Source organism: Osmerus mordax, chromosome 5, assembly GCF_038355195.1.
Source record: "Osmerus mordax isolate fOsmMor3 chromosome 5, fOsmMor3.pri, whole genome shotgun sequence".
Taxonomy (NCBI): domain Eukaryota; kingdom Metazoa; phylum Chordata; class Actinopteri; order Osmeriformes; family Osmeridae; genus Osmerus; species Osmerus mordax.
Genome location: NC_090054.1, coordinates 8,830,660 through 8,902,748, shown reverse-complemented (window position 1 = coordinate 8,902,748; position 72,089 = coordinate 8,830,660). Strand labels below are relative to the sequence as shown.

Below are 72,089 nucleotides of genomic sequence, written 5' to 3'. Positions count from 1 at the left end.
TAACAGGCCACCCGTTGATGCGGGTGGCCTGTTACATACCTGAGGAGTGAGTTTCACTGATACACACTGGCTACGTCTATGAACGACTTGTTCTGAGCAGGTGTTGTCAGTGAACAGGCTGTAAAACTGTTGGTTAAGACACTCATGAAAAACTGATGCTAATTATCTGGTAAACATTTTCTAACAGCAGTCAAGTTGTCATTGTTTGTGTCAAACAAGTTGTGAATATGTTGTAACAGTAAAACAGGAGATCATGACTGTGCTCAAAGTGATGCTCGAGCTCCAGTGGTTTGCTTTGTAGGTGAACAAAACTTTCAGAAGACGTTGTAGCAGAATCACGAAAACATTAGGAGGTTATGCTTTTTTTCCATTGGTTGTTGCATTAAATCTTACCCAGATACAATGGTGCTATTTTACGATTGGCTATTGTCTAGACCCTTTCTTTTTTTTGATTGGCTGATAAGTGGCAGGCTCGACTAAAGGCCGAATTACACTTCTCCGACTCCGTTACGGACAGACGGACGGACGGAGTTGGACGGATTGGTTGAATTTATAGTACTCCGAAGGCTGTGGGTGCTGAAAACACTTCACCGCCAGAAGAGTAGGTGGCGCAACGGTTTTTTGTAAGTCGTCGTCGAGTGTTTATTTACCTAGGTTATCGAGAAGTCGGAGCAAATGTACAAATTAGCCGTTTCATCAATAAAATACGCACATTTTCAGCATACACTGCCCATTTCTCGTCACATTTTAATTCAGATGCTGATTTCCATGTACTGTTTAGCTGATATATGAATTGTAAAAACTTACAGCAATGGCGGTCAAAGGATTCTGTTCGTCCTGTTAATCACGGCAACCCCGCCCCTGACGCAAGCGGTTCTTAATACGGACCAATCACAGCCAAGGGGTATCCGTAAAATGACGGACGGACAAACGGATAGTCAGGAAAATCAGGAGGTGCACGTAGAGCTCTCCAAGGGGCTCGGAGAGGGCACAGAGAGGGAATTCCTCGTCGGAGAGGGCGTTCCCTGTGTCCGTCTCCGTAAAAACGGAGAAGTATAAATCGGCCTTAAAGATCCTGTAAAGTAAATTCCATGTTTTGCTTCTAAGTACATTATATACGTGTGAAATGATTTCCTGAAAGCATGTGCAAAGCGCTAAAACTTTGTCACACTGAAATGTGGAGTTAAACCGAAGAACAGTTTCTCTTCCGTTTTCAGATCAGGTTTTAATGGGCGGAGGCAAAAAATGCCCTATCTACGTCATTTCGCCCTATCTACGTCAGATCACTGAATGGCTCCTCCTGCTGTACTGTTATTGTAGCCTACATCAGCTAGCTAGCTATCTTCAGGATGTCTCCCACCACCCGCAACTGCATCTTCCCTGGATGCAAGAACTCCAGCTGCGCTGCAACGCCATTTAAGTTCCCTATTGATAATGAAAGGAAAAATAGGTGGATAGATTTTGTGAAGAGCCACGCTCATGGAAAGCTTCGTATAAACTCCAACAGCCGCCTCTGCACTGACCATTTCACGGCGGACAGTTTTAACATGGACCAGAGACAGACGGGGTTCACAAACACACGGCTTCTCTTGCAGCGCGGAGCCGTACCGAGCATCGCCCCTCCGGCCGTTCTCCGGTCGCACCTAGACCATCCACCGCCGCCAGCAGTGCATCACTCAGTTCTGTATGCTTGTTATAATTATACTAGATAACTTTTCCAGAGGTATGTCTGCTATGAGTTAGTGCAAACCGCTAAGTTGATATTAGGCTACTTGGTGTAGAATGATGGTATTTTGGTGAAATGGTAGCTAATGTGTTAGAAGTAGCCTAGTTGAAGAGCTCACTGTCTGCTGTCTCTGGTGTCCATTTTTACTGTTACAGCTCAGGGGAACATTTCATTTATATGCATCAGTATGTTTCACTCATTGAACAAATAAATTCTAATTCTATACGGTTTTGTTCGGCTTGACATAGCGTCCATTATCTGGGTCGGAGGTAGGCACTAGGCAGCGAGGGGTGGAGCTTCAGCTCCTTCAGGCGACACGCCCCCCCAGTCTCAAGCAGAGAAGACTGCTGATTTTTTCACGATTTGAAAGCCTAATTTAACATACTTATTTTTTCATTTGAATTTGGATGGATAGTTAATAACACATTATTCTGTGGTGTGGCGAACTTAAAACTCGTTTCCAGGTCCACTTTACAGGATCTTTAATTGTGGTTTCAAACCAGTGTAGCTCACTGCAACGCTGTAGCCTAGATCACAGAAAGCTCACAACACATTTAAAATACACACATGTTGAGGCTCACAGAATAAAGAAAAATCATTTTTATTAGTTGTATTTACAATGATCTATAAAGTAGAACAATGACCTGCATACAGTAAATCTGTTCTAGCATCATACTGTAACTCTAATACAGCTGGATGCAGCACAATGACTCAGATCTTGCACACTGCTAGATACAGACAGAATACATTACATCATAGAACAGAGAAAGAAAGCTTGAAATGAGTTTCTTTTGATCCAGTGTTTTTAGAAATGTTGGGTGCAAGATACATTTGACTTAACCTATGATTATGGCATTATGTCTTTGTAAGAGTTCCAAAGCTCATTACTGCAGAATGAGAGAAAATACTTAATGTGTGGCATTTAACAAATAGGCTACTTTAGCTGTAGAGTTCCTAGAATGTCAGATTTGTTTATGTTAACTAGTTCCTCTCTCCATCTCCCCCTTGTATCTCCCTTATTCTTGTTCTCAATCTCTCACTCACTCTCTGTCTTTCTCTGTCCCTCTCTCTCATTCTCTCTCTCTCTCTCTCTATTTCTACTTTTCTTAATGTCCCTACAATCATATACTGTGTGAGGAGTAACAGTGAGAGCACTCTTTAAAAGATCATTCTGATAATTCTTTAAACTGCTTGGGGCTGATGAGTGGATTAGCCAAGCACCTGCCCACAGCATCTACAAGGCTTAGGTAGCTTTACAAAGCGCAAGGTGAGTTCCTTCACTTCCAGATTTCACAAATACCCTACACATTAAGTTACAGTCAGAACCCAGTTAAAAGGCTAACAGACCAACCACCACTGGAGCTGTCCATAATCAGCCTACATCTGGTGTGCTACAGTACACTCCTGTACGTAGCATTACGGAACCCAAGTCAGATTTTTTACCATGGGTATTTAAGACTCTGTCACTGGAGGACCTAACTGTGACAAAACAATATCTTTAGATTGCAGTAGTTTGTGTGTGCATATACAGTATGTGTGTTTGCGTGTATACGTGTGCTATGTGTGTGCATTGTTCTCAGTAATCAACATACTCTAACAAGTTACTGCTGTATAAGGTTAATTTGAGAGTTAAATGGAATTTTAAGGGGCGAGGCATAACACAGTTGTTCCTACATTTCACAGTGAGGAGTGGACAACACTCAAATGTTATTTTGACTACATCATGTTGCCTTACGGATGGTGGGAAGTGGAAAATCCAAAATTTGGACCGTATATAGGAGTCGTTGGCATGGTTCTGGGGGCAGGGGTATGGATGGGAGGATGGTGGCAGGGTTAATTGGAGAGAAGGTGCAGCAGCAAGGGTAGCAGCAGTATCAGGTAGCTGACCCCTCCACCCAGTTTGGAGCCATTGCCTGTCACGTTGCAGTCGTCAGAGAAGCAGCAGTGAACCTTGACTCCAGGTGCCCTGTAGCCTTGGCTGTTGGCCTGGCTGCAGAAGGACTTGTAGGAACAAGACTTCATCACCCCACCTGGGATACAGAGAGAGGCAGCATAGAACACCTCCATCACACCAGGGTTTTGGATTAGATAGTCCTAAATGTACAATACGTAATTGTTGCTAATTCAAGTAATTCAAACACAGCTAATTAAGATTATTGAATGACTCAACATCAAATCTTCTGTTTACCCCAGAAAGCCCCTCGTCCCCTGCTGTTTCTGAGCTATGGCCAGACAGAGCAGCTTGTTTGCCCAAGCCCACACACACACAGACATGCACACACCCACACACACAGTGTATTGATATTAAGACTTATACTACACTGTGTGACTCACTGCCGTGGCCTCGGACAACGGCACATGCGTCTGAGTAGCTGGGACAGATTTTGGAGCCCTGGCGGTTGCAGTCCTCGTCATTAGAGCCCATGCAGGTGTAGCATTGTAAAGCTTCACCTTGAGACAGAGAGTAAGAAGGATTGATATATAGTATACAATATAGTGAAGATATATTACATTTTAAACATGCAACAGGACCCAAATGGTTTATAAAGAATGTTTTACGATTAGAAGCAAGAAAATATAAAAAATACAATCAAACTGGAAATCTGTAAGAGCTGAGGTTGTTAGTATCAGACTAATGTTACATTAGTATTCATCCAATAAAAAACACCATCTCATACATTATCCATCTTTACAGTAGAATGTATTTCAACACCTCACTTACAGTAGGTAAAGAATACAAAATCAAACTAGTCATACAGCTAACAACAAGCCTGATAAAACCAGATTATTGAGTGACATCCAATAATTCAGTGATGGTGGATGAGTGTGTCCTGAATCTGACTGGAGGTGAACACCATCCATTATTGCATTGGTAAAATGCAGTAGCCACTGGACTTCTGATTTACTCTGGTACACATCAAGGCAGTGAGCTCCTGTATACCATACACAGGTTCTCAATCAGTGTCCCTGGTCTTTATACGCCCTTGAAGAAAAGTCAGTAATAGACAGGCTTGTAAATAACAAACTTACATTTCTGCAACCTCAGTCAGCCTCACGGCCTGACTTATGCTGAGATGGATTGAAAAGCGAAACAATATTTTTTGTGGGTTTTTTGTCTTATGAAAAGCCTAAAAATAAAGTAAATTTAAATTACCACCTCAACTCAAACTCAACCATTACACAAACAAGGTGTTTGTGATGTATGCTGGTTGTAGACCAACTTAGCTACAGTGATGTGACAGGTGTAAGACTCTTGCACTGGAAAACACTTTTTTGTTCACATCTATAATTCATCTAGCTTCCAGCTTCTGATCTAAAACTGTGTTGGTCCCATTGGTACATTTATAGTGTGCATGATAAGTAGACATTACCGTAACTGTCTTATGATATTATAGTAGCCCTTACTTCAATTACAGTAACAAGGTGATAGTCAATCCCATTAATGTACTGTAATTGGTATGGTCTATGGCAACAACCCATAGCTTTATTTTTGATGTATGATTTTAATGTTGCTTTCATCCATTTGTCTCACATTACCATACAGCAAATACAGTGGATGTAAACTGTACATACACAAGATAGAGTGTTGTCTATTTAGGACAGATGAGACTGCACTTCTTACCTTATTCTCTGAACTCCCTTAGAACTCCTGTGGAAACACTTATTCTCCTATCAGTTTTATTGTATTTTTTTTTGAAGGAATCAAACAGGACCCAGCTCAGAGGGACCAGAGTGAACTATGCTCACCCCGACCTGTCTGATTTGTTTGGACCAAAAACTATTTTCTCAAGCCTTTCTTTGATCAAGTCATCAGACTTGACTGTAGACCAAAACAAAACAGAGTCAATGTTTAGTCCAGAGAGATATTGATCTTCAGGCTGCACCAGGTCCAAGTTTGCATACCCATCAAACCCCTTTGTACGGCTTCAGAATTCCATATCTCCTGTTCTCTAAAGTATATCTTTTTATTGTTTCTATTCCTACAGAATCCAGAAGAAAAACAACAAATTCCTAGTAGCAGAAATTGTCTGTATTTTGGATTTCTAAGCTTGTCTATGGTTTGACATGTAAGTGCCCCCTGCCGTGTCCAGATGACCCCAATCCATCCCTGCAGCCTCAGCAGCCCAGCTCACCACACATGCTTCTGGAATTAGCCCTCAGGCCTATTAGGAGATTAGCTGATGGGATGGCATGCTCGTTAGCAGATGACAGACTGAGATGTTGCAAAATCTCGAAACTCAACTAACAAGACAAACTTAATAAATGTAAGGAATCAATAAAAAGAGAGACTTTTTATTTAAGGTCTAATAAATATCATGTAACACAGAATATAATCTATTAAAATACTGTACAATAACAGGATGGATGTTTCTTATCAAGAAAAAAAGTTATTATTCTACGTTGCAGGTTCTCAGATAGAAGCATACAGTCAGCAATGAATAAAAAAGTCTTTGGGAGGATAAGGGTCAGAAAACTGAATTAGAGAGGTTGCTCTCTATGTACATTACATTTAAAAAAAGCAAAAGAATGAAGACATATGAAGGACGTAACGAGGAAATATGGATCAAATCAATAAAAAGGTAATATGCTTGTGAGTGAATAAGGGATAGAAAGTCAGAGAAACCGAGACAGTGTGTGAGGGAGAAGGGAGAGATTCCTTACTGTAGGTAGTGAAGAAGATGAGGGAGGCCAGAAGCAGGTAGCACTGGATGGCTCTCATGTTGCTGGTGGTCCGTACTTGTGGCGATCACGGTGAAAAGCAGGTTGTTTGGTGCCAAAGCCCCTTTTTCTTAATCCAAGCTATCACAGAGTTAATACCTCTGCATGTAGGGACTCGGAGATGATCTGCTCCTCCTCTGAGGCACCTCAGCAGACACTAGGGCTTTCCCAAACAGACTAATCAATGGAGAGGCAGGTACAGTACTGACAGCTCATCTTACAGCTATTTTCCTGAACCCTGCCGGTCCTGACTCCGCCTTGTCCTGCCATGCCTTATAACACCCAGCCACACCCCTCTCTCTTCACAGGGCTTTGAAAATGTACTTTCTTAAAGAAATCATAGTGATGTAACTAGAGTTCGTAACATGAGCTGAGGATATCTCTGGCACTGTTTATGTCCAATTTCCTAGTATTGTGATCATGTTCAGCAAGACAGCCTTTGGTCAATCTGCTTTCTCGGTTAAAGTAGAGCAGAAGTGGAATTTCATACCCACAAACCTTAGAAACTCAGGATGCCTGTTTAAAACCAACTTCAAGCTTTGGCTAAAGTCAACATAAATATGTCACCACCAATGGTAGCCTTGCATTTGTTGTATTTATCTTACTGTTTCTATCTCACATTGATGGACTTTTATGAATTGCGATGTCTTATGTAATGTATTTGCTGCTCTGAGGTTGCTTTTTGTCTACCTGGAACAACAATTAACATTGTGATAAAAAACAGATTTAAGGTACAATACGATGTACGCTGATATTATTAGTACATATACTTTTGCAAACAGTAGTCAATTTTCGCTTGTTGACTAAAGGCCGATTTATAGTACTCCGACTTCGTTACGGACAGACGGAGTTGGACGGATTTGTTGAATTTATAATACTCCGAAGGTTGTGGGTGCTGAAAACAATTCACCGCCAGAAGTGTAGGTGGTGCAATGCAATGCTAGCTAGGTTATCGAAAAGTCGGAGCAAATTTACAAAAGCCGTTTCATCAATAAAATAAGCACATTTTCAGCAACTACACTGCCCATTTCTCGTCACATTGTAATTCAGATGCTGATTTACATGTACTGTTTAGCTGAAATATGAATTGTAAAAACTTACAGCAATGGCGGTCAAAGGATTCTGTTCGTCTTGTTGGTCACGGCAACCCCGCCCCCCGCAAGCTGTTCTTAAAGGCCGATATATGCTTCTGCGTTTTTTGAAAAACGGACACATGGGAACGCCCTCGTCTCCGTGGAACGCCCTCTACGAGCTCTCCGTCAGCCCTCGGACAGCCTCGGACACCTTGACGTGCACCTCCTAAATTTTCTAATTGTCTGTCGTAATTTCGGAGAGCAGAGAGCAGCGACGCATTCCCCCTGAAACAGGAAACAGAAAACAGAACCAAGGGTGGAGGCCGGGGAGGCGGAGGCAGCAGGAAGACTGAAGTATATGTCGCACTAGCGATGCATATGCCGGGAACCCCTTATATACCCCGCCCTATTAGGAAGGAGTGCCCTGCGCATAAAATGACGCATTGCTCGTGACGCGCTATGTCTCACGTCCTCCTTCATGAACCAGCTCCGCTTGTTTTCAATAAATTTATTTTGCTTGTACAAATTAAGAATTAACAAAGTACTTTGTGATCAGTCATAACAAAGGAGGTGCTAGCCACAAGTCGTTCGCAAGAGTGATCAAGAACAATCATAAACGCTACCTTATATAAACTTTAGATCAAATGGCATTCTATAAGGTCAATCCATCAATGTAGCAGACTCTGTGATTGGTCAGCACTGCTCAGTGACAGTTTGACTCCATACCAAGTGTCCCACAGTTCTTTGATGTGGCATCTCTCCCCAAATCAGTAGATACTAAAGCCACAGAAGTTGATCAGTCAAATGGTCAACTGTCCTTTGTGTGGGCAACTTCAAACAAGTATTTAATTAACACCACCCATGTAACAGGAAGGGTCAGAGCAGCTTGATCAGTTCATCTATCTTAAATTGCTCCCTCAGGTCACAATAACAATACAATTGAATCCACATTGTCTCCAGACCAGCTGTCTCATCCTCCCCAGGTGACAAGAACTCTCCCAGGTCACCCAGACTTCCCGTCCCTAGACTTCACGTCTCCTAGTTAGGTGTTATAAAACTATAGGTGGCATCTCTGCCAAATGAGTTGAATCAACTTTCACTGTATCAAGCTTCTTAACCAACTTTTAAACACATTCCTCATATATAAAACACACACATTATAACTGTATTCCAAAATTTCCACCACATGATTTAGCCTAGTTTATTGGCAATGGGGCTAACGTTATTTCATGTTTAATTGAAATAAATAACCCGCGTTGTCATGTAAATCTACAATTCAAGATGCATGTTTGTCCAGACCTATTTTTCAGCAAGATAGCTAGAGCTAACTGAAGCTGAGTTGAATCACAATAGTTTGTTTGCTAAGCTGTAGTGCTAACATTACCCACCTAAAGCGATCCTGTTTGCTTCGACAACAGAAGTGGAAACAACTAACGTAATCATTTTCAAATGATAGTCAATCTAGTCAATCTGTTGAAAACAGTGTTGTGTAGACACAATAGATGTATTTGTTCGTTTTTATTTCAAGTCTCCACCTTCGTTGTTTCAGTGAGTGCTGTTGGCCGTGTTGCGTCTTTGCTCCGCAGCATCACTCGTTGTTAACCAACCAATCAGCGCGCAGCTTATCTATATATTCATGAGCATAACATAAAAGAAGAAAACCTAGCGTTTTTTCCCGGGAAAGTTTCACTGGACGTATCGGGGCATAGAACAGCACCCAGGCCATTTTCAGCCCAACCAATGTTACATACCCTATTCGGAGACCTTAAGGAACAGTGTGAAATACCCAAAAAACCCAGTCAATCACCCCTTTAATAACTTCTCAGCAAGTTATTTTTAAGTTTAACAGCCTGACTTCATTGATCAGTTGTTTGGGGCTGCTGCAGCACTCAAAAGAGCAGGCAAACTGAGCATTTGATTTGACATGGCTTGAAACTCTTGTTAATTAACATCTCCAAAAACCATTGAAATTAACAGTTTTTCATAAGAAATCATATACTTTTTGTACATTACAATTAAGTTGAAGGTGTTAACCATACAAAATCTCAATTTTGACAGAAAACTGATTTTCGATCCGCCACACAATTCGGCTAATATCGTTGTAGCGTTGTCAACCTATTCGCAAGCAAAATATTAAATGTAATTAAAATCTTCGCCTTTTGGTATACAAAATAAATGGGCCGGTCTTGGGCCTGAAAGCTAAATATTAAATGTAATTAAAATCTTAGCCTTTTTGTATCACCCAATATATGCTACAAAAAAAATTGGGCCGATCTTGGGCCTGAAACTAGCAGCCCTGGGTTTAGAAAAACTGAATTCTACCGCTGTTTAGGAAGCCAAACGGTGACAGTAAAATCTCGGCACTCCCCTTACTTAAAACAAAATTCCCAGATGAGTTTTTCAATTGGTGAACCAACCTGTCACTCAAATTAGAGCCGATCCCTGTATGAATACCATCCCGTGTGTGGCACTGAGGTTTTCCCATTTTAAGAGGTCTGTAATTGGCTGAGAGTACATTGTGCCATTGGCTACTTAGCTGAACTTCAATGCCACAGCCTAAACTTTATGTCCTTCTGTTCATGAAGGTCTCCTCTACATGACTGTGAAAACGTCTAACATTTCCCAGCTGTTTTTTTTTTAATAATCAAGCTTATGTCCGAAGAGTGCCCCTGTTTTAGAGCTATATTTTGAGCGCTGACAAACTTCTTCTCTAGCTCTATCTAGCTAGTTAGCTTGCCACAACCATTCCTCTCCCGGCTTCACTAACAGAATATGGACAGATGTGCTTTGATTTTGCTCATTTAATTGGATCAACCTCATAATCCGTTAACATATAGTGGAAACGTACGTCTACGAATGTGTGGTCTCCAATATACAGTGACTGTGGGGAGGGGCACAAATGGCACACTTATAAGTGGTATCTTGCTTCCAACTCTTTTTTTAGACAACCTATTCATTTGGAGCAGATAAACATCTAAAAACATGCAAGCTAGTAGGCCTGAAAACTAGGATTGAGAGACGTTGATATAGAGGGAGTATAAGAGAAGCTGACAACGTTGAATGAGTATTTCATTCGTTTTATGTGCAAAGCAACTAAACACCTCTCTATTGGAAAATTAAAAAGGAAAAACAAACATTATGTGACTAGTTTTCTTTATTAAAGGCTTCTCACAGAACAATGGCAACAACAACAAAAATTGAGACTGGAGGGTTTGATGCTTTTCAAGCAGGACCAGTCTTGGTATGGCCATCAGTACACTGACTGGAAAGCACAAGTATGCTACTGTAGTGAATGACGGGGGTAGTTAGGGGAGCGGTCAAGCGCTGCGCTGACAATTAGGCAAGTGGCTGCACCTGTTGAAGGGAGTGTCGAGAGGGATATAAAAGGGAGAAGATCGGTAGGGTGTTGCGTTGGTCTGGGAGCCGTGGTGGATATCGCGGAAATAGAAATACACAGTACGCAATCGGGGGGTGGCGGCGTTCGCAGACCATTTAGGGCTGAATCGTGAAGACAGCGAGGGGGGACAGGTCGAGGTTCCTGGCGGGTTAGGGTGACCTAGATAGCGGGGCTATAGGCGTACCCTTGTCCGCTCCCAGCCTGTGGAGGAGGCTCTTCTGCTGTCTTTGGAGCGGCCTCACAAAGCGCAGACCCCAGGGGAGGGTCTCGAACCCTCGGAGAGTTGAGTATATAGGCCTAGTGTTTTTAAACTCTATCCCTTGTTTGTTTTGTATGTAACCGCTTAGGACCAGTTTCAGGGAGGTCGAATTTTAGTCATAGGGCGGCGAGTGTACCGCGGGAGGCAACGGCGCTCCCGTACAGTAGAGAGACCCCACCAGCGGTCCCGAGACACGCGTGACGTTGCGGTGAAGTGTGGGTGTGGTAGCACCATGTCCAGCGGTGTACTCGCACTAGCCATTGACTATCTACGCTCCATAGCGGAGGCAAGGTTTATTACACTACTATAACTAGAGCTGGTTTGTGGGGGCAGAGATCATTTTGTCATTGTCTCCTTTTAATTCAACCTAATCAACACAATAAAGTAGTTGTGTTTTGTCCTTGGTTAATGAATGGACACTGTCAATAAGATGCTTGCATTTGCCTTATTGCACTGATCCAAGTTATCAACTATTGTATGTCTAGCAGAATAATGGCTCTGAGCCCAAACTCTATCAACCTCCTCCCTTGATGTATCATACTCACTCATCATGTCTTTGCTTTATTAAATCATTCTTAAAAGACTGCTACCAATGCTGTAGGCCTATGTTGTAGATGTTGACAACACCTGGTTTGATGCATTTCCAATTGAACTGTTGCCTAGTAAGTAATAAGACACGAACGTTCGATCATAGCTAAATATCAAGCTACATGACATTATCACCCTGGCCTGTGCCTGCTGCATTTTTGTTCTGTAACTAGCCTAGTCGATTTAGTTCTACCAGCTAGCGTGCCAGCTGCTGTACCTCCCGGAAGATAGCTAACAAAAACTGAAAAATGTCTGCACATCAGGGCGACACAGCGGATGTAGCCGGATGTTTTCTGCAATAAAGCCACCCTGGGTTGTATTTTTGTCAGCTGTAGCTAGCTATGCAAGTACCAAAATGACTTAATACTTGTTTTCTGAGTCGGTCTCCACTGAACGCAGTTAACACACCAGCTTGTTTTTATTGTACAGGTCTTGTTATGAACGCACGAATCGTGTGAAATCGTGATGTTTCAGTGGATAGCTAGTTAACTGCATTTTTTCTAGAAATTCTTAAAGATCCTGTAAAGTAAATTCCATGTTTTGCTTCTAAGTACATTATATATGTGTGAAATGAGTTCCTGAAAGCATGTGCAAAGCGCTAAAACTTTGTCGCACTGAAATGTGGAGTTGGACCGAAGAACAGTTTCTCTTCCGTTTTCAGATCAGGTTTTAATGGGCGGAGCCAAAAAATGCCCTATCTACGTCATTTCGCCCCATCTACGTCAGATCACTGAATGGCTCCTCCTGCTGTACTGTTATTGTAGCTTACATCAGCTAGCTAGCTAGCTTCAGGATGTCTCCCACCACCCGCAACTGCCTCTTCCCTGGATGCAAGAACTCCAGCTGCGCTGCAACGCCATTTAAGTTCCCTGTTGAAAATGAAAGGAAAAATAGGTGGATAGATGTTGTGAAGAGCCACGCTCATGGAAATATATAATTAGTGCAAACCGTTAACTTGATATTAGGTTACTCGGTGTAGAATGAGGGTATTTTGGTGAAATGGTAGCTAATGTCCTAGTAGTTGGAGAGCTCACTGTCTGCTGTCTCTACTGTAAATGTTTACTCCTGTGTTACAGCTCAGGGGAATATTTCATTTATATGCATCTGTATGTTCCACTCATTGAACAAATATATTCTGATTCTATACTGTTTTGTTCGGCTTGACGTAGCGTCCATTATCTGGGTCGTAGGTAGCTTACTTGAGAGAGGCGGCGCCTTCCAGCGAGGGGGCCGAGCTTCAGCTCCTTCAGGCGACACGCCCCCCCCCCAGTCTCGAACAGAGAAGACTGCTAATTTTCTTACGATTTCAAAGCCTAATTTAACATACTTGTCGGTGTTTTTTTTCATTCGAATTTGGATGGGTTGTTAATAACACATTATTCGGTGGTGTGGTGAACTTGAAACTCGTTTTTAATTCCACTTTACAGGATCTTTAAAGATTTTCATTTATTTACACTCCTGTGTAGTAATTCTGGCATCACCACACCAACTAAGGTTGAAGCTATTGAGGGAAAAGTTATCCCCTGCCTTCCATACTATTTACTTATCAAAGGTTTTGGCAGTGCTTTCGCACATGGTTCCACTAGGGTGGATTCAGGTATATTGGGATATTTTTTGTAATTCTATCTTCTGAGTTTAAGTGTCATCAAGTTCCAAACATAACCCAATAAATTAGACATTTCTGAATTCCTCAAGGTATCCACATTATTTAAGTCTAAAAAATAAGTCTTCATAATATTGTAAAAATGCATGGCTCATTACTTTAGTGGAGTTGACAAAAAACTAATTTTAAGCAACTTGTTTGGTAATTTGGGACAGTATGTTTGGTAATTTGGGACACAGACTCATGGGTGTAGATTAATGTATTGAACAATAATTAAACAATTTAAAAAACATTGTAATGGATTTGTTAACCATAAAAAAACTCATTGAACTCCTGCAATGCTCCCTCCATTCTGTTCTCCTTCCACATGTTGTACTTTACTTGCCCTTTACTTTTCCCTGTTTGTTCACTCTCCCTTGCACTTCACTCTCCCTTGGTCTGTCTGTCTCTTTCCTGGGTGCCATTCAATTCCGCAAAATGAATTTGTTTCATAAATGAGAACAATTTGTAGATTAGACAAAGTGCAGAAGAGTCTACACCTACATACATTAAAAGTAGGCTAGGTTTGCTTGATAGCTCACTTAATGTGTCGAGACTACCACACAAGGCCTAAATCTGCTTTTACTTCAAGGTTTAATAACATGGCCCTTTATTACTAATGTTTCAGGATATTATTGACATAAAATAATCTGACCCAAATTACAAGGCCCACTACACACATCTCTGATGGTTAGCCTCTAATTCCTTCTGCAAAAGTTTCCTAGGATACATCACTTAGGTTTTGTGTTGTTATAAATGTGACTTTTTCACTTTTAATCAGGTTATTTATGAGTAAACTATTGACACATTTCATTTTATACCCTAAAAATGTTGTCCCAAATTACCTGAAACATGCTGTCCCAATTTACCACACCATGTTTGGTAATTTGGGACACCAAGAAAATGTTCAAATTAAATTAATATAAACATAATTTCAAAAATGTTTATTTTTATTTTAGTACACTATTACATCACACATATTTATGTGTATATATATTACATACACATATTTGCTCAACATTGGTGTCCACATTAAATTGAGCCTATTCATTTTACAGCCTTATATTAAAATCATCATAAAGCACGTTATTCTTCTCACCTCTTGATTTTCGGGGTCAACTTCCTGTTTGATGCTGACCAGACCCCCTTGTGTGATGTCACCTACGTTATATCACGTGACTTTAGTTATGCTTCCTAAGCAATGTATTAGCACCCCTAACTTTACCATAGCCTGTTCAAGGCTAAGTAAAACGCTTTTTCCTTATGCTGTCCCAAATTGGGAGTCAGATGGCTGAGCGGTGAGGGAATTGGGCTAGTAATCCGAAGGTTGCTGGTTCGATTCCTGGCAGTGTCAATTGACGTTGTGTCCTTGGGCAAGGCACTTCACCCTACTTGCTTCGGGGGGAATGTCCCTGTACTTACTGTAAGTCGCTCTGGATAAGAGCGTCTGCTAAATGACTAAATGTAAATGTAAATTACCTGATGTCCAAATATACTTGAATTCACCCTACATTTTACATTTGAACACTAGATGTTCAATATCTTTAAATTTGACCACAATATGTAGTCATTGTTTTTCAGAGAACTGTATTCTGGTCAGAGTGGAAAAGCCTCTGAAACAGTATTTTACATAAAGTAGGCTGGGGGAGCCAATTTAGTTTTAGACGACATTAGCATTGGCTGTTTTAAGATTATTAGCAGTAGTGATATTAATAGCTTATAATAGCTTATTGTTTAACATAATATCTTTAGGTTAGTGTTTTATACCATTGGGATTGGCCTATTTTATGCTAACCCATGCTTTTACCTCTCAAAGGCCTCATCATACGACAGGAAAACTATGCTCGACTCTTTTTTCACACAAGCAATGCCTGTTACTGTTATTATCTGTCTACAACCTTTGTTCCTATGAACCTGTGTGTAATATCATTGGTGAGGTATGATATCGGATCTGAGGGCTTGATTTATGTTGTGTTGAGCAATGCAAAAAAGACGATGAGTAACAACGGTATGTGTATTGCAATTTTTATTGCACTTTGTAAGCAGATGCTGTGCAGTGTAGCTGTGCACTGTGGACTCAACCCTCTCAGTGAGACACGCCAACCATAGCAGGACTAGAACAAATTGATCAAAAAGTAAATTACCCTGCAATCTTAACTGACAATTAGTTTAGTTATATATCAAAATAAAATTTAAGGTAGCTATGACATTAAATTCACATCAACTATCTACAAGATTACACAAGGAAAGCTGTTTGAACTAACAGTAAATTGTATAAAAAATGCAGGTGTGTACTTTTTATCTGCATAATATACAAAAGGAACTATCCATCCACTTCCACATGCAGTTATTCTGGGATAAGGTGTACAGTACCTTTTGGCAACTGAACATTGATAAGTCTAAATGTGCCATATACTGTATGTACACACTATCTCTCAGTTTTTTCACAAGTCTTTCCTTTTCTCTAAGATACAGTAAGGTGGATAAACAGTCGTTCCCCTCAGTGGCTGTCATGGCAACATAATTCTTATCAACTCATCAACATAAAACTCTTACATATATATATTTTTTTAAGTAACTCACTCACACTTTCTTTCTCTCACACAGTCTCTTTTACGATATGGAATACGTTTCTAAAACCTTTCACTGACCCCTGATACAGGAAACGTATACACATTTACACATCAAAATGTTCAGGGTGAACAGTGAAGTCATTCCAGTGGGTAGGGTACTGTACTATACAGGGAGAAAGTCAAGAGATCGCTCTGGCCAGAGATGTCCATCTATCCAAAGAGGCATTCATGTAATCTCTCTCTTCTTTCGTTCCCCTTTTCCTCCTGTCATCTTCTCTCCTAGGATGACTACACAGAACACAGAAACAGCAGTGCTGCTAGCTCTTTCCCATCTTGGCGATCAGCTCGTCACAGATCTTCGTTAGCTCCTCAATCTCTTTGTTCTAGACAGGAGAGACACAATCAGGAAGTCACCATCCATCATTGACTACAATAGGATATTTTCTGTAGTTAGTATTTAGCATTAAAGTCATGTTGATGATATGGTGTATCTACAAGATTTGCTAATGCAAGGTTCCATCGTGTCTGACCTTCTGCTCCAGCGTACGTTCTAGGGAGTCCACCTTCATCTGCTCTTTCCTCAGACTGGCCTGGTAGGCTGCCTGCTCTTGCTTGGCTTTAGTCCTCACCTGGGCTATGTCTGTATTGGCCCTGCAAAGACACACACATTATCAGTTACATCTAATCACCTTCACGGACTAGGCGATTGAAAGGGTTTTTGAAAAGACTTCCACATAGGAAGGTAGCTATTTTTAGTTAGATTCTCAAGAGTTTGCACACTTGGAACTGTTGTATTCACTGTCATTGGACTGCGCATTTATTCTCAGTGTGGACTAACTTGTCAAGTTTCTCCTCAGCATGGATCTTGAGTGCCTGGTAGCGCTGCTCCTCCTTACGGACCCGTGACAGGTACTCCTGGGCACACTTTTTCAGAACCTCTTCATTCTGAAAACACACACACACATTGATCAAATACTGTACCTATGTATGTGTGCTTGTGTGTGAATGGCATGGCCCACCTTGCGGAAGCCCTCCAGCACGTCTTTCATCTTCTCGTAGCGGCGGAAAAGATCGGCCAGTGACTTCTCCACTGAGTTGAGGTCTGCCAAAGCCTGGTCCTTCTCTACGATCAACTGCTGGATAGTGTGGTGAGACAATGACTTTTCCTTCTGCTCATCCTCTGATGAAAAGACACACACACACACACACAGTTTAGATTGCAGTCCTGGAACTTCACTAATGCACACATACAGGACACACACTATGTGCTCACAGACTATTGTGTGCACCAACTATAATAATCACATAAACAAACACACACTGTACACATACACTCTTTAAACAACTTCACTAAACTGAGTAGATGGGGACCCAGCTATTGACCTCTGCATGAGAGTTTTATTGATCCACAAGTTTCCATGTGAAGCATGCAGACAGAACACAGAACTATGAGAGAAACTAGAGACCAAAAGACTATTTGGAGGTGTCAACATACTGTCAAGGGCTATTGTCTGTTACAACCCTCGATCCCCTTAAGATATATTTTCCATTCCAGTTTAGGAAGAGAATTCTGCTTAACTCTCTAACACCTACTAACTGACTTATTACCTTAGAACCAAAGGGGAGGGCTGATAAGATCAGAAGCAAGTTTCTCACAAGTGAAAGACAAAAATGCAGAGATGTCACAGATATGTAACAGGTAGAGGAGAGTTATGCAGTTATTAAGCTTAATTTATACTTCGGTCGCGGACACTTTTGAAATGGTCGCCGATGAAAAAAAAAAAGTGTCGCTCAGGCTGCTGCATTTATACTTCAAAACAGTCGCCTGTGCTCAAGGTTCGCGTGACGTAAACAGAATCATTTTACCGTTACATTCATAGCTATGGTTACATTGTTAACGCTCTGTAGCCTAGGTGATCAATCGGAGAAACTGACAATTTTTATTTTTCACTATGTGACGACATCCGCGCCAGTTGAAATTTCTCCTGGTAGGCGACACTTCTAAGCGACGGTTAAAAGTGTCGACCGAGACGTCATTTCTGTCGGCGACCTTTTCAAAAGTGTCTGCGACCCAAGTATAAATTGGGCTTTAGTGTCTCACTCTCTCTCGCTCACTCTCTCTCTGATGGACAGAGATGTGCTGACACAAAATACATAAGAGTATGTGCTACTTACCTGGCATGCCTGATAGGGGGGTGTCAAAGAGTAAGGGGCAACAATGAGAGCAGAACAGAAAAGAAGGGACTGTGTTAAATCAAGCTGGGAGGACTTGTGTGACAAAGCTGTGTGTTAGACAGAAGTCAGAGACTGAGGAGGAGCACTCAGAATTCAAAATATGAACAGGGAGTGGTGCCAGAGAGCAGCAGAATGATTTGTTCTGGAACAGAAGTAGAGGTAGAAATAAAAGAAAAAGAGTGCAATAACGAGATAAAGAGACAGGAGAGACTGACGGAGAAAGACATGTCATTGAGTGAGGGCAACAGGATGTGCTGAAGATAATGCCATGTGGGTTTGAAATTATATGTGGCACAAGAAATTTAATATGAGGATATTTTCAATTTCATCACTATGCAATACCATCCAACCATTTGAACAAAATAGGCAAACAGATAAAAGAGAATAAATTAGACACAACAAACTCTCAAGTAAGGGCTACTGAGGAGCGTCAAGCAAGGTGTATGCTTTTTCTTCACTTGCAAACAATCAACATGTTGTGAAAGGCAGAGGGGGAGTGGGTTAAGTGGATGAAGGGTGTGTGTCTAAAAAGAGATAGTGACTGAAACGCTGAGAAACAAGTTATAGCATGTTTCAGAATCTCACCACTCACCTATCATCTGTGCAATAGTCTTCTCATACTCTGCAACGATTCTCCTAACAAACAGAGTTCACATTAATATTAACAAAATGTTGGTTAACAGATTATTGGCAGATGCTGCAATAAACCATGCTATCTGGCAAAGGAGATCACACAGTGCTGTAACAGAGGTGAGTAATATAACTATCTTTAGGCTGGGACTAAGTCTGTCCAGCTTTGTTTTTCCAAGCTGAGTGAGTGGCTTCCTACAGGCAGGAGATCCCCTAACAGTCACCAGCTCGGTGGGCTGCAGGAGGGAGGGAGTACTTGTTTTGGGAAAAGCAGGTTACCATAGAGTTAAGCAACTGGATTAGCAGTTCCTTCCCCTTAGCCTCTTACAGGCTCCTTATCCTGTACCCAATCAGGCTAATGCAGTAAGCTTCTATCTTATCCACACTAACTAGGCCGTAGCCAGATGGACCACCAAACCTCCACTCCCCTAGTCCATCATCTTCTCTCCTCCTCTCCCAGCCTCTCCCCTCTGCTTCCTTAACTCCCTTCAACCCCCCTTTGCTTTCCTCCACTCTGCTCCCCTCCTCTTCCTTTCCCTCTCCTCCTCTTCCCAACACCACTCCCCAATTCCCTAGCTCACCAGCTACTTGATGGGTGGAGACCTTTCCATGATGATGTCACTGTGATGCATCATCTGAGGTTATTATGAGCCGTCATTCGCACACATGTAAATGCTCAAACAAGCACATGTACACACAGATGCATACAAAAGCAAACAAATGAGAGACATCTGAAACATAAAACACTAAATATGTGGTCCGATGGTGGTCAAGTACATGCAACATGATTGATTACTTTAATCTCACCTCATCTCCACCACTTCCTGATGACTCTCTTCATACTTCCTCTGCCACTCCAACACCTCCTTTTCTTTTGTCACAATCTGTGGCAACAATAAATCACTGTTTGGAACTGCACTGCATATAATGCATGTAATGTAAAGTAAAAATGTGTGTGTGTGTGTGGGTGTGTTTATGTGTGTGTTTACCTCTTCCCGTGCAATGCCGAGGGACTGGTCAAGGTCTCGGGGCAGGTAGGGGCTCTCCTGCTGGGTGTAGGCTGGCCGGCTGGTGTAGAGCGAGCCCTCAGACACTGAACTCTCTCTGGGAGATGCTACCTCTCTCTCCCTCTGCTGTTGCAAAGAGCCAGGCCACACACATACACAATTGTTAGACCTGCTATCATAATCTGCACATTGCACATTTCAGCAAATTTAAACCAAATATTTGTCTGAATTTGACCCATGTCTATAATTCAAAAGCCATCATGGCCACCAAACCACTAGGCAGCATTACAGTCAGTAAGGTAGAGTAGATGCCACACCACAATCCAAGTATGCAGATGAGGCAGGCTGTGGAGGATGTTCCTGAAGATACAGCAGGGTGTGATTGGATGGAGCCTACATAGGTGCTATTGTTGTTTCCCTGTGATTGGCTAAGACGATCTGCTTGTCTGAATAGCTTGACTGTATTTGGGTCCAAGCATATTTGCATAGGGGAAGGGAAGAATGGCTGGACTTCTATAGAGACCAGTGTTGGGAACGTTACCGAAAATTAGTAATTAGTTACAGTTACTAGTTACTTATTTCAGAAGTAACTGCATTACTTTACTACTTACTGCATAGAAAAGTAATTAGTTACAAGGGAAAGTAACGTTTGCGTTACTTTTAATTCCTGCTTCTATTATCAAATTAACGCACACATATAGTTATAATATTTTAGTGTTGCAATGGCACAGTGTGGGACAAACAAATGTTATATCATTGTATGTTGCTAGTTAGTTGCCTGAAGGCAACAAACTCAACTGTTGACATAGGTTGCATGTCTTGACAACATACCTGGCAATCAGTCTGTTTAGTTCTGCCTGGCTTAGAGACTGGAAATACTTCTGTTTAAAATCAAGCCTCGGCTGTTTTGATGAAGTGGCTCCGACTGCTTGATCAGCGGAGCTAGCACTGGGTTCTTTTACAATTAGCTTTGTAGAAGTGTGTTCTTTTACTAGGTGCTTGTGAAGATTATAATTACTATTCTTCGCAGTGGATAAAGTTCTCGCCCCTGCAAACAAACTACAACTAACCAGTATATTTTTATCCTTGATCTGGACAAGGGAAAAATAATGTTGATATTTCCATGACAAAAATCTTGCATGGTCCGAACTGTCGGCCATTGTGTGAGCTAGTCTAAAGTGCTGAATGATTCATTCATACACTGCGTTGCCGTAAACTTGTTTAAATTAGATTAAAAACAGGAAATTGGGGAATTCATGCAAGAAAAAAGTAACGAGTAACGAGCCCATTTAAATTTCAGTAATGTAACTGCGTTATTTAATTGAAAAAAGTAATTAGTTACATTACTATACCTTTACAAAAAAGAAGTATACTTCAAGTTTATTTTGTAAGTATACTTAGTATAAAAGTATACTATTATCGTGTTACTTAAAGTATACTAGCAATGTACTTATTTATATACTATTTTTGTACTTATTTATATACTATTTTTGTACTTATTTACTATTTTTTTACTAAGTAAACTGAATTGGCCCACTTTTTAGGTCACTTAGTACACTTTAAAGTACACTTATAGTGTATTTCAAGGTTTAATTTTGAATACTGTAAAGTAGCCTGTGTAGTGCACTTCCAGTTCATCAAGTATACTTCCTAAAGTAATTCAAAATATACCTTGGAATACTCAGTAACCTGTGTAGTGACCTTTGGGGAGTCAGGTGGCTGAGCGGTTAAAGAATCAGGCTAGTAATCAGAAGGTTGCTGGTTCGATCCCTGGCTCTGCCAATGACGTTGTGTCCTTGGGCAAGGCACTTCACCCTACTTGCCTCGGGAGAATGTCCCTGTACTTACTGTAAGTCGCTCTGGATAAGAGCGTCTGCTAAATGACTAAAATGTAAATGTAAACTTTCAGTTCATAAAGTATACTTCCCAAAGTACTTAAAAGTATACCTTGGAATACTCTAAAGTAACCTGTGTAGTGCACTTTCAGTTCATGAAGTATATTTCCTAAAGAGCCTCAAAGTATACTTCGCAATACTTTTAAGATCACTTTCAATTAATGTAAGTACTTCAATAAGTAAACTTATTAAATTAAATCTTACTTAGTAATATATTATACTGTTTAGGAGCCCCTCAAACACCTCAGATTATAAGTCACTTAGCAAGAACGGGGGCCCTTGCAAATTTACACTGCAGTTTCTTAGCTGAAAGAAGCAATTCACTGCGGAAGCGTTAACATTTGAAGAATCCAGCTCTTCTTATGAAACGTAACTCATGGTTACAATGGTAAACCACCACAACAATGACCACGCAACAAAACACTACATTCTAAGCAGACACATTTAAAAAACGAAATTCATGAAGTTATATTTGTATTTCGAACAAACGGCAAACTTATCAGCAAATTTGAACACTATTTACCGCCTTGCATCATGGGAATTTACCAGCCAATGAGCCACGCTATCTTCATTTTTTCACGTCGTTATTTCGTTCTTCAGTCAGTTTGACAGTATAACATTCAAATGCATAATGCAACCCTTCTGTCTGCTTCTTTCTCAAGTAGCTTTTTCGTTTTTTCCATTAATACTCCAATTGATAATTATTAGTATAAGATTATAGGGCTTCAGAATGTTTTGGCAGTAATTAAGGTTACAGCTTCAGTACCAAAAAAGATTCAATGTGCAATGCATAATAGATTTTCATATACATGAATAATTAGAATGAGATGGATCTAAAAAATGTAACCTGCAATGTACTTTAAAATTATTAGGGGCCAAGCAGCAGCAAAGCTGCTGTGGCACCTATTGTTTTTGTTAGTTGTATTATTATTAGGTTCCTCCGGTAGGAGGGAACCTATTGTTATTGTTGGTATTCTTATTATTAGGTTCCTCCGGTAGGAGGGAACCTATTGTTATTGTTGGTATTCGTATTATTAGGTTCCTCCGGTAGGAGGGAACCTATTGTTATTGTTGGTATTCTTATTATTATTATTTTTCTTCTCCTTGCGCCCCAATATCTCAAAAGGTCCCTGGTCATAAATTTTCTAATTTGGCACATTGATACTACATCTAAGTGGGTACCCCCACACCAAATATGGGCCACATCGGACCATAGGGGGCGCCACAGGCCACGCCCAAAAGTCAGATTTTCAAAGTGATGGCATTTCCACCCCATTGCTCCAATTCTTCTGAAACTTGGTGTGCATGCCTCATTTTTCACGAGGAACAAAAAAGCCTCAAGGACCCATAAGGTCCGCCATGATGGATTTTCCTGTACTGTGATAATTTGGGAAAACCTTCAAAATTCCTCTTCTCTTGAACCAAAGGGGAAATTGACTTGAAATTTGGTACATATATTTATCATTGACGTATTTAAAAACGTTACTTAAGGCAATTGAATCAAGTACAAAATGGCTGAAATGGGTGTATTTATGTAAATGTACACATTGCCTCAATATGTTTGTGTCACTAAATCAAATGTATTTTTGAAGGATGGTTCAAACCTAATAGGCTTTAAGGTGACATGCCCCTGAAGTCCCATGCAGAGGTTTCACCTTGATATGTTGAAATATGACTGAATTACAGCTGTTTGAACTTGGACCAAATCTGACAATGCTCGCCATTGGAGAAACAGCTTTTTTAATTATCCAGTTTTGTGTAATCCCTGTCTGGGAATGTCTCAATTGGCTGAGATGTTGTGCTGGTAAGCAAAGGGTTGTAGGTTCAAAACCAGTCAGAGGCATAGTTTTTAATTTTTTATTCTGACAAAATGGTTTCTAGTCTTCCGATCAATCCTCCGGTTGTAAAAACATAGCAATGCGTGTTTATTTGAGCCCATCACAACACTCTGATCATCTGTTTAGCGAGACTGTGTAAACCACTGCAAAACAAGCCAGGTTCACCACAGTATCTAACTACTTGTAGTCTACGCATGGTAGAGATAACTCTAATGAAGTAAATTGGTTGTTCAGGTGGATCCCTTGCCTGTTGCACAAATTCATTTCAGTAACCTAAGCCAGGACACATTCCCACTAATGCTAGGCATGATTTAAAATTCCCTTCCATGACAAGTTATGGCACTCCAAACAACCTGTTTAAAAAAACGATGAGAAAGTTATTCTTTACAGCAGCAACCAGTCATCCCGTTGTCCGTTTTTATAGGAAATGTACAAGCAGTTTCAACTTAGGCTGAATCTAACAACGCTTACCAGAGGAGAAACAGCTTACTTTTTTATACAGTAACTGAACATGACAATATTCAACACTGAGAATAGCTCAATGGGCTGGGATGTTGACCTGTAAAGTATAAGGTCGTAGGTTGGAATCCACCCATAGTCGTTTGGCCTGTCATAGTTTTGATTATCTGTTAAGTTCAACAGGATGACATATTTCTGAAGTACCACAAACAATTTCACCTTGGTATGTCAAAATATGATTGAATTAAAGCTGTTTCAACGTTGGCTGAATCTAACAACGCTTACCACAGGAGAAACAGCTTACTTTTTTATACAGTAACTGAACATGACAATATTCAACACTGAGAATAGCTCAATGGGCTGGCATGGTGACCTGTAAAGTATAAGGTAGTTGGTTGGATTCCAGCCATTATCTTTTGGCCTGTCATAATTTTGATTATCTGTTTAGTTAAACAGGATGACATCATTCTGAAATACCATGCACAATTTCATGCAATTTCACCTTGAAATGTCAACCGTTTCTTAACCTTTGTCCCAAAGCTGACCAAAGCTAATACTCTGCCCTTTTACTTCATACAATCTCAACAGTTCGTGTGTAGCAGAGAGGATAGAGAGACTGACTTGTGACCTTATGCTCATGAGTTCAAATCCCCACTCAGCCTGTTGTTGGCCAAACATGAAGTAGTTTTGCTCCCTTGTTGTCCAACTCCCGATCTTATACAGTGTACATGTTTATAATATTTTGCCATTTTGCGGAGGAACCCGCATCGCTGCTTGCAGCTATATTTATTATTTTTCTTCTCCTTGCGCCCCAATATCTCAAAAAGTCCCTGGTCATAAATTTTCTAATTTGGCACATTGATACTACATCCAAGTGGGTACCCCCACACCAAATATGGGCCACATCGGACCATAGGGGGCGCCACAGGCCACGCCCAAAAGTCCGATTTTTAAAGTGATGGCATTTCCACCCCATTGCTCCAATTCTTCTGACACTTTGTGTGCATGCCTCATTTTTCATGAGGAACAAAAAAGCCTCAAGGACCCATAAGGTCCGCCATGATGGATCTTCCTGTACTGTGATAATTTGGGAAAACCTTCAAAATTCCTCTTCTCTTGAACCAAAGGTGAAATTGACTTGAAATTTGGTACAGATATGTATCATTGACGTATTTAAAAACGTTACTTAAGGCAATTGAATCAAGTACAAAATGGCTGAAATGGGTGTATTTATGTAAATGTCCACATTGCCTCAATATGTTTGTGTCACTAAATCAAATGTATTTTTGAAGGATGGTTCAAACCTAATAAGCTTTAAGGTGACATGCCTCTGAAGTACCATGCAAAGTTTCACCTTGATATGTCAAAATATGACTGAATTACAGCTGTTTGAACTTGGACCAAATCTGACAATGCTCGCCATTGGAGAAACAGCTTTTTTTAATTATCCAGTTATTGAACTTTGTGTATTCCATGCCTGGGAATGGCTCAATTGGCTGAGATGTTGTGCTGGTAATCAAGGTTCAATACCAGTCAGAAGCATAGTTTTTTATTTTTTATTCTGACCAAACGGTTTCTAGTCTCCCGATAAATCCTCCGGTTGTAAAACATAGCAATGCGTGTTTATTTGAGCCCATCACAACACATCTGTTTAGCGAGACTGTGTAAACCACTGCAACACAAGCCAGGTTCACCACAGTAGCTAGCTACACATGGTAGTGTTAGATTCACAACTGAGTTAGCTCTAATGAAGTATATTGATTATTGAGGTGGACCCCTTGCCTGTTGCGCAAATTATTTCAGTGACCTAAGCTAGGACACACGGCAACTGATGCTAGGCATGATTTGAAATTCTCTTCCATGACTTATGTTGAGTTATGGCACCCCAAACAACCTAATCTAAGCACTATGAGTAATATATTCTTTACAGCAGCAACCAGGTCTAGCCTGACGTTGTCATACTCATAATTCTAGTCAGAATATGAGTCTGAAAACTCTCCGTTGGGCTGTGACTACGGGGCCTGTTTCAACCGAACTCGTAAAACAAATGCCTCTTCGCTCAATTGGATAGACCTACAACCAATCAGAGCAACGTAATATGTTGTTTGTTGAAAACGAATTCAACCCAAGGGCTCTTTCGTGACGTTGTTGATTACGTTACTGTTGATCATCTGTCCATCATCGTATAAAGCCCGCCCTGGCAATTTCATTGGTCCGTCCAGATCCTGGTTTTATGTAGTTGTTCCCAATACGAAACCCTCCAGACCCAACTTCCCGACCAAATTCTTTTGTGGGCGGGGAGAAGTTGGGCTGGCAGCCAGGCTAAACCAGGTCATCCCCGTGTCTTGTTTTTATAGGAAATTTACATATCTTGATTGTGGACAACTTTTTGTTCCCCAATCTCAATGAACAGCCAAATACAGCAACAGCATTGACATTGTTTAACAATTACCACAGTCATTTTCTCACTTGTTGTACTTCTAAACTCGCAGAATGAAATCAAAACAACCACTAGCGCGGTGTTTTCATTCCACCTTAGATTTAATGAATGGTCACATTTATAATCTTTGAGTCATTTGAGTTTCAGTCTTCAAAATATTATAATTATATATGCATATGGAAAACGTTTCAACAACAATGATATGGTATGCAATGCCATAGATTAATTATACATTACATGTTTATAATATTTTGCCATTTTGCGGAGGAACCCGCATCGCTGCTTGCAGCTATATTTATTATTATTATTATGCATAGCGATTTGTGCGAAGTTTTGAAATTTGGCATACTGATTTGGAACGGTCTCTTGATTATTGTCACCAAGTTTCATGTTAATCCCTGAAGCACTATAGCGCCACCAAGGCGTCAAAGTTGGAGGTGTGTTTACGCCCATAACTTTTGAACCATGAGACCGTTTTTCTTAAGTGAGGTTTCATCGGATTCCTTAGACGCAGACGATTCGACTGAACTCTATGGTGTCACTGTCGTCCCGAAGGTTTTTCCGTCATTTGTATTTTAAGAAATGCCAACTTTTTCAAACTCCTCCTAGGCCGTTGCTCCGATTTTCATGAAAATTGTAACAGTGCGTTCACACTGCAGCACTGCATTGTTCGTAGTGTGTTTTTATAGCCTACTTTTAAATTCAGTCTCGTCACATTACGTGACTGTTCTGTGCCACTGCTAGCTCGCTAGCCCAGCCTACAAACGACTGGTTGAGTGACCGGTGGCGTAACATGTATTCTACTGTAATCTAGCACTTACATAAATGTTGTGTAAAAGTGGTATTTTGATCGATATTGTGAGTACATGAACCCAAATCTGCACGCTTGGCCATGACTACAACAGTGACCTTAGAGAATAAAGAATATATTGTGCTTATTAAAGTTATGCATTGTGCTTATTAAAGTTATGAACTTAGAAGTGTGCTCAGGCTTAAACATTGGGTCTCACACTGAGTGTGGGAAGCAGGCTGTTCTTTGTGTCTCTATCTTTTCATTTTCAGAAACAACCTTGAATCTGGGTGGAGATGGCACCCGAGCAGGTGGGACGCGGAGGCAAGAACAACTCCCTGATGCACGAGAGAACAAGCTCAACCCTCTTTTCATCTTTCTGTTTTAATTGCACTGTATATTATATGCTGGGGAGGGAAAGATAGCCAGTTGGACTTCGTGAACCAGCCCAAACTCTGTTGCGGGTAGGGAAACGTAGACAGCCCCAGAGCTCTGTACTTGTTGATTTCCAACTGCTGCATTAAAGCTGATATTATCGGACCTCTGCGACTCCAGACCACTCTTTCTAGAACACAGATTTGTGTCATTGAATACCATCATTACATATTGGAATAGACACAAATATTCAGAATCCTTCAAGAACTACAACTCTGTATTAACTTGTCTAACACGCGCCCGAGCGTGGTGTACTGTGGGAAGGCAAGCGATGCAGAGCGTTAAAAAACGCTGCAGTGTGAACGCAGCGTAAGAGATCATCTTCAGACCATGCCGACAAAAAGTTATCAAAATGGTAGCGATAAGTCAAACCGTTCACGAGGTACACGCAAACGATTTTGACAAAGAGCACGCCATAGCGGACGTGAGGCCTTGTCTCTGCGACGGTTTACCGTATGGAGACGAAACTTTGGAAATGTCATCGCGAGCATGTCATCTAATCATCTTCCTACCACAATCACCTTGATATGTCAAAATATGACTGAATTACAGCTGTTTATACTTGAGTCAAATCTGACAAAGCTCGCCACGTCATTTTTTTAATAAATTAACCAAACGCGGTGTTTCCCAGTAGCGAGAATAGCTCACTGGGATAAGACGGGCTCCTTTGAAACGTAAGGTCCTAGGATCGAATTCAGCCACAGTCATCAAGCATGTCGTGATACTGGATTATCTGTTTAGCGAAGCCAGGTACGCCACAGTAGCTGTCTGGCAGTATAATCATAATGGTAACGATAAAGTTGAATCATCTTCCCACCACAATCACCTTGATATGTCAAAATATGACTGAATTACAGCTGTTTATACTTGGGTCAAATCTGACAAAGTTTGCCACGGGAGAAACGGCTTCCTTTTTTTTCTAAAGTAACCGAACACAGCATTTCCAAGCAGCAAGAATAGCTCACTGGGATAAGATGGGCTCCTTTGAAACGCAAGTTTGTAGGATCGAACCCAGCCACAGTCATCAAGCAAGTCTTGATACCGGATCAGCTGTTTAGCGAAGCCAGGTACACCACAGTAGCTGTCTAGCAGTATAATCACAACGGTAACGATAACGTTTCACTGTCAGGGGATTTATAGTCAAGGAGGAGCGGATTCATTGTGCTTTGGAGATATAACGCTGCTACATCTAGCCAGTGCATTTTGTCTCAAAATGACATATTTACCAAACGCTTATCGTTACAAAACTCGTGTACGTCTTTTGCGCAACGCCGTGAAGGTAATCGAAAGTTTTGGGGTAGCGCTACCGCGTTGCCGAAAAGTATGCTGCGATTTAAAAAAAGCAAATGTTTTTTATTAAAGGTTTTGCTTTGCTTCTTTAGCTACTGAATTTCCATATTGAATGCTGCTTGGCCCCTTCATTGCTGCTTGCAGCTATATTTTTGACTGTTTTGCTGTATAATAATAGAAAACATACATCCTACTCCAGAAGAAATGTATACCATTTTCTGTTTCTAAGCATACTTCTTAAAAGTATATCAAAAGTGAACTATTTTCAAAGCATACTTAAAAGTACATCAGAAGTGAACTATTTTCCAGGTATACTTCTTTCAAAAGTGAACTATTTTCAAAGCATACTTAAAAGTGACTTGTTTAACTACATGCTCTTATGGTTCTTCCCTTTGGCACTTACTTTGGTTGTTCACAATGTGTGCTTCATGTTTTGGCTACTCGCGATGTTTTTTGGCTATCTTGTTGTTATGATCAGTGACCTATGCACTTTGTAAAGCTCTCTCTTGGAAGTCGCTTTGGATAAAAGCGTCTGCTAAATGAATAAATGTAATGTAATGTAAAAGTATATCAAAAGTGAACTATTTTCTAAGTATACTTCTTAAAAGTATATCAAAAGTGAACTAAAAGTGTACTATCCATATTTTAGTATACTTATAGTATACTTCTTTTTTGTAAGGGTAGTTACCGCCAAAAGTAATGGAGTTACAGTACTGTAACCCAACTGTACTACTCAACACTGATAGAGACATGCTGCATCACATTGTATAGACAGGGAGAGAGGGGGTGGGCAGCAAAGACTGAGGAGTGTTAATGTTGGTGGGTTAGACAGTGCGTCACACATTACAGCTGATTGTTTAAACAGCGACCGAAATGCATTGAAATATGTATGTGCTTAAAGTTCTCCTTTGCTAAAATATGTTTCAATAGGATCCAAACAATACCATAGTCTCCCCAGCTATATTACTTGTTGAGCTGTGAACAGTTCATTTGGCTGGAGATACTTTCTGTGTCCTCACTCAGTTCTACTATTAAAGCATGATTTACTTTTTGAGGCCCTAAAATTGTCTCTGGTAGGGATTATTAACTCCTAGGAAGGAGGAGGGATTAAGGGATGATTTGATTGAATCTGAGCGTGGTGGGGGTGAAGGAGACTAATGAAGCTCTAATACAGGGGTCATACAGAGAGGTGTTGGGGCTGGCTACAGTATTTATCACCACTAATGCCATTATTCTGATCACTCATTTTACTGTAGGCTCTTTGCCACAGCAAAGGACCGTTACTGTGTGAGCCTGACCGTACCTTGCGGAACAGAGGCTTTGTCCAGAACATAGAGAAAGACTAATCTCAAACCAGGTTAAACTGCTTGGCTGGGTATGAGTCACTACTAAGGCATACTAAACCCTTTGTCTTCATCTATTCTCGACAATCCCTGGGGGATGCCCTAAAAATCGAATTACCCCAAATTCTCATTGCTCAGTGTGTGGTGTGTGTGGATCTTTAGTGTGACATAAGAGTGGTGTTTCAGTAATGAATGTGCGTATGTGCAGCAGCTCAAGTACAATCCCCCAAAACAGATGGAATAGGATCCAACTGCACAGTTGAGGGCTGGGCCTTTGTCTGGACACACTTGCCAACAGTTTCCATTAAAACCCAAAAATGTTAATGCTTCATCAATCTATGGCAGTAAAAGAGGCCAAGGGAACATGGAGACAAAGATAAAATGTGCTTTCCAACAACTTTGTGTTGTTGTGGGCTCTCTGCCCAGTATGAACCAAACTAATCAAATGCAACAATGGAAGATGTAAGGAATGTCATAAGAAAGTAGAACAGCAGGAGACTGAGGGACAGCAGCTGTAAAGGGAGAGTCTTAGAAACGAGAGATACAGAGTGAGAGAATAAGTAGGGAAGTGGCACTAGGACGTCTCCAAGCTATAGACCACATACATTTTGCGAATTGGTGTAGCTTGTAGTTGGATTAGCACAGGATGGGAATGGTCATATCTATAGGGCGGTAGGGATTGTACACCTCTTACTTTGACTAGGGGTATACTGTTGAGATTCCACCTTCGTAAACTGGGCTTCTTGAGGAGAGACTGTGGAGCATGCGAGACAAGCATGAGATGTAGGAGAACATAGAGAAGATGGGAGATGTATCTATATCGCACCGGCTGGTTTGAAAACATGGCAACCTAGATTGAGAACTTTGTTATTCAGTCGATGAGCTAGTTGATCCTTCAGTCGGCAGTGTCCAGAACGCGGTTTCATCCTAATACTTGTTATACAACTCTGACCACCAACCCGAAAACTACTACCACCTATACTGATTATTTTATGAGTGCTGTTAGTTGGTTTAGAAACTCAGATTATAAAACAAGAATGTGACCAGGGATGAGGAGCTCAGGGAGAGCAGCATCCAGCACTACCTAAAATGGCAGAGTTTAGATTAAGAAAGTAGTTCTTATCAGATTATGATTTATTGCCTAAAAAGGGCATAAAAGTGAAGCGCAATAAGTCCCAAGTCACGTTAATGTTTACCAAGCCTCTCCTGCACAAGCAACATGCATGAGGCGAGTTAGAGAGAGAAGGCATGGCACTGTCGTCGGGCGAGGAAGGTGGTGGGGTGGCAGGGATTTGGGGTCCGGGAGAGTTGGGGTGGTATTTTGGGGGTTGTTAAAGACAGAAAGCCATGTTAGAAATGGGGGGTATTGAATATGTTGTTGTTGTTGCACAGCCACCATGTGGGGTAGATGGCCATGGGTTCACACATGGAATTGTGCGATTATAGGAATCAGGGGAAGGGCAGGCTGAGACACGCCCAATGCCGCCAGACATTCGACAGACACGCACACTCACACACACAGCAGGTGCAGGCTGACTCAGCACAGTACCTGGGGGGTTACAGTGGAGAGGGAGGGGCACTGAGAGATGCTTTGGGCTACCTGCAGAGCCTCTATCCTCAGAGCAGCAAGCACCAGCTCCTCCTGGGCCACACAGGGTAGGTGTGGGGGCATATGGGGTTATAGGGAGGGGGGGGGGGAGTGCGGCCCAGGGTAGAAAACAAATAAGAGACATACAGAGACCAAAGTTGAGGACACATTCCACGATCTAACCAGACACCCACTCAGACACAGGAATATCAGCGGAAAGAAATGGCAGCAATAAAGGCATGAGAACAATCCAAGTCGATGTTATAATCTGAATAAGCAGGATGGGAATAAGATGATAAATGGGAACAAAGTGAACACACATACACGGACACATAAATCAAGGAGTACTATGAAGCTAGCATGGGGCAGGTTGATGGCCCAGGTGTGAAGGAACAGAAGGTATCTACACACCTGGAGTTTGAGGGCGAAGGCTGTGGGGTTGGTCTCTGCCAGGTCAGGCTCCAGGTACTGCAGGGGGTTGTCATTCGCTGGCAGCCTGTCTAACAGGGGTGCGGCTTGGGCCAAGGGCTCCACAAAGCTCTGGGAGGGGGGCTACAGGGTATCAGGACGGGGGGGATCGGGTGAGGAATGTGGAGGGGTCAACATTGGCGAAGCAGTGTTGGGCACATCGGCGGTAGAGAGTGTTGGAGCTACGCTGAAATTGATCACAACTGTGTGCCGCTGGTCATTTCTGCCTGGGTATCAGAGCCATTTAACTAAACTAGGTCAAGATAGTCTGAGGATTGAAATGTTGTCTCCATCTAGTGGCTAAATCACTTTTGCATGGTATGTGAACCATAAAGAGTCATATGGAAAACAGACAGACACAAGAAATGTTACATCCAGATGTGTCGACTGACATCGGACAATGGGTCACATACAGTGTGTACTGTATGTTTGAGTTCACTTAGGCTGGTAAGGTTAGTATGAGTGGTAGAGTGAAACTTACCACTCCATCTCTGTCAGCACTGTGTGTGCGGCTCAGATCCTGGCTCTCCCTTTTCCTGCCCTTGTTTACAGCAGAACCCTCTGGACCAGGTCTGGAGTTCAGCACTGGGGTCTTCATCCCTGCTGTGATCTGGGCCTCCATCTCCTCAAAACTCCTGCAGAGAGAGAGAGATCTCTCAGAGGTCTTTACATATGCCCATAGAACTGCACCTTTCATGTATGTATACAAGCATTCTAAGGAGTGAAACAAGCATTGCTGTGTGTATTTTGTGCGTTCAGTTTCATGTGAATTTCAAATTTGTGTAAAAAAAAACCTCTAGCGCTACCCTGTGCATGGTGAGTTGGGCTCAGAACCATGGGAGCAGGTCTTTGTCAGGTTGTCTGATACAGACTCCAACTTCAGGTACAGAGAAGGCTTCTTCACTGACAGAGGCTAGAAATACACACAGACACCAACTCACTTCAAAAAAAATTGACACAGGCTCTGTCTTTAAGTTTCAAGTTCTAAAAAGATCATGGCTACTTTCTTTTTCTGTCTAGGCCAGGTAGCAGGCAGTAGATACTCACAGGTGAGGAAGAACCAATCTTCTCCATGTACTCAATCTCATAGTCTGAGAGAGAGAGAGAGAGAGAGAGAGAGAGAGAGAGAGAGAGAGAGAGAGAGAGAGAGAGAGAGAGAGTGAGCACCAACAGATAGATGAAAATGAAAGATAGATAAAGAAAGCGAGAAATAAAGAGAAAGATAGGAGAGATTGAGAGACAGGCAAGTGACATCAAAATTATTGTTGTGCCGGTGTGACAGGTCTGAGGCTCTGCTAGCTGGCTGCCCTTTTTCCATCCATGGCTCAGTTCATCCAGGCCAGAAAGAGCCTCTGTGGGTTCAGGGGCCAGTAGAGAACTGGGTCAGCATATTGGTATCACCGCCAGGCTCAAATCAATGCTGATGCAGCATGTTCAACTGGACTACAAAAAATGGCTACTATATGTTACATATACGAACAGGCGCACTGTTGCAACAGTTGTTCAGTTTGGTTTCCTCTGTACACACCTCTGACCTGGTGTTGGTTAGTTGTTATTCAGACACAAAGTTGCCCTCCAATTACCGTGGGTCTGGGGAGGCAAACTGTTTTCGTTTACAAAGGACGTAAGGTCAGACGGCTGAGGAAAGTCCTGGGTATCGGAGGTCAGCTCCGACTCCACGTCATGGAGAGCCGCCCACTTATGATTGGTGGAGGAGGCGAGCTTCTCCTCGTCTGTGGCATGGTCATCCTGGAGTGGGGGTGAGGGAGGCTCATCCTCCGGAGTGGGCTCCTGGAAAAGAGGGTATTTAGAGATCTTGTGTGTGTGTGTGTATGTGTGTGTGTGTTTACGGGGTTACCTGTGATGATGGATCAGACATAGGGGATCTTTTCGGTGACCTCTTCACTCTGAAAGTGTTACTGAGAGGAAGGATCAGAGTTTTTTTTAATTATAATGCAATGTTTCTCCCCAATCTCCCCTATGTAAAAATTTAAAATATGTACACAGACAAGATGTCTTATTCTCTGGGAGCATTTCTGAAGAGCATTAATTCATTTCCATGTCCATTACATTTTTGCTTATGGTAAAAGGACCCAAAACTGTAGAATGCTCCAAAAAGTTTTTTAAAACTGAGAAAAGCTTAATACATACAAATATTAGTTAAAGTTAATTAGTTCGATGGGGAAATGACCAGTAGGTTGTATGGTAAATTATGTCAGAGATGAAATGAGGAGACATTTCAGGAGTGAGGCTGTATTTTTAGGCAATAAATGAAGGGAGGGTTGAAGCTTTTTACAACAACAATGTTTGATGACAGTAATGTGATGAAGAAAATACATTAAGGTTCAGAGAAGGGATTTGTGGATCTACTGTAGTGGGCATGTTGGGAGGCTGTGTTCATGCCCCTGTACTTACAACAGACAACATAGAGAAGACACACCCTTGGACTTCCTGTGACATACGAGAATACACAGACACAAAGGTGACAGAGAGACAGACAGAGGGTACTGGCACAAGAGAGGGTACAGACACCGCACACGGGCGCAGCACAAACACACGCAGTCACACCCTAATAATGGCATCTATACATTGACATACACCTAAACACTGTGTATGAATGCATACTGTATGATGGCAGTGAATGCTGATTGGCTAACAACAGCCTGGTGAACTTACGACTTGATGGGCGTTTTCTTCTTTTTGGCTGGTTTGTTCTGGTTGTGGTCCTGCAGCTCTCCAACGTTGTCATTGTCATTTTCAACATCCTTGTCATTGGTAACTTCAAAGGAGGCAGACCCAGCTTTAGGTGGGGAGCTGGTCATCTTATTTGAGGACTTGAAAGAGTCTATGGTGTCATCAAACAAATCTGCTTGGAAGCTGTAGGATGGCCGGGACAACTTGGGCGAGTTGGGAATGCCGCTTTTAGAGGAGAAGGGGTTGAAGTTTGGGTCTTCCGACTTGTTAGGGTCAAAGTTGTAGGTGGCTTTGGGGATGGGAATGTCATCATCAATGTTGGGGTATGAGGTGGCGTTTCCCAGAGGCTCCATCTGTGGTGGGGGGGCTTTCTTTAGCCCCAGTCTGGGCTTCCTCAAGGGCATCTTTGCGCCTGGCTTCTTGCCCAGCTTCTTGGGCGGTGGTGAGGCCTGGCGGGGTGCCTCACCGTTCTCCTCGGAGTAGTCAAATTCCAGCCTCACCGGCTGACGCTTGGGTAGGATGGGTACCTCCTCAGGGTTGAGGACTGAGCCTGTGAGGGGGGTGACAGGGAGGTCTGAGTTGGCTGGTTCCTCTGCAGGGACAGGGGGGCTCTTTGGGGGTGAAAGGTTAGAGGCAGGCACTGGTCCTTTCCTTCCCAGCACGGGGGAGTTGGCTATCTTGCTCCCACCGCTGTTGAAAGGGTTGATCTCCTCAAAGTTTTCTGGGTCCCATTTGTAGGAACCACTTGGGGGGAGGGGGGACTCCTCTTCAGTCACTGGTGGCTCTGGCACAGGGAGAGGGGCTTTCTCCTGGCACAGGGGTAAGGAGAGGTTAGGTTGGACCTCCTCTGGGCTTGTGTGATTGGTCTCCTCAGGGAGAAGGGGTGGGGTCTCCAAACGAGGCTTGTTGCTAGCCCTGCATAGGGTGCTCCCAGGGCTATGTCCGTCTGACCCTTCCTGGCTCTGCAGAGGGCTGGCAGCCCTGGGCTTGGCCCTCTTCTTCACCTCCGGTGTGCTGGAAGAAGAAGTGGGCTGGGGGCTCTCAGGGTTGGAGCTCTGCCTAAGTAGAGGCTTCTTCTTCAAGGATCCAGGACAGACTTTCTTGGCTCTGAGTAGTGTCCCTGGAGCGCTCTCAGTGCCTACACTGAAGGGCTTTGCAGTGGGAAGGAAGCCTCCAGTGACAGACCTGTCTGTTGAGCCGGAGTCGTCAAATTCCCCTGCCTGAAGGCTGAGAGAACGGGTTAGAGGGGCACGGCTGGGGGACCCAGCAGTAGACACTTCAAAGTTGTAGGTGCCACTGGCAGCAATAGGCTTGTCCTCATCAAAGACTATGGAGAGCGAGCGACTAGGAGGACGGCCTGGAGGAAGGTCTGACGCTGGATCACTGTCTGTTACTGATCCAGTGCCTGAGATGCAACCTGAGAAAACACAAGGGAATACATATATATACAGTATACTTTGTGAGTGTGTGTGTGTGTGTGTGTACGAGTGTGAGTGAGTGTAGGCATTGCACACCAGTGTGAGAACTTCCTAAGCGAGATAAAGAATCCATCTGGTTTTAGGCACTAATTACAGTGACATGTGTGAAGTGATTCATTTAATAGCAGGACCCCAGTTGGCCAATCAGGCATTAGACAAGTCATGAAGAATACAAGGAGGATGGATGGATGGTGATATTAAGCATAGCTAAGCCTGCTAATGTATTTGTGCAGCACTGTACAATACTAACGGCAACCACTACAGTCTGTCTAGAGACATATTTCAGTATACAAAAATCTTCTGTACTTGCATCTGTCTGGTCTCTTAAGGCTGTACTTGTTAATGTATATCTGTGTAGCCATCCAAATGTTAAAATGATGCAGGAAATGCACAATGCACTACAACTGGAGGCACTATGGAGCATGTATCCTTGAAGGTCCCTCCCTCATAAGATGTTTGACCTGTGGTCTAGGAATCTCTCTCCCTCTTGATGTTCAGAATCAGAATCAGAATGGGATTTATTCGCCATGAAAGTTTGCACAGACAAGGAATTTGCTTTGGCAGGAAGGTGCATACAATAAACATATACCTAAAATTTAAATATGTGGACTATCTATACTAAATATGTGGACTATCTATACTATGTTATTATCCCCATGTTAAGTGTAACTAGCCTTTATCATGTGCTTTATCATGTGCTTTCTCAAAGCTCAGCTCCATCCACTATGGTCTCTGCACACAGTTTCAGCCTTAAAAGTGTTTCCAGTTTCCTGTCTCACCTGTGTCCTCTGAAGTGAGCTGCAGGGAGCGGTGCTCAGTCTCTGAGGGAGGCAGGATGGGCGACACAGCCTTCACTGGGGTGGTCGACTCAGGGGTCTCAAATGCTCCGTCTGAGTCTGAGCTCCTATGAGGGGGAGAGAGCACAACATTGATACATTTTGGTTGTTCACAATATGTGCTTCATGTTTTGGCTACCCGCAATGTTTTTGGGGGTCTTGTTGTTATTATCAGTGACCTATGCACTTTGTAAAGCTCTCTCTTGGAAGTCGCTTTGGATAAAAGCATCTGCTAAATGAATAAATGTAAATGTACAAACAGAGATTGAGCCAGAGAGAGTGAATGAGAGAGAGAGAATGAGAGAGAGAATGAAAGAGAGTCAATCAGAGACAGCTGGGGTGAAGGAAGAATAGAAATACTGTACATCGGTGTTTAATGGCAGGTTACATCAATAGAACAGATAACCTTCCCATGTCTGCCATGACTCTTCCTTACAGATACACTCCCACATTGAGCAAAACAAAGGCCTTTGTCAGGCATTTGCCTGTGTGTGTGTGCCTTGCATGAGATATAGAATACCATACATACACACACTCTCCTACTTACACATCCCTTCTTTTTCACTTATACACACACACACACACACACTGCCCCTTCCCTCACACGCACCCCTACTGCCATCACACACACCAACATTGGGAACTACTGACGAACTAGGTTGAGCAGTCCACCTGACAGAGACAAATTCAATAAAAAGGATACAATTCTGTGAAACAACACTGTCATTGTACACTGAATTAATTGATGTAACAAAAAACATTATGTCATCATCCACACACATACATACAGACACACACACAAACACACACACACACACACACACACAAACCAACACATGACCGCAAATACATTACCTGCTCCTACAGTACATCTCAGTCCTCAATTTCACCCCTCCTTCACATCTTTCCATATCACTCCTCCATTTACCCCTCCAGCTCACCTCTGTCTTCTAGGCCCCCTGGCTGCCTCAAGCATGCTGTTGTGTCGAGACCCCCAGGACAGGCGCTGGAGGAGCCCCAGAGCAAGGTCTGGGCTTTCCCCTCCCCCAGTCCCTCCAAGCAGTGAGTCCCAGCTCCAGCGAGCCCACTGCAGGGGAGACAGAGCCTGCCACACGTTCACCGCCATGGCTGTTGACTGCTCCGCTCACCACACACACTGGCTGGCACACTGGTAGACACCCACGGAATCCTCAAATGCTCCTAATCTTTTCTTCTCCTCTCCTCTATTATTCCCGACTTCTGTCAGTAGCTATTTGCACTGGACCTTGCCAGCACCCCTTTCCGCTCCTATCTTGTCGCAAAGGATGCTGCCTTTTTCCAAATGCGACTGACTGCAGAAACGCCCCACCTGCAGAAATTCTGGCAATCTCCCTTTCTCTCACTCTCACTCACTGTCTGTCTCTCTCTGAACCTCCACCTTACATATTCTCTCTCCTGTTTTCTCTCTCTCTTTCATGAGAACAGGGGAAGGATACACATTTTGTATCAGACATATTGTATCAGACAAATACACATATAAACTCAAACACACACAAACATTAATTGCTGACACAATGACAAAGCATCTTCATTTTCTCTCTTCCATATCTGTCTCTTTAATTCTCTTCTGAATTCCAATTACAGAATTGACATGCAGAGATATTGTGCAGGGGCAGAGAACCCACCTGCCAACTACACAGACCCCATCCACCAAAACCACTCTTTCAGGCTTTCTTTTTGGATGTTCCTAAGGATGACAATACACGGAGGTTATAGACTTGGTGCTGCTCTGCTTCAACAGAGACATTAATTTCGTATTTACTGCCAACAACACCCAGAGGCAAGAGGTCTAATGTTACCATTACAACAATATACAGTTAGGTCCATAAATATTTGGACATTGACACAATTGTCATCATTTTGGCTCTGTATACCACCACAATGGATTTGAAATGAAACAATCAAGATGTGCTTTAAGTGCAGACTTTCAGCTTTAATTTCAGGGTATTTACATCCAAATCAGGTGAACGGTGTAGGAATTACAATACATTTGATATGTGCCCCCCCCCCTTTTTAAGGGACCAAAAGTAATTGGACAATTGGCTGCTCAGCTGTTCCATGGCCAGGTGTATGTTATTCCCTCATAAAGGGAGTTCGTTATTTCATTGACAAGGAGCAGATAAAAGGTCTAGAGTTCATTTCAAGTATGATATTTGTGTTTGGAATCTGTTGCTGTCAACTCTCAATATGAAGTCCAAAGAGCTGTCACCATCAGTGAAGCAAGCCATCGTTAGGCTGAAAAATCAACACAACATCATCCTATGGACAGATGAGACCAAGATCAACTTGTACCAGAATTATGGGAAGAGAAGAGTATGGAGAATGGAAGGAACTGCTAATGATCCAAAGCATACCACCTCATCAGTGAAGCATGGTGGAGGTAGTGTTATGGCGTGGGCATGTATGGCTGCCAATGGAACTGGTTCCCTTGTATTTATCGATGATGTGACTGCTGACAAAAGCAGTAGGATGAATTCTGAAGTGTTTCGGGCAATATTATCTGCTCAGATTCAGCCAAATGCTTCAGAACTCATAGGACGGCGCTTCACAGTGCAGATGGACAATGACCCGAAGCATACTGCGAAAGCAACCAAAGAGTTTTTAAGGCAAAGAAGTGGAATGTTCTGCAATGGCCAAGTCAATCACCTGACCTAAATCCAATTGAGCATGCATTTCACTTGCTAAAGACAAAACTGAAGGGAAAATGCCCCAAGAACAAGCAGGAATTGAAGACAGTAGCAGTAGAGGCCTGGCAGAGCATCACCAGGGACGAAACCCAGCATCTGGTGATGTCTATGGGTTCCAGACTTCAGGCTGTCATTGACTGCAAAGGATTTGCAACCAAGTATTAAAAGTGACAATTAGATTTATGATTGTTAGTTTGTCCAATTATTTTTGGTCCCTTAAAAAGGGGGGGCCACATATAAAATGTGTTGTAATTCCTACACCGTTCACCTGATTTGGATGTAAATACCCTGAAATTAAAGCTGAAAGTCTGCACTTAAAGCACATCTTGATTGTTTCATTTCAAATCCATTGTGGTGGTATACAGAGCCAAAATGATAAATTGTGTCAATGTCCAAATATTTATGGACCTAACTGTAACCTCAGTCACAAGCAACACAGAAGGACTTTTCTTATCTTGGGGAGGAGTTGTTGGTAAAGCAGGTTGGTATGAAACCCTTACTCCAATAACATCTGGCAATATCTGGTAATCCCCTGTCTCTGTACCTCAGTCAATACACCCTCAGGGGACAGCAGTGGCATGGCCATAATCTAGACAGTACCAATAGGCTGGGGGGGGACACATCCCGACACACAGAAACATCCATCCTCGTTTTCCAAAAGTTTTTTTATTGTCAGGTGCACAGAACGTTTAGAGTAGAGGCCTCATCCATCCAAAGAAGTTATTTGAGACATCAGCTTTGAAGTTACTACAATCTACAATCCGTAATATGTAATGAAGAACTAAATCCATAAGTTATTAGTCACAATGGCTTTCTAGTTGAAACCAGCTAGCTCCTGTTTAACCCCACCCACTTTGCTTGTATTGCCTTGCAGAGAACATTTCACAACAGAAACACACAGTTGCCATGGTGACTGGAGGCTGCACATGCCATATGTTCCACTGTGGTCAAAACCCAGACTGTCAGTAAGCACAATCTGGGCCAACACACACATCGCACACACATATACATACTGGGACACACAAATCTGCCCAGCTAAGAATTTTGCAGGCACTACTTCCCTCAAGTACTTTTAAAACACAGCAATTTTTTCCACAGTGACCGTTGTGTAATTGAGACATTCTTTCAATAATTGCCTGGCTCCCACAGCCAGGGACTCATTCATACCAGCCTATCTAATACTTATCTTTTATAAATGTAGTAACAGCTCCGATATCTTTGCAGATGCCAACCGAGGCAGTGAGTTAGCATTTCTCAGAGAGAGATAGAGAGAGAGAGAGGATATGCTACCCCTAAGAGAATGAAACATTTATTGTAAAGCAGCAGCCTCGATGCATGGAATGACATATAAACGGTTTTGAATCAAAGGTTCAGTGGAGGTGGGAAATCAAAAAAAGACGATGGACTGACAAAAGGGAAAGGAGTTTGGTTGCTCCCTCTCTGGTTAAACATAAACATAGATGTCTGCCTAGAGACAAAGAGACACCACAGAAGGAGGTAGAGGTGGTAGGTGGGTCCGCAGACAGACAGACAGACAGACACATAAGTAGGCGGATAGGCAGACAGACTCATGTGTCTCTCCTCCTGCCAACAGGCTTTGCCCCTCCCTAACAGCCCTCCACCCTCAGGAGAAGGCAGATCAGTTTACACCTGTGCATGAACCCACCACCTGTTTACCCACAAGATGGGCGGGTGAATGGAGAATAGACAACATAGAATACATTATATGCCTCTTCTGTTAGGTCAAGTTGGTCTGTCAAGCACAATAATGGGTTAGAATACAGGAATAAGTGTTTTGGTCATGATCATCCAAATGATGCTGGATTGGATGGAAAGATTGGTTGATGAAAATAAGTGATGTCATCTCTGACAGAAAGATGATGAGAGACAAAGAAGGTAGATGGAAGGGCAAAGAGGAAGAGAAGGAGAGGCGGTTAGTGGTTGTCTCAAATCTGTGTGAATAGCAAGGCATCCGATTAGTAATGCTACCCCCTCTAACACACATTATAACATTCTGTCAACCCTTCTTTGCCTGTCAAAATAGTTGTCTCACTAAATTTAACTGTGACTGCTACACAGTTGCTTTCTCCCACCTCCCATTTTGCTCTCTTTCCCGCATTCATAATTCAACTTGTGTGTGTGTATTGCTCTTTCTCTGTGTGTGGGTTATAAAGTGGATGTGCAAGAGAAAATAAAGGGTAGTGAATGATGAAAACAACAGAGGGCGCTATTGTGATGTTATTTCACTATAGACATTTACATTTAGTCATTTAGTCATTTAGCAGACGCCCTTATCCAGAGCGACTTACAGCAAGTACAGGGACATTCCCCCGAGGCAAATAGGGTGAAGTGCTTTGCCCAAGGACACAACGTCAGTTGGCATGACCTGGAATCAAACTGGCAACCTTCGGATTACCAGCCCGATTCCCTCACCGCTCAGCCACCTGACTCCCGGACATGGACAGGCAGGAACATATAAAGAATACACACACCTTACAACACTGCACCTTGTCTTTTTTCTTTCTCCTTTCACAACACTCACATACACAGAAATATTCTGTCATTGTATCATGGTCATGATCATCATTGTATCATGGTCACTGGAGACCTATTCCCTGGCAAGATATGCTGAGAAACTAACCTGGTCCGGGAAAGGCTAACTGTCAAGCTTAGCCTGTGTTGTTGCTGAACCAGACGTTCCTGTAAAACCGACCCAACAGGAAAACAATGATTTACCACAGACTTTCTGGCGTGATGCCATATTTAATTTTTTTAACCACTATCAGTACAAGTACGTTTACAGAAAATCTACTAAATAAATAATACATGTAATACATTATACAATGATAAATGATGATTCATACCAACATACGTTTTAATTATGATAGCCTATGTGTACATAAGTCCATATGCCATGATACAAAAACCATGTTTACTACTTGAAGACTACTTGAATCTCCATCAAGCCCAAAAGACAAGAGAGACTTCGATCTGCTTATACATGTGGTCTTATTTTCCTGAACAGTGCTCACCCTTTTCCAATCACCTCTTATTTTTCACTAATCCCTGAGAACAATAAGAAGAGAGATAGGTGAGATGGCATTATCTGTGGAAAGACCCTCAGACTAGATAATTTTAAATCTAACAAGGACCAGTCTAATCTCAGACTGGTCCTTCAGCCTAGATGAAAAAGAAAGGCTCTGAATTTGAGACATCACCAAACTGGAAGTTCACATCAACACCAGCATCTACTGTAAGCAGAGAGATCAGGCCATAAACCAGAGAGAGAAAAACAGACTTCTGGACCCTATCATTATTTTTCCAAACTAAAAACCAGTGCAAGTCCCTTACTTCACTATGGAAAACTTTATCAACTCTCTTGACAGTTCTGAGTTCTGTGCTTAAACGTAAAGCGCTACAGACAGCTTCCAGGTGAGCCTAACTTGCGTCAGTGCACTGAAAACAGTTATGTAACCAAAACCTTGAACATCCTAAAGGCCACATTACTTACGGATAACCACACAGCTCTCTGGTGGTGAACACGCAGGTACACACACACACGTATACAAGCACACAGACCTCTCTTAGTCACTTGCCCTGGCACACTGTCACACTCTTCCTTTCCCTAAGTATTTGGGATATTAATAAAACACAGGAAGTAGAACATTCTCTCTCCCTTCATCTCACCGTCCCACCTGGCCTCCCAGTGTCTCCCTCCTCAACATTATATTTCAGCCTTGTCACCAGCTCCCTCTCATGATCCCATCACTGCAGAGGTGCCCTCCTCCCTTGCCCCATGAAAGAAAACACTGGGATCTGATCACAGCAGCCCATTTCTGGAGCCCGGGGCTGCTACCCCCTGCCTGTTTGCCTTGAACACTGCTGGGTAGTATTTTCCTGTCGCATTGATCTGACTAGTCTGACACACACAAACTGTGCAATGTGTTGTATGTTCCATTAGAAATGCTACTCATTGATCCTTTCAATGAGCAAAGACACATTACATGTCTCTCTATATTTCATTTCATCCCTGCTGGGACCAATCAAGGCACATGCTTACACACATTCTCAGTTATCTATGGTGCACAAAGGGATTTGAAAAAGCTCATGAGCATTTTGCAGCATGGCTAGGTGGCCTGTATAGGGAGCTCCTCACAGCCAACACAACAACAAAGGCAGCAGCGATGGCGGCTCTCATCTACCCAGAGCTCCAGTTCAGCACAGCACAATCCTGTCCAGGCAGGAAGCCAGTTAAAAATTCAGGTAGCCAGTCACACAGCTAGAACGGCAGTCAGTCAACCTGCTGTTGAACTTACATGGTCTCTGTATGCTCCTGAGAGGGATGGGGGGCTCCGTTCTCCATGGACTCAGTGGCTCCCATCCTCGGCTATGGTCCTCTACCTCCTCCTCTCCCTCCCCCCTGGTCTGTTCCTGCTCCTCAGCCCCCTCCACATCCACCCTCCTCCTTCTAATCTCTCTGTTGGACTCTGGAACTCCTCTCTTCCCGTCGTAAGGCTGCCGTTGCCTGGTATGTGCGTTTGTGTGAAACACAATGGTTATGCTCCGTGGTGTGTGTTGCGCCGCAGCAGTGCAAATGTGGAGCTCTTCCTTCTGATGCCAGTAGCGATCTGAATGTCCTCACTCAGTCGGCACAATATCAGTCTTCCTCAGTTACCCTCTGATTCTCCATGATTCTGATCCTCTCCTTCTCTGTCTCACTGCTACGCTCTTCGTTTATCTATCCCTCTGTGCATTTCCATCACAGAGCAATGATAGAGGTCTATGAGAGAACAGCAGCAGTCAAGGTAGAATGATGCAGCAAAATAACAAGAGATACCATTCTCTTCAAATTGATTATGAATGGAGAAAATACTATAAAAAAAAAGGGTATAAAGGAAATTGTTATCCGCTCCCTCTCGTTCCGTCATTGAGGTGTCTTCTTCTTCCCCTCTGTTTGGTAGATGGTGGAGCTGAGCTGTGTTGCGACTCTCTGCCTCCTCCCCCTCAATCCACCACTCTCCCCAGAGACCATTAGCCCGTAAAAAGACCAGCAGCTTTTTACCATCAGTGCAGGAAAGCCAAACAATAGCAGACAGCAAACCCAACAGATTAACAAAAGCTCTCTCTCTGTCACTCTCTTCATCTCTTTCGCATTCTTTCTTCCAACCTTCCATAGAGACTCTCCCCTGTCATCTCATTGTCCCTTTCTTTTAGTTTCCTTCTCCTGTCAGGATCTCTCTCTCTCTCCTAGCCTGGTGAGTTGCACAGGGAGCGTGTCAGACCCAGTCTCATTTCACACAATAGAAGCTTCCAGCAGCCAGCATGGCCAACCAGAGTGATGCAAGAGGTAAACAATAGACCCTGAGAAAGTGTGTGTGAGCATGTGCATTTGTTCCCCACCCCACCCCCCTTTTACCCAACCCTCCAACATTCTTATAGCACACTCGAAAGAGCTTTAACAGACACAAAAAGCAATGACAAAAAAAACGATTTGACAAACCTGCTCTCTGCATTTGAGAGAAAAGGGGTGTGCTATGCACTGTGTGTCTAGTGGCACATCATATTTACAAAGTTTCCAAAAGGGTTGTGAATGCGTTGATGCAGATGCCTTCCCAGTCCATCGCCATATGAGAACAGTCATTCTGCTGACTACCTACCAGGAAGGTCTAGTGATCACATTCATTGGAATTATGATATATATACTGTATGTGCGCAGATGCTTGTGTTTGTGCTTGCTGAATTGAGATAAAGAGAGTAAGAGATTGAGAGAGAGTGAAGAATATAGAAAATAAAACAGATATGCAGAAATTAGGTTGCTAATGACCCTAGGGTAGAAATAGGATCTTAAACAGGTTAAACCAATGTCCATTGAAGGTTGCTGGTACTGAGCCTATCATGCCATCTGAAATACGAGATCACTAATATATTGTACAGTCATGGGATTGAAGAACATGGGGCTCAGTCTGTCTACACAATGGCAGATTTGGCCCTTACTGGCTGAAGTGATTGTAGACTGGTGTAGTCAAGTCAGTGTTACTACAGAGATTACTAGATTCCCAGTTCTGAAAAACATAGTAGGCATAAAATGTTTCAAACACACATGCACAAACACACACACAAAGACACGCACACACTGTGTACATATAAACACACACACACTGCAGTGTTTCATATACATTTAAAAAAAATATATATATAGCGCACAATCACAAAATAAGTCATTTAAGGTTACCTTTCCTATAAAACAGGTCTATAGCTTGCTCTTTTATTAAACAAACTAAATGGCCTTATGTTATTTATCTTATTTACACGATGGCATGTCATTTCTGTCTCTACATAGTCGTTGTCGCCCCCCCCCCCCCCCCCCAAAAGAAAAACATATGGGCCATCAACAGAAAGCACCGCGGACATCCAGTGCTGATAGGACTCATAGGTCAATAACTCTGGCCATAGGAGACCAGTGCTGCATACTCTACTCCTCACCCTCTCAGACCTCTCAGTTCACAGGAGAAACATTGATTCTCAGGTCACTAACATGTCGCTCCATTATCATTAGTTTCAAGGGTCAACAAAGAAAATGTGTGTAGAGCACAGATGAAAACTCTTTGGATGAAACGATCTAGTTCAACAGTGAAGGCGAGTATATGTTAGCCCTCAGCCTCAGACTGAGGAAATGGAGAAATTAAAATTTCAAGCAAGTCAGGAATATGTCAGGCTTTTTCTGAAAGATTTATAAGCTCGCTATGTTCAATGTAGGTCGCCATATTCCAAGTTCATAAATTGGTGGAGGTTCAAATGCCCAGTACATTCAACCAGGGTGGATAGGCTGAGAAGAGCTTTGTATATTTATATGAACATCAGCTGTGTGGGGTTGTGATCCATCTCATTAAGAATGGTAGTAGTTATCATTTGGTCAGCACTTCCATTCAAAATCTGTCATATCATGACAGCAAAGCCCTCTGGCATTCATATGAACTCACACTGTAATTACCATGTCACATGTGAAATATGATACGCAGCTGTTGTTTAGATTTAAAGTTAACCACCCCTTAAAATGTTTAGCATTCTGGCTAGCTATATTTTATTGCATTGAACGAAATCTGATTCTGAAATTTAATAAGACTGTATTTATACTTTTATGCCTGAATAACATGAACTCTTCATACATTTTTACAGTCCTTTTACAGGCTGTGTTTTTGTATGTTTATCTATCTTTCCAGCACTTATCCCAAAACCTGTACTTCAATCCTCAGGCTGACTGTGCAAACTGTACAGTACAACAACATGTAGACTGTCGACTTTTCTGTTGCTCTCTCTGGTCTGCCTCTGCTGGTATTTAAAGTGCATCATAAATAATAGTTATAGCTGCTCCACTTTACTCTTTCTTTCACTCATCTTTTGTATGCCGGGTAAAGCTCATGCATAGTAAATTATTCCTGTGTGTCATATCCCATTAAATTGAGCAAGTTATATTCTATATATTTATTTTGTAACACGATAATGCTGTTTATTGGTTAAAAACTACTTGCCAATATGAATAAAGGATATAGCCTGTTTGTGTATGCACCACCTGACTGTAGTGTTCTAACCTGAGTGTTCAGACAGTATGGTGCAGACACAGACTTGCTGGAGTATTAGAAACATTGACTCCCTCTTCTGTTTTAAAATTGTATTACAACTGAACTGACAAAAAATAAAAAAGAGGCTGAGTCACTACCCTTGTATGAAACTAAGTCCACAGTTAGTCACGTTTTATATGTAGTAATAGATTAATATATATACATATATATATACCAGATAGAAAAATTATATAATGGAAAACACATGTGGGATGAGAAAATACATGTGGAATCTCAACAATGGAATCAGAGGCCCTAAATCCAGAAGCCCTTGTCCAGAAGACAATAGGGCTTCTGTACCACACCTGAAATATATGTTTTCTATAGGAATAAATGTAGTTATGACTTCTACAGACTCTTAATAATAGCCATATCACACTTACAAGCTAGAATATCTCAAATTGCATCTGTGAGACTGTGATGGATGTTGTCTATGATAATGTTGAAGGCATTGTTATAACTCCATACAACAAAGCCATTAGACAGGCTTATGCGCAAGCACTGGCTTAACACAGCAAATCCCTTTATGGCAAAGTATTTCTCATCAATGATAAGCAAAAAGATTATTCTGTACAGTATCTCATCAATACAGTATGTTATAGCATGTTTGTAATTAGGTTGACCAAAGTACATAAAATGGGATGTTAGACCGGACCTCTAGTTCAGCGAGCTGTCCATGCATGGTCTACCAGATAAAGCCTTACTACCAACATGGGGTTGATGGCACAACAGATGGCACATATTAGACGACCATCTCCAATCATGGTTAAGCCCAGCTTCCGGCAGATGAGGGCATTCCTGCTTTTCGTCAAGTAGGCTAAGCTAAGTGGACCAATCAGATCTGTAGTCTTACAACAACAGCAAGGCAGACTTATAAGATAATCGGTCTGACCATCAGTGTTAATTAAAACAATATAGTCTGTACATCTTTTTAGTGGAACCACACAAGCAGGGAAGAAGGTAAGTAGTTAGTTGGAATTAAATCTACAAAAGGACTCAAGGCCATAATAAAAAAACATGAAATATCTGGAGGATTGACAGAGGGGACCATACCTGTTTATGGGAGGACAGGAAGTGAAAAAGGGTTCCTTCTCCTGATTGCCAGAGGCTGGAACTGGAGGAGGAGTTGGGGAGGAAGGATCCGGGGCTGAAGCAGGATGCAAGACTGATGCAAGGCCTGGGGTTGGGGCTGAGCAAGGGTCCGGGGCTAAGGCAGGGTCTGGACCTGAGGAAGATGCTGGGGCTGGGGCTGAGACAGGAGCTGGAGAAGAGTCCGGGGCTGAGGCAGGGTCTGGACCTGAGGAAGATGGTGGGGCTGGGGCTGAGACAGGAGCTGGAGAAGGGTCTGGGGCTGAGGCAGGGCCTGGGACTGAAGAGGTCTGAGAGGATACAGGAGCAGGCCTCTCTGGGGGCGTGGGGGGAGGAGTGGGGAACTCTGTGGTGTCTTGAAGGAGGTAGGGAGGGAGGGCAGGTGGAAAGCTGTGTCCACCAGGAGTGGAGGCAGAGGTAGCCGGAGAAGGAGGAGTAGAATTAGGAGAAGGAGCAGGGTCAGCCACTTGTTCTGTCAAGAAGCACCTGTGGAAGAGGAAGAAATTAGAAGAGAGGAGAGGAGTCAAGATGGAAAGACAGGAGAGGAGGGGAGAGAGGAACATAGGAAATACACAAAAGGGAGGGGGGAGCCTAAACTAATTCATTTGAGTACTTTAGATCCTTAGTAACCCATTACCTCCAGTTTTAGTTCTGGTATTTCTCAGGATGACAGCAGACAGTGTACCTGTACACTCCACCCACATCATCCCTGAGGAAACAAGACCTGCAGCTCAGCTGAACCTCATGCACCTCCTTAGAGCTTTGACCAACTAGCCTCACTGAGATGCCTAACTGGCCAAAAGCATTGGCAGTGACAAATTTTGTGTTTTGCAAAGTTTGCAGGTTCAGTATTTGTGGATTCTTTTTTTACAGGTTTCTATGGAATATTGGAAAACGATAATACACATTTCATAGGTTTTAAAGGCTTTCATTGGCAAAAAAAATGCAATATATGCTAAGTCGCCTATTTTACAGCAATCAATCTGCTCTTAAATACTATCAGAATGATAGAGTGATTTCACGTAACTAGAACTAGTTCACACTTTTCCATGTGCTGGTGATATGACTTAGTGCATTTACATTTACATTTATTCATTTAGCAGACGCTTTTATCCAAAGCGACTTCCAAGAGAGAGCTTTACAAAGTGCAGAGGTCACTGATCATAACAACAAGATAGCCAAAAAAACATCGCGAGTAGCCAAAACATGAAGCACACATTGTGAACAACCAAAGTAAGTGCCAAAGGGAAGAACCATAAGAGCATGTAGTTAAACAAGTTACAATTAAACAACATGAACCGCTATAAGTGCAAGTGTACCTGTGGAAAAAAGCAAGCAACAGTAATAAAAACAATATATCACAGCGAGAACCAAAATTTAAAACAGTTACCACTAACCACAAGAGCAACAAGTCTCTAAGCAAGAGTCATTGTGATCCTTGAGGAAACTAACATCGGGTCAAGCGAACCATTCCTAAGTACCGTTGTACTCCCGGAACAAGTGTGTCTTGAGCCTTTTCTTGAAGGTGGAGAGACAGTCAGTATCTCTGATGGAGGTGGGGAGTTGATTCCACCACTGGGGGCCCAGACAGGTGAAATTATGAAATTATGTTAGCAGCCATTTTATGCCAGGGCCCAAAAACTGTGAAATGTGTTTTTTGTGATAAATGTCATTTTTGGGAGGCCAATTACGCTTTTATTTAAAATACATCTGATCACTCTGCACAATTATTGAGTAACAATGTAAACACAAATCGGAAGCAGAAAACTTTGCAAACGCGAAATGTATGACACTGCCAATACTTTTGGCCATGACTGTGCTCCCTAAGGCTAGGGGCGTGAGGGGATAGCTACCCCCTCACCCCCTCTTAAAATCCCATGCAAGTTGTGCTCCTAGCTGAGTGGGTTGGGCTTGATCCTCCTGGGAAGAGTCTGTTTGAAATAACTATCCTGTAGGGGCTCTGTTATAAAGAGGCCATTCTTATCAGAGGCCATAAGGCTCTAAACTGACTAGCAATTTGGAGGACCCCATTGCAGCTGTTCATCACTGGGGCCTGCCTGTAAGGCTCTAAAAATAAACCACTCTCCACCACAGAGCTGCACAATGGCCTTACGGCAACTACACACCAGACACACTGGAAGACATACAGTAGGCTACCACATAGCACACAAGGTGGCACAGTGTCTTGTACAGAGCAAAGACCTGCCTGGCTGTCTGCTGTCTGTCTGCCAGCAGTCTCTGTTAGCTCAAGAGTAGATTTCTGTCTGTCTGTTTGCCTGCATTCCTACCTGCTGTCTGTCTGTCTCTTTGCCTGCGTGCCTGCCTACCTGCCTGCCAGCAGTGTCTGTTAGCTCAACAGAGTAGATTTATGTATTCTGCCTCCTTTTACTGGTGTCTTAAACAAATAATTTAACTTTTAACGTTTTTTTGCTGGATACACATGATTCCATAGCCTTTCCTTGGAGATCTATACTCCTCTTGTACCCAAAAGTGTTAAGTCTACGACTGTTCACCGGTCAACTTGACATTCTTTGAAAAAGAAGTCACATCACGTGTCCAGGAGCCCAGCCAGTGGTGATAACACTGATTGCTGCTTATAAATGCAAGGAGACCTAACCCAGAGAAAAGTTGTGGGATGTCACACAGACACTGCCAAAAATAAGGTTCTATTTATAACAGTCAGTTGTATTCACAGTCCATGGTTCTTTCTAGCTTTTCAGTGAAGATTATGTAATTTGGTCTGATTCTGTTTCTCAGCTGGAGCTCTCAAATTGTGTTCTAGTCTGCTCTCACATCTAGGCTACTCGCTAGAAGAGGCTTAGACAAACACTATGAAAACAGCACTGTCAGGCTCAGAAGGTGGTGTTGACTTTCACTGTAGGCTGGCGTGCAGATTTGTAAATAAAACATCTTGAGCGCAGCTGACACACACACATACACACAAATCGTCAATCTTGGAAGCAGCTGGAAGCAGAAGAGAGAGGGCCAGACAGAGTGTTAAGACTAACAGACATCTCTAAATAAAGCCAGCTGAAGAAAGTGGGGATAGTGGCATTTTAACAGCTATATATTATGACTCCTGTGCCCTGCACACTGCTGTTCACACACACACAGATGCACTCTGACCAACCTGCTGACTGAAGTGTTACAGTAAGAGCATGCTTACATTAGCGTCAAAGACTGCTCGTCAAAAGATGGAGGAAATTACACACAGAGAAAGAGAAACACACACACTAATGCAATCATTCCTAAACACCAGCAAAATCTTACATTTGCCTGAGTGTCACAAATTCTTCCTAAGAAGCAGAAAAAACAGAAACAGTTTTGAAATAGTCAAGTGTCTGATAAGGCACATAGTGAGTGAGGAGCTCTCTAGACCAGCGTCGGAAAATAACATGCCTTGACTTGTGTTTCCAAAATCGTGTTCCATTCTGCTCTTTCTCTCCCTCTAATTCCCTTCCTCCCTCCTTCTCTTTCCCTCCCTTCATCTCTCCACCCATCTGGTGAGGTCAGTGTCGGCAGAATATAATTAGCAGTAGTTACCTTCTAAACCATCTGCTTCGGCCTCATGGCAGAATCCTCAGGACTTGTGGAAGAACAACAAGCTACAGGAGCAATAGCAGATATGTTCCACTCACTGCCAAGGACTCAGTCAGTCAGAGAGCCAGAGAGGTGGACATTAAGTTAAGTTATTCACTGTGCTGCTCTTCAAATACCACAGATGATTTGGTCCCAACCGCTCCTTTTCTCTTTCTCTCTTGGTCTCTCCTTCCCTGTCTCTATCGCTTTTTCTCTCTCTCTCACTCCACCATACACATACAGGCACCAGCACATGCTCAAGTGTTTCTCTGAACTCTGGCTTTTGTTCCAGTCAGTCTGGCCTTTGTGGGTGACTTCAGTGTGCCTGAGTGCCAGCCCAAATTCCTCCCACTGCACAGCTCATGGCCCAAATGAGCCAAAATGAGGCTGACAGCCAGGACAGCCTCCCAGGGGCGGAGACATACAGACACACACACACACACACACACACAATATATAGACACATATATACATATGCACATATACATACGCATATATACACATTTAGATATATACACACGCATGGGTATAGACACATTCATGCAGTAACTCTTTGTTGACACACACTACCTTTCGTATACACAAACACTTGGCACTTAAAGGGAATCTATCTGTAAGGGAAGTATTTTTGTGTGTTACTGTATCTCGCCCTGTTGTTACCACAGCAGTAATAGGACAAGTGTTGTGACTGACAGGCAGCAAGTGATGCAGTGGCATGTGGGATGGCTCCAGACGCACACAACCAGACATCAGACAGAGAAAGAGAGCAATAAATAGAGAGAAAGTGAGAGAAAAGGTCAAGAAAAGTAAAAGCTATAGAAAAGTAAGATTGCATAAAAACCTGAAAAGCAAGAAAGTTAACTTGATCCCAGTGTTTATTTTTCATTCTGTATGTTTATACATGTACCAAATAGATTCTCACACTTAACCCGTTAAAGAGTAGCGTCACATATGTGATAGTTCGAAAGCGGGCCCCACAGAGTACCGTCACACGTGTGATTCTGAACATTCCAACCGACTATTTTCCGATAGACAAAAACTATATGACAAACGCTATAGTATGGCTTCAAAATTTACAATTAGGAGGCTAACAAGTAACACTAGCAGGTAGTAGCATTGCTACGAGTATTATGCTAGGTTGCTAGGTAACGGAAGCTAACTAAAGCTAGCTAGCTTCCGTTTTGGAAAAATAACTCACTCTGGTGGAAGCGTCGGTAATATTTAGAACTCACTCCTTAAAAGGTTAAAGGTCACAGTGCTCCACATGTTTGAAGTGTGTGTATAATGTACCTCAGGAGGTTTACCAGAAGCTTCATTGCTATGATATCAGCCAATACATCTACACAGATTTAATCTGTTCTTTCTGCAACTTTGAACTTCAAACAACTGAAAAGTGCGATGTACCATCAATTAATCTTGAAACTGTTTAATCCTAACCTTCTTGGTGTATTTTCAGATGTAATCTAAGTGTTGTATCTGCCTTGGACTTAGGTACAGTAAATCTTCACCATCACTGGGATTCTCCAAATGTTTAATGCATAATTTCTAAGGCTTTATCGGATCGTTTTGTAGTGAAATGTGACAAGAAAGGCAGGGAGAGAGAGAGAGAGAGAGAGAGAGAGAGAGAGAGAGAGAGAGAGAGAGAGAGAGAGAGAGAGAGAGGGGAAGACATGCAGCAAAAGGCCAACACCGGATAAAAACACAGGCCACTGTGGTAAGGCCTAAGCCTACATGGTACACACACTTACCCGTTGAACTACCAGGGTGCCCCCCCATCACTGGAATTCTAAATGAAATTCCATGTATATTGGGGTCTATGCTGAGTGTTGTTTGATACTGGCTTTTAATGAATCACCTTTTGAGGCTTTTGTTTAGTATCTTATACTGCATTGTAACTTTAACTCTCCTGTTTCATCTCATTCTATTATATCTACATTTTTATTTGACTCTTTTTAATAGAATTTACATGTATTTTTTTATGTTGCTTTTAAATTTTGTCTTGATTCCTTTTATGTTTTATGTAAAGCACTTTGTATTGCCTTGTTGAAAATGTGCTATACAAAAAAACTTCCCTTGCCTTACAGGATCTTCTTCTCCTTTATATCTTGACTATAACAAATTAACTGAACTCACCCACTTTCCCCCGACTTGTCTACTGTAGGAACTTTTGATGTACTCTCTGCTGGGCTCTCTGCTATGTTGTCCTGCTGGCCAAGAGGAGTAGTAATTTCCTCTGTGGGGGTCCGGTACGCCTGGGGAGACTCCAGAAACTGGAGTGCTCTGTGGAAGGTGGAAATAAATCCTTGTTATTCCGTTACAGATGACACACATCAACCGAATGAAAGAATGCATGCGTGTGAGTGTGAAGTATTGCTGTTTTTGTTGTTTCTATTGTGAACAGATTTGATTTCTGAAAAACAACAAGGCTCATTCTTGGTCAGAGTTGATGTCACAGTGATGTCATCCTGTGGATATAATAGTCTGTAGTTCTCCCATTGACCTTTCTTCTGATTCAACCAGTGTCATCTGACCCAAAGACCAGTCACTACAAAGTCAGGCTCTATGCTTATGAGCTCATTCATATTCATTGTCACAATGCTCTTTGCAATAGCTTCCATTACAACAAATCTGTTCTGAATATGAATAAATTTAATTGTATTAATACACAGAATCTGCCAAAAGTATAAACCTTTGAATTCTGAGAATACAGTGACCTAAATGTGATAAAAAATAGTTATATTACCAACCTTTTAATAAGCATGGAAACTATGGTTAGTACAGAAAAATTCTCTGTGACAACATGAGACATTCACTGTGAGACACTGAGTATGTGTGTTTGTGTGCACACGTTTGTGTGTCTGTGTAGTTTGCACATGTGTGTAGATAATGTTAATGCCCCTCACGATGTATGGCCTTTTAAAATGGCATGTGTGACGGTATGTAACAGACGTAGCCACGCTCCGTCACAACAAGGTGTCGTTCGCCACTCTCTGGGCTCGAACGCACGACCTCTGACTTGCCAAGCGCGACCACTACCAGCTACGCCAAAGAAAAGCTAGCTATTCGTTGACGCGGGTGGCCTGTTACATACCTGAGGAGTGAGTTTCACAGGTTCACACCCCTTGTCTTCTGCTCTGTCATGCTCAATTCTGACCTTTTCCGTAACCATTGGCCTGTCACAGGTCATTATCAGGCCTTTTACATGATTTCACAGTTTGCTTCCAGGCCTAATATGTTATCAAGTTGTAATTTGTTTTGTGAAAACGATAAATAATATTAAATAAATAATTGTATTACTGCGACATGATAGAAAACAAATGATTAAGTCCTAATAAGGACCATTAACACACATTATGTGATGGTGCAGGGTACCTGGTTGGCATGATCTTATCAGTCTTTTCTCTGTTCTGATGTTCAGTCTGAGAGTGGGCAACTGCATCACGGAGGGCTTTTACTAGCCAGTCAGTGTCTTTCTCAGCCTGTGCTGGGGCAGGAGCAGGGCAAAGTATTGGGATAGGTCCTGCATTTACAGAGATTTGCCCTGTTGGCTCTCCGACTTCCGCATTCTGAGCTAGCCCTTGTTCCTCCTTTTGCTCTTTGTCCTCTTTGGTCTCAATATCCTTTTTTTCCTTTTTTCTGTTGTCTGCCTCTGAATAAGGGCTTTTTTTAAGGGTTCCTGTTGCTGTGAGGCTTTGTGTGTCTGTTTCTTTCTTGTTGCTTTGAAGCACAGGAGTGTCACACACTACATCCTGACCTCTCTGCTGGATTCCACGACTGGATCCCAAAACCACATCAGAACAGGTTTCCTCTGCCATAGGCTCTGTGTTTACCAGAGACAGATTCATTGGAGTAATGGCGTTGCTGGTTATTTTTACAGGAAATTCCTGGATCTGGTCTGGCCTGGGTGAGGCCTCGATGCTAGACATCTGGTCATCCAAGCTGACTAGAACAGGACATTTCAGTGCTGTGCTTTCCTGTGTGTGTGATAAAGGTACAATAGGAGCTTTTGTGTTATTGGCTGGGGTCTCGCTTTCTCCATTTTGACCTTGACAAGCTGATGCTACCCCTGTTCTGAGAGCTTCGGTCCACTCCTCCACCTTTCTAACCTCCAATGCTATCAGGGTCTTTTGTGTCTGAGGTTTTTTACACATTAAATCCAGTTCGACCAATCTTGGCCCTATGCTATGATTCTCATCAGACCTCTGTATTTTATCACTTTCAGGACAGTCTGTCTTTGTCTCTGTCTCTCTAACTGAGGTGACTCTCTTCATATCTGCACAGCTGTTTCCATCACAGTGGGTATATGAAGACATGCTAATACTTTGATCACATGATGTAATTGGTAACTCCACCTCCAACTTTTTATGCCCCTTCTCTCCTCCTGGACCTCTCTCTCCATCCATGATACAGCTGTCGTCATCTCTGTCATCCATGTCTCCTGACTGACTCAAACTCCCATCAGGCCTCTCAGCCACTTGAGTTACCGCTGCTAACAGGTTTTTGTTGTCATCTGAGGAGTCTCTGAATCCCAGCTGATGCTGTTCCTGTCCATGTTTCTGTTGCTGTTGCTGAGCAACCTGTGTGGAACCTGATTGGCTGTAAGCTAAACTTCGGTCTGGTTTGGGGTTGATGTCAGAGTCAGGCTCAGCTGTTGCTTGGACCGATGGGTACAGAGCCAGGCTGTGGTCTGACACAAGGGGAGGCACAACCTTAATCGCCTTTTCAACCCTCCCTCTGTCCTCACAGAACCCTACCCCACTGAGGTCAGGAGCAGATGCGGACAAACACTCATCTTCTACATTTGTCCCTCTGCTTGTGTCATCCTTCTGTATGGCCACTCTTTGTACATCCTTCTGTCTTTGTTTCCGCTTTTGTTTCTTTTTCTTCTTTGAGTGTAGCTCTGTTTCCTCCCCAGCCTCCTTCTCAGCTCCATTATGCAGTTGAGTACAGGCTTGATTTATTTTTATTGTCCTGTGGCCTTCCTCACTACCCTTTTTTCCCATCTCATAGAGTGTGATGTTTTTAATGTCTTCTTTACGTTTTTCTTCCTGCAGTTCTCCTTGTTCATCCTCTGTGTTTTCACCAAGAGCCCGGCCAAGGGCCAGCTCCGACGTCAGAGGCGGGCTTACATTGATGACCTCATCTTTAATGGACACCTCACTCCTACAAGGTTGGACATTTGTGGCCTCTGGTCCAATGTTAGATGGCTGAATGTCAGAATCAGACATTAGCAGTGCTGTATCATGGGACTGGTACAAGATATCATGGAGTTCTCTCCCACTCTGTGGAGCTGTGATGTTGTACTCTGAGGGGATATTCATATGTATAACAGAACCAAGAGACAATTTAGATAAGGGTTCCAGTGTTTTTTCTCTGTTTTCCTTCATCTCTTCTCCTAGGACCTTTTCATCCCTCACTGTCCTATCATTCACATCCTGTCTGGTTCTCACATCACTATCCTCCAGAGCCTGTGTTGATATTGATTCTTTTGTTGATGTTGTTGATGCTTGTGTCATTTGCCCACTCCCTTCAGCTCTGACTTCTTCAGAGCGTGGGATGGTGTCATGGCTGTCATGATGACTATTCTGTCCAGGAAGTGAGACGTCACGGTCATTGAAGAATTCCCAATGACTCAACATGGGTCCCGGAAGCCTCAGGCACAGAGTAGATTCATTGTCAAGGGTTGGAATCTCTTGAACAGCAGCCTGAGATACAACAGGACCATCAGCAGGAACAAGAGATTCCTCCTTGCCCTCCATTGTCTCTGTGATAGGCCTGTCATGAATAATGGATTGATTTAATTGGTTAGAGGGCTGATCCAGCTTTGCCTGCAGGGAGATTTGCAAGGAGGTCATGGTCAATAGTTTTTCAGGACTTGACTGTTGCTTGTCAGAGATGGGCCCCTTCTGCAATGCATGCTGAGACACTCTGTCAGACTCGGTAGTAATGAGCTGGTTTGGAGATGCTGCAGAAGAGGGAATCTCTTGAAAATGAACCATTTTTGATTTTGGATCAACAGACAAGTTATTGGTTGAAGGTGTCTCCTGAAGTCTGTCAGGGTCCTCTGATTCTTTAAGATCTCCACCGGGAATCTGTAAAGGATCTGACCCATCTGACACACAGACTTTAGTCTCTTCCTGTTCTCTATCCACTTTATGTATACCATCCATTTCTCCTCCTTCATCCACTTTTCTTCCTCCAGCCATCTGAATGCTTTTACAGACACCTTCTGAGTCCTTTTCAACATCTAGGTCTCCCTTCTCTGGAATGTCAGCTCCTTCACCTTGAGCTTTGAGCATTATGTTACTGCTCGTAGAACTGACGCCACCTCTATGACTTTTCAACTGGGCTTTTTCAATTGTTTCATCTAAAGCATTTTCTGTGACATTTACTGGTGTTACATTCTCTGGATTGACCATTCTTTGCATGGTGTTGTGATCAATGGCAGACTGACCTCCATGTAGTTTCTCATGATCCTCATCTTCTGCAGCTTCTGTTTTGGCCTGCTGGGGGTCTGGGAGACTAGCTACTGCTGCTTGCACCCCAGCCAAGGCAGTCTGTGGAGGGTTATCAAGCTTCTTGAAACTAAGTGTCTCTTGGACTGTAAAACTAGCTTCAGTCACAGGATGCCGGAGGCTCTCATGTACAGTTAATGGAGGTAGGGACGCACTGTTCATCCCAGCTGGCACTGGTGAAGGAATAATAAAGCCCTTGGAAGAAGAATCGTCATATTTGATGGACTCTGTCCAATGTACTCGTCTGCTGTCCCGGGAGGCCAGCTTAAATATTCCAACTGTAGCCATGGTGAGCTCCACACTGCTGCTGCTAGGGTTAGCCAAACTGAGCAGACTAGCCTCAGTTTCCGCAAGCCTGTCCTCTGTGTTGCCAGTGGGCTGGAACTGATACACCTGGGCACTGGAGTTTCCCACAGCAGTTATGTTCTGGACTGTAGATCCCAGAGTTTGTGAAGGAACAGAAGGCAGACACATTCCAGTGGGGCCCTGCTTCATCTCTGTAGTCCTGATGGAGGCTTGTCCAGGTCCATTTCCTATTTTTTTCTCTGAACTCAGGCTCTGTTTTAAAGTATCCAGCTCTGTTGTGTCTCCCTCTGTACAGGTACTGATGGAGTCATGTCCAGAAGGAGGTGGGACCCTGTCTGTGTCCAGGATGGACTGAGGCAGACAGACCACCTGAATAGAGGTACTGGCGCTAGAGATGAGCTTACTCCAGCACTGCAAATTCACTTGTGACTCGGCAGCATCCGGGGGCAGACATGTCTCTGCTGGGGATGACGCTCCTCTCACTGAGCCTGCCAGCTGGTTGAATGAAGTCTGCTCTCCAGCTACCCCCCCACCTCTTTGCCCTCCCTCCTTCTTTCCTCCTCTTACTCCTCCTCTGCCTCCTCCTCCCTGTCCCCCTCTCTCCAATCCAGTAGCTTTGTTTTCCTGGCAATCAGATCTACTGGGTAGTTGAGGGGGAGAAGCGATGACATTTTCTGCTACCTCGGGTGATTCCCTCTCCTTGTCTATGTCTCCGGCTGGAGAGAGAGCATCAGTAGTTGGGGAGATAGCGGTGAGCTCCCCAAGTCTCTCGTTCTGTTTTCTGCCCAGTGAGTTGTGAGGCATGTCTATTCTGTAGCTCTGCTCAGTCGCAGCTTGTATCTCCTGGGCTGAAACTGAGAACACAGGTAAGCGTATTATCTCTGTGCTGATTAATGCAGGTTTGGCCTGGGGGAGGTTGGCCGGGGGGGGGGTCTCCTTCCCCTCTCCTGCAGAGCAACTGACACAATCGCTTAATCCCCCCAAACCTGTATCTTCTAATGCTGAGTTGTTCTCTGCTGCCATTCCTGGAGCAGCTCTCCCCAATGAGTCGATTTGCTCGTCTTTCCCCTCTCCCTCGCATTCTATGATTTCTGGCATTGTGGGTGTTGTCAGTAGCAACGCGGAGGCAGCAGCAACTGCTGAAGCTTTTTCAAGGGCACTCTTCTCCTCTTCTCCTGCCCAGACTGGGTTGTGATATGTGTTTACATAATTGCATGTAGTGGGTGTGATTTGCTGTGTTCCTGCACTTGATCCCTTATCACTGCCCAAAGCAACATTTGGATTGAGCACATTGATTACTGTGCTTTGGACAGATACCAGTGTATTTTTTACATGACTGCTCTGGTGTGGGGATTCAGGCCCTTGGGTCAAACTCCAAGGGTCATCTGACTGTTGGGGGACGGATCCCAAGTGAAGGTCTGGGCTGGGGACAGGATAGCCCAAGAGGCTAGTAAGACGACCCTCCCCTTTCACTGAAGAAGAGTCTGTTGCTGGGGCTAGAATAGGGTCATTGACTTGTGGGCTGTTACTGGGATGTCCCCAGAGGATCAGCTGTTCCTGTGAATTGGAGTCTTCATCCCTGCCTTGCCTCTCTGTCTTACTCTCTACCTGCGTGTTATTTTGTTTCTGTGATTGAATCTTTACTGCCTCTGACTTAGACACTCTGTCTTTCTCAGTTAGCTTTTCTGATTTAGTGTGACTGACATCAACCTCTGCCTTTGACTGTGAATCACTTTGTACGTCTTTTATATTATTTTCCTCTGTCAATGTATTTGACAATATTGTATTTGGGTCCATTTCTTGACCAGTCTGTTCCTTTTTTTCAGTCTTTAGCTCCTTCTGTTCAGCTGAATATGTGTACTTCTGTGTTTCATGATGTATATCTGTAGTTGGCTTCTCAGGCTGTCTCTGTGTGGGTGTGTCCTTCTGTTCACTTATTTCTATATCAGTCAGAGGCTCATATCTGTGTAGTCTTTCCTCCTCATGGATTTCTTCAATCTCTTTACCCTCTCCTTCTGCTCTCGTGTCTCCAACTTCAATACCCAGAATATAGTCCCTGAAACTAAAAAAAGAGATGTCCCTCCCACTGTTTGCCTTCTCACTCTTTCCGTTTGTTTTATTATTGCCATGGCTACCATTATAAAGGCCTGGCTGAAGCACCATTGGAGGAAGCAGGGATGACTCATCATCCTTGTTAAACAGCCTTTTACACCTAGCTCTGTTTTCCTGGTCCTTATGTCGGGGCAAGGCCAGAGGTGTGGCTGTGGCGTGTTCAGCCGGACTGGCATGATTGGTCATGGGGACAAGAGGTTCAGAGGAAAGGTGGGCTAGGGGAAGTCTGCCCAGTGAGGCCATCTGTTCCTCACATTCCTGAAATGCCTCTTGGAGCTCCTTGTCTAGGAGAGTGGAGAAGGGCAGGGGTGGAGCACCTTCCCCGAATGTAGTAGGGATCTGTGGGTGAGGCCTGGAGTTGAGGGTGGGTATGACAGTTGTCGAAAGGGAATAAGAGTGACAGACAGGATGAGAGTCTGACATAGCCAGGAAGAATTGTTCACTCCACAATACAAAGGATTTCTAGTAGCATGCAAAATTCATCAAACTCATGTGCAGATCAACTCATACACACTTTTGGATGCGTAAAGGTACACACTCGTGGCAGTGGAGCTATGCTCTTGTGATGATAACAATTTTGTCAGCCATAATTGTCACAGCTACAGCCGTGCCCCCCCGGTTTCAGTTTTTTGCCCTGCCCTAGTGTTTCCCTGTCATTGTCTTCACCTGTCTCGTTAGCTTCATTGTGTCCACCTGTGTGTCGTTTGGATCTGTGTATTTAGGTTTCTGTTTTGTGCCCAGTCTTTGTCTTGTCCTTACTACCTATGTCCCTGTGAGTACCCTAGCTGTTTCCCGTTTTTGAGTAATAAACCCTTTTTGTTCCGCCATGCCTGTCGACTCTCGTGCATTTGGGTCCTACCCCACCTCACACCCTGACAATAATGGCACAAATCGACTAATGGTGAGCCCTGGTCAATAAGAGGGAGATACAATTCAATGATTCAATCCCCCTCCAGACACAATCTCAAACACATGCCTCCTTTCTGTACTCTGATAATCGCTTGATTATCTGTAGAACAGGAAATTTTATGAAGTTGAAATGGTCCACAAACAATACAAACAATGCTCCATCCATTTGTTTAGAAGCCTATGGTTTAGCACTTTTGTACAAAGATTTGATATCCATTGCTTTGCTTGGCATCACCAAATTGACTTACTTGCCGGGGTGTTTCAGTTGACTATTCACAAATATGTTTTTTGGGCATTCTCTCACATGATCATTTTTGTATTGCTATTACATCACATATACCGCCACATGAGCAGGGCTGACTGCCAACGCCAGCACAAAAGTTAGATTCAGGTTCTTTCAAAGGGTTTTCTGAAATGCTGGCAAACTAACAGTAAGACAATATAAAGTTGATACATTATTTTCAGTATAGATCAGTGCATTTTGTTATTATAGGTATTTGTTAATGAATTGACGCATTTACTGATAATCCAATGGGGATACGCAGTAATATCTCTAATAGACCTGGGAAAAGGTTTTGCCCTTGCGGACAAACTCCAATTAAGTTCACACAGCATAACTGACCAACATAATCATCAATTGCATCATGGACACGGGCATCACAGGAACTGCATTTGTCATCCATTATGAAACAGCGGCCACTTAGCATTCAGGGACACGCCCTCCATAATATGACGATGTTAGAGGGCATCAGCCACATTCTGTCTCTACATCACTGCATCACTACTGCTCTGCTCTACTCTGCACTACTGCTGACTCCCTGTAGAATCAGGCACTGGCCCTCTGCGGCAGGAGAACCACGCTATATCGCTCCCCACAAATCTTTCACCTCAGCAATTGTACTTGCTGCAGAATTAGTGCTGTTTTATGCGTTTTTTCAACGCAAAGAAAACATAGGCTAGTCATACACTTTTATTTAGTCTAAGCCATAATTTATGCACATCCGCAAGTAGAAAGCAAAACCTGCCTAAAATTATTTAAAATAAATTTGCATAATGCATAGGGATGCGTATTGATAAGATTCCGAGTCCTTATCAATTCCTACTTATCGATTTGATTCCTTATCGATTCTCTTATCGATTATCCCCTCTACAGCCAACTAGGTCTGTGCGTCCTGCACCCCCACACACACACACTCGTTCTAAACAAATTTCTCAAACTGGCTTTGACTGGCTCGGAAATTAGCTAATACCTACCACCTCTAGGCCTCTTTAGGCCTCTGTTTTCAAAACAAAATCTAGTCGGAGATAGAAACTTTCAGTTTCCTTGTGTTCAAGATTCTATTACTCAACACCAGTAGGACTTACAGGGGTCCTAACAACAGGGGAAATAACTTCAGTGTCACCTTTCAAAAGAGACCATTTACATGCATGTACTCCAAATGGTTCAACAACAGCTTTCAATGTACTTTGGGTATGTATTTTAGGCGTTTTCAGGCACACTTAACAGGACTATTAAAAGGTTAAACAATTAAAATGCTAAGTTTAATAATGGATTAAAAATCGATATGCTCAGTTTAATAATGGGACACGCGAACGTTTGCTGATAACACACGCCGCCCCGATAACGTGAAATGATCAATAAGATCAATACTAATGGGAGACGAATGCCGGAGCCAAAATGTATGCTTCAAACGACGGGACAGAAGATAACTAGATCAACTACACACAATAAAGGCAAATTGCTTCACAGCAACCCTAACCCTAACCCTAACCCAACAAGTGGTTGTGATCACTTTTGAGCAGTTTAGCTCTACCTTAGATAGTTAGAGATGAAGCGCGAACGTTAGCTGCGCTGCTGCATGCATCGAACACATGACGTTCCAGCAACTTCATTCCATGCTGTGTGTTCAAATGCTTCTTCATATTTGTAGAATTTCCTCCCTTCGACGAAATAGACTTTTTACACGCGTTACAAGTGGCGTTGTTGTCATTTTGTTGTGTGAAATACAACCAAACTTTAGAACGCTTCTTCCTAGTTGCCATGTTTGCTGCAGTCTGTCTGAATAAACTATAAAAGTTTGCGCATGCGCAACGGCACAGAGAATCGTTAACAGAATCGTTAAGGAATTTGCTAACAATTCCAAGGAATTGATTCACTGGGAACCGGTTCTAAACAAGAACCGGTTCTCGATACCCATCCCTATTAATGCATAATCAATAATTTGCTTGACAACGCAACCTCTGCCCTAGGATAGAGGCACAGACTCGACCTGGGAGACTCACACTGGATCTGCCTGTCCCTGCATGATTATGAGCCTGGCTCCTCCCTAAGAGGCATAAGGAGACCATAGCATGTGTCTTTGACATGTTGCTGCCTGCTGTTCATGCCTGATGCTCCATAGTACACTCCCAGCATTACTATCTGATCTACTCCTGTCATTTCAACATCTGAAGTGTCATGGTTCTTCTTACTCTTCCTCTAGAAAAGGTGCTGATAAAATGTATCTTATCCTGTATTTCTAGTCCCTGTTTCCAAGTGCAGTTAATAGAAGGACTCCATTAGGGAAGCATTGGGCAGCACTGGGGCAACACTTGCAGGTCAGCGCAGTGACATCATTATGGCAGCACTAGCGTGGCAACCACAGCCCAAACAACACTTCAAACCATGATTCATTCTTCAGATAATTTACTTTAAAGTGTCTTTACACACATCCAAACTCTGAACACCACACACAACATGCTGCAATGTGATACCTCTGGTCTACAGAGACCAGTCGTGGTCTGTTTACTTCCATGTGGTGCTGGAGTCCAGTTAGCAGGTGGTGCACCTGATCATCCTTTATCTCATTTGAGCTATGAGGACTGCCAGCGCACACAAACACACACATAAATACACATGCGCACACACATACAAACACACACCAGAATTACACTTAAATGAGAATCATTCCATATTTTCTGAGCATCAAGATCAAATATTCAAATATCAATCCAACTCTTACATTGACAGAATGAAAAGCTCACCTTGAATCCGTGATGGACTCATTCAGAATATTTGTATCCCCTTCATTTTATTGCCATTTTCACACCACATTAGCGTAAACTAATTGTCACTGCTTTATCTGAAAAACTGACCTTAAACTGTACTTTAACCAATTTAATGCTCAATACAAATGCAGACAATGATTTCTCAAAGCATTTTTTGCTGTTGCCCTTGATGTTGTATAAGCCAAGTACAATCCTCCCATAAATTCCTGCAAAGCCTAGATATTCTCAAAGATAAACAAGACTACAAACCATGTTTCAAAGAAAACTTAAACAGACTGAAGGTAGGCCTGAACTTGCTGCCTGGCCTCTACCAGAGGCTCTAGAGCTGGCTTTACAACAATCAGAGCTACCTGAAAATCAATCTAGGCTATCTAGGTGTGTTCATTGTTGAGGTACTAATGTAACCATGATATTGCTGACTAGTAACACATGATTTCCACTACAAAACATGTATTAATGTCTCAGTACACCACAATTAACATGCACAGTAAAAGATGCTGGGGACATTTTCATCTCCATAGAAAACACTGGAAATGTATGTCAAATCACTGACATGTCTTAGGCATGTATTTGTACGTTTTAGAGACACTTGGGGTTTTTATTGCCAGTTGGATGAAAGTGTATGTGTGAGTGTCTGTGTGGGTTCCAGTAAATGTTCTATAAACAAGGCCTACCCGAGTGAGGTCTCCCAAATGTTAAATTCACTGCCGAAGTCTAAGTTGGGCAGCAGGTCATGAGGAAACTCCAGCTCCTCTTTATCTTCCTCCACAACCTTGTTTGGATCCCCCCAGGTCTCCTGGATGCGTTCTAGCAGGCCTCCCTGCTGTTGCTGCTGCTGTGAGGCAGGAGGTTCAGTCAGTACAGCTCCATTGTCTGTTTGGTTGTCCTTCCTCTTTCCATTGTGGTTTATACTCTCAGCATGAACTTCAGTCTGGAGAGGAACAGACCAACATGGATTTCAACACACTTTGCATGACAGGTTACTTTTAATATACTCCTAAAATATACACACACACACAACAAAACACAAAATTCCTCCCACCATGCTCTACTGGGATCAGTCAGAGACTTGGCTCTGCTCATAACACTTAAACATATACTCCACCCATGTGATGCAGAACTAGTCATACAAACCTTTGAGGTAGATCATTTAACTGAGCCAGCAATCCTTATCATCTGTCAGTCTGGCATTTTTAATTACTCTACTACTGATATCAAACAATGAGCCTTTAAAGCAGATATCCAGTACATGGTGTCGATTTACACAGGCCTAAACTTAGCAAAACATGTATCCAGTTTAACATCAAACATTAAAATGTTAAGCTTTACATATTTAGACTAAGGTAAGCACCAGATCTCTTTGTGAAGGTGGAGGGTTGAAATATCCCCCTAGTGCTAGTCCCACTCCTGACCTTTAACCTGGAACATCCAGAAACTGAAAATCATATTATCTCAATGTATAGTTTGTCTTAATGCAATTGAGACAATGGTAGTCCATGGCACATATTAACTCACTATAAAATCAGTATAGTACAATAACAAAATATTAATCATCACTGAAACCAGCCCATCGAGTTGGACTCGTACAAACACAGTCAAATCCACCAGTGCAGAGTTAATGCCCCGTGGGGGTCAGATGGCTGAGCGGCTTGCCAAATGACATTGTGTCCTTGGGCAAGACACTTCACCCTACTTGCCTTGGGAAGAATGTCCCTGTACTTACTGTAAGTCGCTCTGGATAAGAGCATCTGCTAAATGACTAAATGTAACGTACTGAAAAATGAAAGCTAAACCACAGTTAATTTGAAGAGTTGTGTACTACAGTAGGATAATCTTCCTCTGTCTTTAATGTTTTGTTGTAGGAAGCTGTTCCCTCATAGTCACACACTGCAACACAGGGCCTGGGTACCAGCATCATGTCAAAATAAATGTCCACAGTCAGCAAAGAGAAATATGGAATCATGGAGGGACAATGATTAAAGACATTTCTCACTTTTTGGTTGATCCATCTGATTCATGCTTCTATTTTAAGAGCGACCCTAATAACCCTGTGACCCTAATTTTGCATAAACATACACTGGTACTTCATGGGTTTATGTGTTTCCAGACAATTTTGTGTATATATATATATATGTGTGTGTGTGGCTTGACTTCCTCACCTATGTTCTCGAAGTACAAATAGCTTAGACATCAGCCTTGACCTACTTTGTGTGGCCTATTTAGCTGACACATGGGATGTCTTTACACAATCAGGCAATTAAATAATACAAACTCAGGTTACGTCCTCGTGTTATTGGCTTTACAAAAAATACTTACAATTTGTAAACCCATATAAACCATAAATCCAGAATGTAAATTCAGTTTTTACAAATTATCTGCATGATCTATATTCGTTAAACATAATTTGTCTGCATTGGTGTGTCACCATGCTAAATGCAGGCTAACAAGCTCAAGCTAACAACAACAGGACCATTAGCCACTCAGGTGAGTGTGATCCCTATTTCTCAGTTTCACACTGAGACCACATTAAAACGTCCTCCCTCTTTCAACACTGGAACTCTGTCATATGCAAACTTTTGGCATGTTTGTTTGTGTATGTGTGCGTGTGTCTGAAAGACATGTATGTGTATGTGGTGAGCACAGTATGTGTCTGTACTTATGGTTTCCTGTGTCAGCTCTTAACTTTTCCAACCCACTGTCAGACCTGGTAAGGCAGAAGTTTATAGCATGGAACCAGGTGGTTCAGACAGGTGGTATAAACTTCAGTTCCAACTGAAGGTTGCCAGTTCGATTCCTGGCCGTGCAAAATGACGTTGTGTCCTTGGGCAAAGCACTTCACCCTACTTGCCTCGGGGGGAATGTCCCTGTACTTACTGTGAGTCACTCTGGATAAGAGCGTCTGCTAAATGACTAAATGTAAATGGAACCATAACCTGCTACACACAGCCAAACATCAGTGATTTGAGTTTGAACCTGATGTCTGGATCAAACTACTTGTGACAAGACATCTGGTTTGTTTTGTTGGTATAGCTATAACGTGGTCAATCCGTTTATCACCACTACTGTAAAGGTGACATGACATGAAAACTTCACTTTAGGAGGTTATTTAACATTAATATAATTTCCCCTAGCCTGCCTTTGGTCCCCCAGTGGCTAGAAATTTCGATAGGTGTAAACCAAGCCCTGGGTGTTCTTCTCCGCCTTTGAGAAAATGAAGGCTCAATTGCTCTCTTTGAAAATCTCCTCCTTGTGACGTCACAAGGAGGAAAGTTACCTCCCCTCTCTCTGCTTTGCCCGCCCAGAGAATCTGGCCCGCCCATAAGAAACTGAGCTACGACCGTGCAAGTGTTTTTATCCTCGAGAGACATCATGGCTTGCAAACGAACGAAGCATTACATTTGCTCAGTTTGGATGTACAAAGGAAAACAAATCTTTTTACAGTTCCTTCATCCGAGCCTCTGAAGACCCAGTGTCTTAATTTTATTTTCTCTGGAAATGCGCCAACACAACTTCTGTTGTAGGCGCATTTGTTTTGTATGTCTGCGCCAAACACTTCAGCCAGGACTGTTTCCTGAACTTGAGCTAATACAAAACTGGCCTTGATGAAATTAAATTCTGGATCAGTACAAACTCTCCTTCGTCCAGCTACTAACCTCGGACAAGTAAGTTAACTAACGCCATATCATTTTGTAGCTTTACTGTATATGGTTACCTAGCTTGCTACCCTTAGAATGTGGCTGTAACATTAGCTCTGCAGCTAACAGCTGAGTTACTGTCGCTAATGGAAAGGTAGATAGCATCAAGTATGTGTGTGAATACATGCTGTAAAGTGAGTGTTGTACACTTCTTTGTTATTTGGATAACCGTTCTGCTGTTGGTGTTATGGCGCACGCAATATCCGCCTTTCCCCTCATTGAAATGACTGAGTGTGTACCGCTGCAAACCAGGGTTATCAGATGAGAATGGGCAAATTCGAGGCGTCTTTCAGCAACGGGGCTACAGCCATTGCGATACATCCATTGTAAACATTAGCGCATGGTGCGCCCCTCCGCTCCTCATTAGCATTTAAAGCTACAGACACCAAAACAGCGCGTTCTGAGGAAAGCTCCTTGTGGGACTGCTAGTAGTGGCTGTAATTCTGCACCAAGGCTGAATTTAGGGAAAGAGACTTCTGATACAGTAAGGCCTATATAAAAGCATCCAAAAACAGCATGTCATGTCACCTTTAAAGTGTTGCAGCTTGAATCACCTTCACCCTTTTGAAGTGCTCAGCCAGAAAAGCATACCCCTTGATTCACTCAGTAAGTGAGCATGAACACGAGGCATTGTCTGCTGTTATAGTCAAACCCCCTAGTAACATGAACACAACAGCTTGCTGCAATCAAGGGTTGTCGAGGAGCAACACTGGCTTACAAAAGTCACCAACAGTTCATACATCTTCTGCTGTACTCTGCCATGTGCTAACTAAGGCTACATTTCAAGACATTGCACAAAGTAGGGAATCAAAATAGACAAAGACATAAGCACACATACATGCAGCACACATGCCAACACACAAACACTAACAGACATGTAACTGTATCATCTCTTCCCTGACTTACCAAGAATTGTGTCAGAGCCAATGAAGGTCACTCCAGAGAAAAGCTTCTCTGTCCGCTCTCTAACTCTCTCCCTCTATGTCTCTTTCTGTAGACCTATCTATCTCTGTCTATCTAGCTCTGTCCCCCTTTCTCTACTTCACTGAAGGAAGAATTTGTAGGTCTCCCAGTTATGATCTGCGACTAACCGACCGCACATACATCTTGCTACACAGATTTCTGCTGCTGCTGCTCTGTTCCTGCCTCAGCTAACCTCCTCCTCTCCTCGGTTGCTGGCCGCTCCACTGTGAGGTTTCCATGTCTCTTCTGGGCCAGTGTACAGAGACTGCTGTGTGGGGTGGAGTTCAGAGAGGCTGCGAAGAGACAGACGCTGAGAAACACACTTGCGACTGACTGTATGTTGCTCACTGGGCCTGCTACAGGGAAGTGGTGAATAATACTCCCAGTCCCTCCACCGTAAACTCTTTCTTCTTAACGCTGTCTGTCTCCTCCCCCTTTCCCTCCCTCCCTCTCTTTGGTGGTGTTTTCCTGCTGGGAAATTGAGGGCGGGATTCTGACAGTCCCACTGCAGGTGAATGCTGGGAATTGGGCCAAGGGTCAAATTGACACATTGACTCCAAAAGAATGAATCGGGTTACATACTATGAGGCTCTTAGCTGGCACACAAACACACACACACACAAACACAGAAGTACATACTGATACACACACCTATGCTGACCTCTACTGGACTTCCAAGAGCTGTAGTCTACAGCCCCTCCACAGCCCATCCTGTAAAGCTAATACACCTCATTAACCCTCCTCCACTCTCATGAAAATGGGGACTAGCAATGTCCTCAGACTCATTACAATTCAACAATGTCAACCACTCCTAGCATTTGAACATAGATGAACAAGAAACAAATGTTAGAAATAGACGTTAAAACTAGTCCAAATGCACAAACATATTGTTAATAATTGCAAATGCACAGACACTCAAATGCTGTATATCTTGTAGCAAACCAGGGGAAATAGACCAGCCAATGTGGCACAGGTGCATAGGCCCAGATTGGGGGAGGTGATAGAGGGAGTCTATCTGCCTGTTCAAGTGCTGTAGCCACTTGGCACATGGCACTGGTAACACCTGCAGCCCATCAGGTGATCAGGGGAAGGCATTAAGGGAGCCAGCCCAAGGCTGCATGGGAGGAGAGAAGAACAAAGGACCAGAGAGGCAACATTGCAGGAGTTTTGTTCAGTAAGAAGAAGGTTCAGTAAAAAGGACTGACCTCTCGCTCTGCTCTAACCCCTCACAGGACAACACCGCATGAAGGCTGATAGATAGTGATGGGGGAAACAAAGCTTCCCGAAGCAACAAGCTATTTGAAACTATTGTGTCAAAAAAGTATCGCTTTTTCGAAGCGTTTGATACATCTTCTCAATAGGGACATCTGGTGGTCAGTTCATGGTATGGCGACTGTATCGAGAGATTGAAGGAATCGAGTGACGTCAAGCAGTCGTGGAGCCAGAAGGGTGGCCGGGGTGGCACTGGACCCCCCTGATATCGGACTGGCCACCCAAGGTGCCACCCCAAATTGTCATTCGATATCCCTGGCAATTGAATGCTGATTGACATTTAATTTATCTTGTTAAAAGAAGTGTTTCTTTTGACATCTGGCAGCGCATTTTTTCCAATGGAGGGTATTTCCACAGTTTACCAGTCAGTCACAAATCACTAGGCCAGCGTCTGATACAGCGCCAGCGACGGAAGACGAGCATCATATTACAGTTATTGTTTTAAGGTTTAGCATTGGGGTTGAGGTTTAGCATTGGGGCTTCCTGAACAAAATGTTATGAAAGTTGAGTTGCTGGGCCGCAGAGCCATAGAAAAAGATGCATATTGGCAATTTGGTTCCATAACAGATTCAGATAAGAGAAATGTCTCTGTTTTTGTTTAGCACTTAGCACTACCTTAGTAGCTAACAGTGCAGTTGTTGTACTGTGGTGTTGTTGATTTTGGTATTGTCGTTTTTTTCATTTTCATTTATATAGCACACTTTTAAATCAACAACAGTATCATTTAGCCATTAGAAATCTATTGTAATGACCTGACTAGGTCAGAAAGGAACAATTGTCCAGGCATAAGATGAAGTTCCCAAATTGACGTTTATTAACCACACGGTACACAGGCCTCTAGTAAGCCAAACAG

General features: G+C 42.8%; 2 protein-coding genes across 3 annotated transcripts; both read right to left on the bottom strand.

Annotated features, from left to right (window-relative positions):
• Positions 1 to 2,308: 2,308 nt before the first annotated feature.
• Positions 2,309 to 7,563, bottom strand: ly6pge (lymphocyte antigen 6 family member pge). Of its 2 annotated transcripts, XM_067236820.1 has the most exons (4): positions 7,547 to 7,563; positions 6,389 to 6,602; positions 4,049 to 4,177; positions 2,309 to 3,756 (listed from the first exon to the last, which is right to left on the bottom strand). In XM_067236820.1, exons 2-4 carry the CDS (start codon positions 6,444 to 6,446, stop codon positions 3,560 to 3,562), a joined length of 384 nt encoding a protein of 127 aa, XP_067092921.1. In that variant the 5' UTR covers positions 6,447 to 6,602; positions 7,547 to 7,563; the 3' UTR covers positions 2,309 to 3,559. The 2 variants fall into 2 exon arrangements, with proteins under 2 accessions (XP_067092921.1, XP_067092922.1); XM_067236821.1 differs by lacking the exon at positions 7,547 to 7,563 and having other exon boundaries at positions 4,061 to 4,177; positions 6,389 to 7,343.
• Positions 7,564 to 15,415: 7,852 nt separating this feature from the next.
• Positions 15,416 to 61,772, bottom strand: tacc2 (transforming, acidic coiled-coil containing protein 2). The gene is made up of 19 exons (XM_067236602.1): positions 55,789 to 61,772; positions 54,550 to 54,696; positions 48,802 to 49,323; positions 37,347 to 37,471; positions 35,072 to 36,506; positions 34,254 to 34,314; positions 33,979 to 34,186; positions 33,443 to 33,486; positions 33,202 to 33,308; positions 32,877 to 33,030; positions 32,339 to 32,479; positions 31,889 to 31,981; positions 19,832 to 19,975; positions 19,650 to 19,726; positions 18,805 to 18,848; positions 16,997 to 17,157; positions 16,816 to 16,922; positions 16,508 to 16,628; positions 15,416 to 16,360 (listed from the first exon to the last, which is right to left on the bottom strand). The coding sequence occupies exons 1-19, from the start codon at positions 61,770 to 61,772 to the stop codon at positions 16,295 to 16,297; spliced, it is 9,741 nt and encodes a 3,246-aa protein (XP_067092703.1). The 3' UTR covers positions 15,416 to 16,294.
• Between the last annotated feature and the right edge of the window lie 10,317 nt (positions 61,773 to 72,089).

Coding starts and splice junctions, on each gene's coding strand:
- ly6pge (XM_067236820.1), bottom strand. CDS start 6,446: ATGAGAGCCATCCAGTGCTACCTGCTTCTGGCCTCCCTCATCTTCTTC. Junction 4,178..6,388: donor CATCTTCTTCACTACCTACA/GTAAGGAATCTC, acceptor CTCTGTCTCAAG/GTGAAGCTTTACAATGCTAC. Junction 3,757..4,048: donor CCACGGCAGTGAGTCACACA/GTGTAGTATAAG, acceptor TCTGTATCCCAG/GTGGGGTGATGAAGTCTTGT.
- tacc2 (XM_067236602.1), bottom strand. CDS start 61,772: ATGTCAGACTCTCATCCTGTCTGTCACTCTTATTCCCTTTCGACAACT. Junction 36,507..37,346: donor GCTCACTTCAGAGGACACAG/GTGAGACAGGAA, acceptor GTGTTTTCTCAG/GTTGCATCTCAGGCACTGGA. Junction 16,629..16,815: donor GCTGAGGAGAAACTTGACAA/GTTAGTCCACAC, acceptor GTGTCTTTGCAG/GGCCAATACAGACATAGCCC.